Genomic DNA, 72,089 nt, shown 5'->3' on the forward strand with positions numbered 1-72,089 from the left:
ATTTAATTTTAAAAGAAATTAATAATCTCTTATTTTATTGGCTACAATTAAAAATTATAATCCTACGTGGCGCGTTAAGAAAATTAAATCCTACATGGCTCTCTAAAAACTCGGGAAAAAACTGAAGGAATTGTGTCTTCGATAAGTGCAATTACTAGATATATCAAGGATCACTATTATGGAGATAATAAGTTCATTCTATTGGGGCGTCATCCTCTGTTGCTAGACTATGAGAGATGATCTTTGGGCTAGTCAAATAGCCCAAAGCCCTTTAGAATGGATCCTATATTGGTCACACACAAGGGTATTGGGTTAAGCAAGTTAGAGGCCCATTAATGGGCCTCATGAGCAATCAATTAGTCATAAGCATGAGTGGGCTAAGTATAGTTAGAGTGGGATTAGGAAGTGGGCTTGGATTTGGACTTGGACTATTATTTAGAGATACGATCTATAAATAATAGCCTTGCCTAGGGTTGAATAACAAGTCACAATTGTCATACAGTGAATTGTGAATCAAGCAACCATCATCCAAAAGCCCTCACCCTCCCTCTCTCACACGCACGCCTCTCCCTCTCCCCTCTCACCCACGGCCGGCCACCCTAGTGGCCCACGTGGTGTTGCGCGGTGGTTCTTGACTAGTTGATCGTTCATTCGTCTCCGTAGAAGGTCGATAGAAGTGTTCTTTCGCGACTAACTAGCATTAGTGGAGGTCTTAATCCGTGCCCGTGGACCAAGTAGAGGAATCACGTTTGAGGTTCTTTATCTCCCCATTGTTCTTGCTCGATCACCGTGGAATCACGCTTCAAAGGTATAATTCTTACTTCTTTATGTGTTATGCATGAGATCCTTGGTTTGGTGCTATATGAATATGATTCATGTTAATTCCGCATTTAGTACCTATAATCTCCTACAGTGGTATCAGTTAGCCTCTTGCATTTACATATATTGAGTAATAATTCTTTGATAATCCACAATTTTAATTCAATTAGGAGGGAGAATAATTTAATTATGAGTCAATTGTTATTTTAAATGTGATTTAACAATATAGAATCATTAAAGGTGTTTAATTTGCTCCATATTAGCCATAATTTGATCCGATTTTGCCCCAAATTAATCAAAAAAATTTGAACCCCTAAACCCTAATTTCGAAAATTTCGAAATATTGAACCCTAATTTGTGAAATTTGTGTTTAATTTTGATTTATTTCGATGGTAATATGTTTAAGGAATTTAATCTATTTGATTACATGTTAAAATTATGAATTTTTCATGATCAAATTATTTAATTTAAATGTTAAATTAAATTGGGGATTAATTTCATCAAGAACCCTAATTTCAAAATTGAATGTGATTTAATTTTGGGATTAATAGGACCACATAAAGTTTAATTGATTTTTACAAAATTTGTTTTGTTTTAATTAATTAAAATCAAAAAAAAAAAAAAAAAAAAGGGAAATTACAGCAGCAGCCACCGCGGCTGGGTGGCGCTGCCACGACGGTGCTGCTACTGGTGGTCTGGAGGGAAGGGGCGGGGCTGGGTCAGGCAGCAGGGGCAGCGCAGCAGTGCACCACCCCTTTGTGTGTGCTGCTGCTGCTGTTCCTGCGTCACTGCAGGGGCAGCGCACACCGTAAGGTGTGCGGCCACCGTGGCCGGCTTCGGCTGGCCACACCATGGTGGCTGACGCGGCGATTTTAAAAAAAAAAAAAATTGTTTTTTATTTTATTTTTGGATAAAATCAGATTTAAAAAAAAAAAAAAAAAAAAAAAAAAAAAAAAAGAAGATAAGTTTAAATTTTAAAAAGATAATTAACAAAATTAAAGTTGTTATTTTTGTTAAGTTTGGATAATTATGGAGCAAAAGATTCTATAAGGATAATAATTGATTAAATAATGTGATTATCTCATAATTATTTATGGATAATAATTGATTTAAATATGTGATTGGCAAGTAATTAGGATAGAATTCCTAAATTATTTAGGATAATCATGAAAACTAAATATGATTTAAATTCCATAATTTCAAATAAGATTTGATTCTATCTCATACCTAAATTAAAATATATGATATTTTATAATTGGTTATGATTAATATATGATATTATCTAATTACAGTAATTAATTAAAATATGAGATATTTATAGCCATGTTTCCTTCATTATGATCATCAGATGTTGTAGTTTAGGAAAGCATGATGAGTGATTTATTATATGGCACTTTATAATATATGATATTGTTTATTGCTATATATAGACTAGTATGGCCCATAGATTCTAAAATACGATCTGCGCATCGTGATGTATTTTTGTAATCTAAATACGGTCTGCGTACCGTTGAGTATTTTGTAATTTATTTTTATTTTATTTAAGTAGTAGATAGAATAGAATAAAATTACAGGTTGCAGTTGATCCAAAAGCCAATGAAGTGAAGGCCCAATGGAGCAAGATGGATGAGATCCATGAAGATCCAAGTGGGAGCATTTTACTTTATTAGTTTTCTTAGGATTAAGGGGCCATACTATGTCATGTTTTATTGCATTAGTAGATTATGCATGTTTAGGTTTATTTATGTTGCTTGATGATGCGCTAGAGTTCACTATACAATCACAACATAATAAATCTAGATCCCAGAAATATTGATGCAGCTTTCCCAATTAAAAACCCGACGAAAACCTTGATCGTTTGTGATGGGTCGGCCTCAGCAGAGCGTCATAATATATCTTGGGGAAGTGGGGGTAGATCACGTTCTACACTTTTAATTGGTTATATTCAACAAGGTTACCTAAAGATCAGTTTAGAACCTTGAAGCTAAGAGTAATAATTAAACATGTGATGGTTAATTATTCAACCAAGAATTACAAGAGTTGTAATCAGTAAAGAGTTTACTCACCTTGAAAATGTAATGGTTGATGGCAGGGCCTCAGTCCGGTTAATTATTGCACAAATAAAGGATCTTGGAATCATTTTATTAAATAGGGATCATTTAAATATTGAATGAATGTTTAAAGTTACCAATAAATTCTAAAAAATACTTATGGTACTTTAAATTTATTAAACATAATTATTGAATTTTGCCTCGTTTTGTTTTTGTTTGTAGATGAATAACTTATTTGACAACACAGATTTACCAATGAAACTCAATTTAAGGCTTAATCTCAGAAACTACAGGCAATGGGAGGGCGAATTGAGAAATGTTCTCACAAGCCACAAGCTTGAAGCTCGTCTATATGTACCCATTGAGAACAAGTGTGCTCTTGGTCAGGATCCTGAAATGCATGCAAAATTAGTTTTGGATGCACAAAGGGTCAAGTTCCTAATACTGGAATCTATTCTAAATTGTTGGTATAATAGGTTCAATCGGTATGAGGTGACCAACTTGTATCGATGTCTTCGTGCTATCTGTAGAGGTGGCATGGGGGCATTGGGTAGTGGAGGTGTCAACGATCCAAATGTAAGAGAGATCGTTAACTCGATCCCTCAGATTTACTATTCCTGGGCTGACAGTTTAAGGTATGAGACTTACAGGATTCATGGTAAGATAATGGCGAAGAAACTCTTACCTGGTCAGTCTGTGAGGAACCATGTTAATGAATTGGTTGATATGATCAACCAAATGGATGTCCTCGGGAAACCGATCGATGATGATTCTGCACGTGACATAATTTTGTTCTCGCTCCATGCTGGTTTTGACATTGTGAGACTTTCTCATAATGATGAGGGATCATCAGCGAATTTGATCAACATCTTACTTAACCATGCTGAGGAGTACCTGATAAGGAGAGATTTCCAGTGCTTCTATTGTGGTGGATGGCAAGTCCATACACCAGGGTGTCCCCATTATGCACCAGTGAAAACAGAAGGTAAGGTGTTACTTGATGTTTTTGTTGTAGAAATTAATCTTACTTCATCTTCCACTTGGGTATTCGATACCGGTTGTGGTGCTCATATCGTCAATGACGTGAAGGGCTTGAAAGGAAGTAGGAAGCTAGATCCAGGAGAAGTAACACTTCGAGTAGGAAATAGAGCAAAAGTTGCTGCACTTGCTATTGGGAGTTATCATTTGAGACTTCCTTCTGGATTAATTTTAGTACTTAATAACTGTTATTTCGTTCCCAGCATTACTAAAAACATTATTTCAGTTCCAGTTTTAGATACTGAAGGTTTTTCATTTGAAATAAGAGACAAACGTTGTTTTATTTCGAAAGAAAACATGTTATATGCTAATGCTAAGTTAATTAATGGTTTGTATGTTTTAGAATATACAACTCATGTCTACAACATAGATCATAAAAAGCAGAAAACAGATGGTTCAAACCCAACTTACCTATGGCATTGTAGGCTTGGACATATTAACCAAAAGCACATCCAGAAATTACATAAGGATGGACTCCTTTCTTCTTTTGATTATGAATCATTTGAAAACTGTGAGTCATGCTTGCTTGGGAAAATGACTAAGTCACCCTTTACGGGTATAGGTGAAAGAGCTAGCGACCTTTTGGGACTCATACATACAGATGTGTATGGACCAATGAGTTCAAAAGCCAGGGGTGGATATAATTACTTCATTACTTTCACTGATGATTTAAGTAGATTTGGTTACATTTACTTAATGAAGCTCAAGTCGGAAGCCTTTGAAAAGTTCAAAGAATTCCAAAATGAAGTACAAAACCAGCTTGGGAAGACAATTAAGGCACTACGATCTGATCGTGGTGGCGAATATTTAACCCAAGAATTTGATGAACATCTGATTAATTGTGGAATAATTTCACAATTAACCCCTCCAGGGACACCTCAATTAAATGGAGTGTCAGAAAGGAGAAATAGGACTCTACTAGAAATGGTTAGGTCCATGATGAGCTTTACTGATCTTCATATATCTTTTTGGGGATATGCATTAGGAGCAGCTGCAAGAATACTAAACAGAAGCCCATCCAAAGCTGTAGAAAAGACTTCATATGAGATGTGGAATGGAAGAGCTCCAAAGTTGTCTTTTCTCAAGATTTGGGGATGTGAAGCCTATGTAAAACGTTTACAAGGCGATAAACTACACCCTAAATCAGACAAGTGTTTCTTTGTGGGCTACCCCAAAGAAACAAAAGGGTATTACTTCTACAATCGCGAAGATGACAAAGTGTTTGTTGCTCGCGATGGTGTCTTTCTAGAAAAGGAATTTCTATCTAGAAAGCCAAGTGGGAGTAAAGTGGTTCTCGAAGAAATTCGAGACGAGCAACAAATGGATGTGGATAACACCACATCAGAGGCGAGGGCGCATGAAACGATTAATCATGCGTCGGAGCAAGCTAATTCCACCAGCGAGACTCCTATCGTCCCACTTGAATCTAATTCATGCGAAAATCTTCAAGGAGTTGGAGAGAAAATTTCTACTGTTGCTCCTACCCCACGTAGGTCTGCCAGAATCAGAAACAAACAGTTTGTCGAGATTCTGTTAACTGAGGATTATGAAATCTTCTTATTGGAGAATGAGGAACCCACAACCTACAAGCAAGCTTTGGTGAGCCCCAACTCAGATAAATGGCTTGAGGCCATGAAATCCGAAATGGAGTCAATGTCTGAAAATAAAGTGTGGACCCTAGTTGACTTGCCTAATGGGGTAAAACCCATTGGCTGCAAATGGGTCTACAAGATTAAAACAGACAAGGATGGAAATGCCTACATCCATAAAGCAAGACTAGTTGCAAAAGGGTACAGACAGATTCATGGTATTGACTATGATGAAACTTTTTCCCCAGTAGCAATGCTTAAGTCCATTCGGATTCTTCTAGCGATTGCCGCATTTTTCGATTACGAAATATGGCAGATGGATGTCAAAACCGCATTCTTGAATGGGTTCTTGAAGGAGGAAGTGTATATGACACAACCTGAGGGTTTTGAAGATCCAGAAAATCCTAGAAAGGTATGCAAGCTTGAGAAATCCATTTATGGATTGAAGCAGGCATCCAGGAGTTGGAATCTTCGTTTTGATGAAGCAATCAAAAGGTTTGATTTTGTCAAAAGTGAAGAGGAACCTTGTGTATACAAGAAGTTTAGTGGGAGCAGCATAGTCTTCTTAGTCTTGTATGTGGATGACATACTTCTCATGGGAAATGACATACCAATGCTTGAATCAGTCAAGGAATGGTTGAAGAGTTGTTTTTCCATGAAAGACTTAGGTGAAGCTGAGTACATTTTGGGAATCAAAATCCATAGAGATAGGTCTCGAAGGATGATTGGACTAAGTCAAGAGACTTATATTGATAAGGTTCTTGACAGGTTCGAGATGACAAACTCCAAGAGAGGTTTTCTCCCCATGTCCCATGGCATTACGCTCAGTAAATCTCAATGCCCGGTTATGCCAGATGAGATGAGACGTATGGCTATCATTCCTTATGCTTCTGCAATAGGATCGATAATGTATGCCATGATTTGTACAAGGCCGGATGTTGCATATGCTCTAAGCATGTGCAGCAGGTTTCAGGCAAATCCAGGTGAAGCACACTGGACAGCTGCCAAGAACATCCATAAGTACTTGAGAAGGACGAAAGGAATGTTTCTAGTGTATGGTGGCGAAGATGAGTTGGTTGTCAAAGGTTATACGGATGCGAGTTTCCAAACAGACAGGGATGACTTCAGATCTCAATCTGGATACATTTTCTATCTGAATGGAGGAGCAGTGAGCTGGAAGAGTTCGAAGCAAAGCACTGTCGCAGACTCTACGACAGAATCAGAGTATTTGGCTGCTGTTGAAGCAGCTAAGGAAGCTGTTTGGATAAAGAAGTTCCTGACTGAGCTGGATATTGTACCAAGTTCTCAAAAGGGTATCGAGATATATCGTGACAATAATGGAGCTATTGCTCAATCCAAGGAAGCTAGGTCACACTTCAAATCCAAACATGTAGAGAGGAAGTTTCACCTCATTCGAGAGATCGTTGACAGAGCAGATGTCAAGATGAGCAAAATTCACACGGATGAGAACATCGCTGATCCGCTTACTAAACCCCTTCCAATGCCTAAGCATGAGAAGCATACTAGTGCAACTGGATTGAAGCGAATGGTGTAATTAGAAGTTGTTATTTGTTTTGAGAAAATAAATTACATATGTAATACATTCATTTGCAGAATTATGTTTAATCAGAAATTATCTTTTCTCTTATTTAATTGTGGTTTCAATATTAAATAAAATGTCCAAAAATAATTATGGATTGATGGGCTCATCAGGTTATCTATTAGATAGAGACCTGGTGTATGAAACCCCACAGGTGAACAAAATCCACATATTATTTAAGTTCCTAGTTCGAAATCATTAAAGTGGACATAAATGATTTCAATGAATGGCCTAGCATGTAAGATTGATTGGATAGCTCGGTTTCATGGGCTATAGGAGCATAGTGATAAGGCTCGGTCAATCACATGGATATGCATGAATGATGCAGGATCGAACCATAGACCTACTTTGAAGTTCAAGTATAGAACTTCCGGATATATTAGTGGATTCCTTTGACATGAGTGGAACATTGGTTTCATTCAATGGATGAAATAACTGTGGTACATTCAAACGTCTTCCCGTAACTGGAGATTATAAAGGGTGTTTCCTGGTTGTTTCAGAAGTTGAGTGGGAGCTTTGGTTGCCACAAGATTGGATAGAGTCTTCCTATTAAATTAGGAATGTGTCATGTTTTGGCCTCTTGAAGAGGGAGAATTCAGAAAATGCATGGCCGTGCTCAAATGTGTTATATAGTAACCATTTGTTTTGTAATTCTAACTCAGATTTCAAGAAACGATTTGTAGATTAATATAGATCGCATAAGATGCAATCATATTATCAAATCGACACAAAATGACTTAAGGAATTTGAATATTGCGCACTTGTCTCAGACAAGTGAGAGATTGAAGGAATTGTGTCTTCGATAAGTGCAATTACTAGATATATCAAGGATCACTATTATGGAGATAATAAGTTCATTCTATTGGGGCGTCATCCTCTGTTGCTAGACTATGAGAGATGATCTTTGGGCTAGTCAAATAACCCAAAGCCCTTTAGAATGGATCCTATATTGGTCACACACAAGGGTATTGGGTTAAGCAAGTTAGAGGCCCATTAATGGGCCTCATGAGCAATCAATTAGTCATAAGCATGAGTGGGCTAAGTATAGTTAGAGTGGGATTAGGAAGTGGGCTTGGATTTGGACTTGGACTATTATTTAGAGATACGATCTATAAATAATAGCCTTGCCTAGGGTTGAATAACAAGTCACAATTGTCATACAGTGAATTGTGAATCAAGCAACCATCATCCAAAAGCCCTCACCCTCCCTCTCTCACACGCACGCCTCTCCCTCTCCCCTCTCACCCACGGCCGGCCACCCTAGTGGCCCACGTGGTGTTGCGCGGTGGTTCTTGACTAGTTGATCGTTCATTCGTCTCCGTAGAAGGTCGATAGAAGTGTTCTTTCGCGACTAACTAGCATTAGTGGAGGTCTTAATCCGTGCCCGTGGACCAAGTAGAGGAATCACGTTTGAGGTTCTTTATCTCCCCATTGTTCTTGCTCGATCACCGTGGAATCACGCTTCAAAGGTATAATTCTTACTTCTTTATGTGTTATGCATGAGATCCTTGGTTTGGTGCTATATGAATATGATTCATGTTAATTCCGCATTTAGTACCTATAATCTCCTACAAAAACTCTCCTTTATATAAATACTAGGTTAGAACCCGTGCGATGCACGGTTTATATAAAACCTATTTTAAATTTTTACATTTTAAAAATAAATCGCTATTATACATGAATATAAATAATAATTACGTATATTTTGTAATTTTAAAATTTTTTATTTTCATCAAAATTATGATATAGTATCTGTTCAACGTTGTCTAATTCATAGTTCAATGTAGGAGGTCATTTATTAGTGTGCTATTTAAAATTGTTTCAATTTCCTATGATAAATTGATAAGTTTTAGTTGTAATGTAGAAGCTTTCAATATTTAAATTTCAAAAATATTAAATATGATAGCTCTAAAAAAAATGACATCATCATTGCATTTAGGCGGAAATTTTTTTATTGAGAAAGCGACACGTGGGCAATGGTGACATCAACAACTTCTGTTTTAATAATAGTTAATAGATTAGAGTTTAATAAAAAATAGAAATTTAGTAAAAATGACTTTTAATCAGAAAAACTAATTTTAGTTTGATAAAAATAATATCAGTTCATTAGAAATAATTTAAGTGCAATAAACAAAAAAATTATCAATTTAATAACAACATAGATATCTATTTACAAATAAAACTACAAAAAAATACACTATTATATAAATAAGAGATACGAGATCGTATGTCTAAATATTTTACATTATCAAAGGGGTTATACAATCGTATTTAACATTTAAGTTAGGAAAAATTGGTAAAAATAATACCAACTTTGAATTATTGTTGAATAATCCCAACTTTAGGGGACATTCGCTTTTATTGGTCCCGAGTGACCGGTAACCGTTTAAATAAGTTTTTTTTATTTTTTTTTTATTTTTTTTAACTTCAATTGACACATGGAAGCACGTAAATGGTCCAAAAATAAAATTTAAAAAATTAAAATTTTTAAAAAAGGAAAAATAATAATAGAAAAGGCACTACCTCCTCTCCTCCCCACCTATGACAGATCTACCTTCCCCGCCCCCTCCCCCTCCCCTACCTCGACCCGGCCCGAACTTGCCCGGAAATCGCCCCTCCTCCCCAACCCAACATGTATCAACCCAATTCCCAACCCCAGCCACTAAAAATCACCCCTCCTCCCTTTCCCCCACCACAAAAACCACCATTGTCCCCATTTCAGGCCCCAAAACTCCTTTTTAGAAGGGTTTTGGGGCTGGGGAAGGGGATGAGATGGGGTATCGGGGCTAGGGTAGGGGATGGGATGATGTTTCGGGGATAGGGAAGGGGAGATGGTCGGATTTGCGGTGGTGGGTAGGGGTGATTTCGGGGTGGTTGGATGAGTAGTAGTGGTTTCGAGGGGGTTAGGGGGTGTCAGAGAAGGTGGGGCTGGGGAAAGTGGGATGTCGGCAGTAGGGTTGGGGGTTAAGGGGTGCCGGAGAAGGTCGGGATTGGGGAAAAGGGGTTGCTCGTTGCCGGCAGTGGCAGGGGCTGGGTGTTGGGATTGGTTTTTCTTTTTTTTATTTATTTGATTTTTTTAATTTTTGTTTTTATTTTTTTGGACCACTTAGGTAATGATATGTGTCCAACAACTTCTTATTATAGGTCATGTGACCAGTTGGGACCAATAAAAGCGAATACCACCTAAAGTTGGGATTATTCAATAATAATCCAAAGTTGGGATTATTAAAAGCGAATGGATTAAATTGGAACCAATAAAAGCGAATACCCCCTAAGTTATTAAGTTTAAGACAATTCGGGTATCGCATGGGCACAAAACTAGTTATTATAGTAAATGCATTCTTTTTTTCCCTCCAAAAGACCTTAAAATCCCGCACATTTCCTTTGTGCTTTTTTTTTTGGTAAAGAGATATGTATGATTGGTTTTTTTTATTTATTTTATTTTATTTTATTATAATAATAATAATAATAATAATAATAATAATTATTATTATTTATTTTTTTATTTAATCACCTACCTATTTTTTTTATTAAGAGATATTTAGGTTTTTTTTAAACCTTTAACACCTACCTATTTTTTTGGTTAAGAGATATTTATTATTGTTTAATATGTATTGTACCTTTTTTTTTTCTTCAACTAATCTGAATATGTTAACACTAATTTTTACATAGATGTACCAAGCAAATATCACGGACATCGTACGGGTACCACCTAGTTCATTACTAAATTTAACACAAATCAATGTAATTAATGAATATATTTCATTAATACTTTCATCTTGTAGCTTATTATATATAACTCTTTACACTATGTATAACATTTTTCAATGTTGATTTATTTTCTAAACATTGAGAAATGTTATATATAGTTCGAAGAGGTATATGTAAAAAGCTAAAAGATGAAAGTAATTTCCAATATTTATTTTTTGATTTCTAAAAGTGAAGGATAACTTAAGTGCGTGGTTAGACTGATTCTAGGGAATTTTAGGATCGATTCTTGTTATCCACTTTTGTAATACCAAAATTACTTCATACTACGTATAAGATTAAAATTTATCTATATTACTCCCTCTGTTTTGCTAAAATTTGTTATATAGCAAAAACTAACCTTAGGTTAAGGCCTTGTTTAGTTCACCTTATTTTTTACTTATGATCATATCAAATAAGAAAAAATAACTTCAGATCACATCAGATCAAAAGAAATAAGTTCAGATCAGATCATCGTTTTATGTGCCTTTTTTATCGTTAAATATCTTTAATTTCGTAAAGAAAAAATTATGAAAATCACATATTAATAAAATACACATTATTACGAATCTAACAAGACCTCACTTGATATATTTTTTCTGTGTAGATTATCGTATATTTAAGGTCAAAGTTTGGTCAAATATGACATTCAAATCAGATCAGATCAGACCAAATCAGATCAGATCAGACCAGACAAGACCAGATTAATAAATTCAAATAAACAAAAATAAGGTGAACCAAACATGCCCTTATTTGGATGTACGCTACACCTGGAGTATATAAGTAATAACAATCTCTCCTATTTTGCAATCGATACTAATCTACTTTTCTGTAATCAAAGTCATACTACATTTATATTTAATAATTCTTATTAAAAATAGATAAAACAGATTTAACAAAATTAAACAGCCCCAACATTAACAGCCCAAATTTTAATATTTTGTTTTTTCAATAGCGAAAATCAAGTTAAAATACGGAAGAACTCTGTACTCGTATTACTTCCGAAGTTTCGGTAATCTAGTATAGGCCTATTACGTACAGGTGAAGGTGAAGCCATAAAGGTGTGAAGCAATCAATAATCAAAAAGTCAAAACAGATCAAAGAGTTAGGTTTTATTTATTTATTTTTTTAGTTTTATACACAAAAAAAAAAGAATTACCAATATAAACCTTAATAGTACCTTATTATTTAGCGCACAACACTTGTAACCCAAAATTCATTCCATTTACTCCGATTCTCAAGTTCCTCACCACACACTTTCCTTCTCTTTCTCTCTTAACACAATCATACTACCCACATTTCTAAAACCCCACCACACCACACCACTCCCTAAAATGCTCAAACTCCTCAACAAAAACCTCCGCCTCCTCTGCCACCGTCTCCGGTGGTCCTCCCGCCGTCACTCTAACCCCAAAATCGTCATCAAAAAATACCCTAAACCCGACTCGAACTTCGACCCTCATTTTAACCACTGTAATGATAACCATAATAATAACAATGATAACATTCAATTGAAGCCACTGAACCCAAAACACGCGACCGTGTACCCCAACACTCAAATGGGTAATACCCGAAAACCAATCCGAATCGCTACATTCAATGCTGCCCTTTTTTCTATGGCACCCGCCGTCGTACCAAACTCCGACGATTTTTCCAGATTCCAAAAACGTCCCTCTCATAGCTTCAAGGCTAAATCATCAAATGATCGCCCTAAAAGCATTCTCAAGCAATCTCCTCTACACCCAAGCACCAAATCTAATACACAAAACAACAACAACAATAGCAATAATAATAATGCTGCTGCTGATTGTTTAACAAAACAACAGAAATTCGCAAAGTCAAGATTAAGGGTATCGATCAATTTGCCTGATAATGAGATATCCCTGGGGCGAAGCCGAAGAATCGGGTTCGTTGAAGAGGGGAGTACTCCTAGAAGGTGTTTATCAACAGGCCGAGATGTTACTGATCGAGGAGAACGATTCTTGAGGAGTAATAGAGCGATTGTTGATGTGCTGAGAGATCTTGATGCAGATGTACTTGCACTACAAGATGTAAAAGCAGAGGAAGAGCGAGAAATGAAGCCGTTATCGGATTTGGCTGATGCATTAGGGATGAATTATGTATTTGCTGAGAGTTGGGCGCCTGAATATGGAAATGCTGTTCTTTCTAAATGGCCTATTAAGAAGTATAAAGTTCAGAAGATTTTTGATGATACTGATTTCAGGTTTGTCTTTTTAATTTATGCTCTGTTTTCCTCTGTTTTATGTGCAGGTTTTTTGTAGGTTCATTCTTTGTTTTTGTTGTTGTTGTTCTCTGTTTTATCCTCTGTTTTGATATGCTATAATATGACTGGTATATTGTACTTTAATCCTTGGTTTTGCTGTGACAATAATATAATTCTATTCGTCGTTAATAGTCACAAATATATTCCGTAATATTTAGTGATTACCAAAAAAAAAAATATTCTGTAGTATAGCTGCGTTTTTCGTAAAAAAAAAATTATATTTGTACTAAAATAGAAATAAATTATTTTTAAGGATGCATTTATTCCATATAAGAAGATTAACGATAATGATTATGGATTAATAAGTATTGTTAACATCAAAGAACACGTAGTTTTGATATAAATTTCAAAATTTATATTGTACTTCTAGTCCCTTCGTCCCCAAAATTTTGACCCTTTTGGTGTAATTTTAGTCTAAAAATAATCGACCCATTTGCATTAAAATACCAACTAATTTACAAAAAAATATTTGTGCAAACTTAGCTTTCACGTATAAAATTTTATTTTTTCATGTATTTTTAATACTTTATCTCTCTACTTTTTTATAAACCCCATGTAAATTTATTTTTCCAATATATTTTTATTTCTTTTTATTTAAATTTCTTAATAACTGCAAAATCAACCCAAAAAGGTCGAAATTTTAGGGACGAAGGGAGTACTATTTTAGAAAATGTATATGTTGAGAATATAATAAAAAGGACGAAACTATTACACGCAGTCCGTTATAATCGTTAAATGAATGGTTGAGAATATAATAAAAAGGACGGAACTATTTTAATGCTGCAAGTATGTTAACTTGTATGATCTATTAATTATAAGGGTTGGGACACGGTGACTATTAAGTCACCTAAATATATAAAGTACTCCGTACTTAATCATATGTTTAACACAAACTTTTTTACTCAATATTTTTGTTGCTAGGAGAAGACCCGTTTTTTAGATACTCGTAAAAGATTATTAAGAAAATTTCTTCTAGAATAAGATTCATGAGATTCGACCTTTACCTTTGCAACTCAAAGTGTGAAAACTAGCTAATTATTCTAGTCTTCTATATTAAAATATAATCCATAATTAGAAAAACTGTCAATGTCTTCACCAGCTGTAGCAAAAAAACTTGTTGGTGATGTCTAGCACATCTCAATATCCAGTACCTTTGAAGGAGTAGTCGTCTTCAAATAATATATTCAAAGTAAACAAGCTAAAAGGCTTCTACTACTTTTTATTTTGGAAAAGGGGTACCTAATCTTTGGTATCTTTAGAAATGATAACTTCGTTAAAAACTTGAGCATGAAGATTCTTAGAAAGTTCACTAAAAAGACTAGTTCCACCTTGATTATCTATGCTAGGATAAGAATTTTGGAATTGTCACTAGTGCCATTACACAGTTGTTTATATGTGTCAAATTTAGAGATATTAATTCAGGTAACTATGTCGGGTTCGGTGAATAAGTTTAATCCGCTCTATTATAACTTGAATCATGCTACATTATTGTATCAATACAAGTTGAAATAACTAGAGGTGTCAAAAGCACACCCGACCCGACCCGATCCAAAATCGATCCGAAAAATATTCGATTCAGATTCGGACTCGCGTGAACATAACAATTTAGTATGACTTAACTTTAAAAGTTGACCCGACCCGACCATATCAGACCCGATCCGATTATTCGAATTGACACCCCTATTTTTGACTCCTCTAGTCAAATTATACAATCTCTATTTTTTATACTCCCTCCGTTTCAATATGATAGTCACATATGGAATCAATCACATAAAATAAGAAAAGGAGAATATTTGGAATATAGCATTAAAGTGAAAAACAATTCATAAATAGTTTTGCCTTATTAATTTTTTGATTTTATTTTTAGGAAAGCATTAGCCATAATTGCATAAATCAAGGGAGTAATTTCTTTACTTAGAGTCATGTCATTAATTCACAGTCAATTAATCTAACCAATCAGAATTTAATATGCATAAAATAGGAAATAAAAAATAAGTTAAAAGTGGAATACATTCAATATAGGTAGATCTTTTTAAAACGCCCTAAATAGTATATGGGACTAATAAATTGAAACGGAGGGAGTATTTTTTTTGCAATGAGCTTAGTTTATTAGGAATTTATTGGTTATTCTATGTGTATTATCATATCATGATATTAAGCGTGAAAATATTATAACTTAACTATGATAAAGAAATTTTTTTAATTCATAGCAAAGGGTGTTATTGTATATTTTAAATTAGGGGTTGCCATATACAAAGTATTGTATTGGCTAGTAGATTGTTGATGTCCTTGTTTCATTTTCACAACTTAACTATTAAGAAAACAATCACTAGAAAGAATAGACACTCTGTCTAACTAGTGTGTTCATTTATAGTACATAATGTGTAAAGGATGTCTTGAACACACAATAAATCAAATGAATAATATGTAGTAGCTTAATACTCACAAGTTTTTGAATAACATTGTTGCATAATTGGATGACCTATGTAATTGTAATATCAAACTCTCAACATCCACATATTATCATCTATTTTTCATTAATTTATCGAATTTGCATGTAGCTCTTTAATCTCTTATACTTAATAGGATATTAATTTGAAACTTTAATAACGTATTGATTAAATTAAACAATTTGTATGTCAATTTTAGAATGTATGCCGAACACAGCACATACATTTATTTTAGATGTCAATTTTGTATGGTTACATCATACTAGTATTCATATACGTAACTGTTTTAATAGATTAATACAACTATAAATAAAGGCATACATAACAAATATAAGAAAATGAAAACGAGTGATTATGCTCAATAGCTAGAATATTGGATGTCCAACTAAAGTGGCACAAAATTCTAACAAGAACAAGCTTAAAAGTAGCATCAACTTAGAAAAAAGCTACCTAATCATCTGTGCTTTTCCGTGAGGCTAAAATCCAATCCCTAAAACTCTAACTTCTCAAAAGAATTGGCCAAAAAAGGGAGTCATCACATTTTCTAGATGATGGGCGATAAAAAATGAATGAATAGCCCATAATAATACTTGCTTTTAGAAACATGGATTGGTAATGTCCTTTATTTGTGGGTCATCATATACATATTAGTTTTCCGTTGGTCCGCACTACTTATATTTTCTAAGGGTCACGGATTAATTGATGTGCATTAACAAGTTGTAAACTTGGTCCACTTAACATAAAAATCTAGAGGTCGCAATTTTGCTACTTAGGTCGTCGATCACATTAATGTTGGGTGTAGTTGGATCGGGTCATTTTTTATTTGAGGTATTAGAAGCTTGAAAATCACATTAAATTAAAATATTCGATTCAAATTTCAATTCACACGGATATACAATGATTTAACTTTAAAAATTGACCTAATTTGACCTCACTAATATAAGTTTGTATATTGTTACTATACCTATAAAATAATTTTGATCTAGTCATTTTGTCTTTAAGTCGTGTTACTTTAGATTGGGATAATTTTTGACATTTATATAAAAATCAGCTTGGTCTAATGATAAAAAATATAAATAAAATAATAATAAAAAAAAACAAATGGTAAATAATTGAGAAGTTTACAACTGTAGATACGGTACGGTAGTTGACGTACGCGGCATTGGACATTTCTGTTGTGTTTTGTCTAAGGCAAAGCCACAAAGCCACTTATGATCATCTATCCTTTATTCCAACAATGGGTTGGCTTTATCATATTTTTTTGGTATTTTAAAGAATAATTTGCAATCAATGTATAAATTGTCCTTCATTAGAGTTGTCATGCAATTTGGGAAAGGTAGTACCTTTTCTTGACCAAAAATAAAGTCTACCTTAACGATGTGTATGGTTAGCAATTACCATGGAAGGGAGAGGTGAGAAATGACGGGGGCCTTAAGGTGTACAATCACATGGGCAAAGTAACAACCTTCATTGTATCATGCGCTAGATACAATGAGAGAAGAAATGTGCACATTTTTTATTTGTTGAAAAGATCTACATATTAATCAAGAACGTACATGAGTAGGAGTTCAATTGACAAACTTGTGTGTGAAATCACAAATGTAGATTTTAATTATGGTGAATTATGTGATCTATGGACTAAATAAACATAAGATAGAAAAATATCAATTGGAATAATTTGTTAGATTTGATCATTTGAAGGACTTGTGCTACACTTCAAGTATTGCTAAAATATGTTTGTGATTTGTAGGAAAACACGTTGATTTAAATTCATTTTGCTAAGTTGAGTTTTCTAATAAAAACTAGCTTTCAAACTTTAGTGATTTGGGCATAACTTATAATTTTTCTCAGTGCTAATCAATTCTTCAAGATTCAAATAATTACTCTTGAAGGAATACATGATTTCCTTCAAAAATAAGCAAATATTCCATTCTAAGTCAATATTTATGTCATTAGATTAATAGAATTATCCTGATTCCTAAGTCAAGTTTATACCTTACCAACTTGCTACCATTAAGCTTTACTAGTTTAACTTCCCTAGATAGTCAATAATATCAAATCCACACTAAAATATGATTAAAAATAAGGGTGGGTGAGGTGTATCTTACAGCTCAAATGCTCAATAACTGTTTTGTGTGTAATCAAGTTCTTTCCGAAAGAGTAACGCTAAATAGTTAACAACTTAACACTTACGGAGTACAAATTAGTTTTTTATTCTAATATAATATTGTCCTCTGCTCTTAAATTATTGCAACAATTACATTGATTCATTACTCTTTGACCGAGTTTTATGTAAACAATATTCTTGTGGGGGTATTGTTAGATTTATTTAGATAATTAACTTCGTTATATATTATATGCAATTTTTAACTATTATTTGTTAGATATAAAATATTCTAAATTTGTAACTAATATATAACGGATCGGACATAGGGATGATTTACAAAAATATGGTTATTTTAGAACTTATTTACACTTTTGTGTCGGAATACAACTAAATTATGGAACTACTGTCCACATAGGCTCGGATAATTTTTTTTTTTTTTTTTTTTTTTTTTTTCAGAGTAGTAGCAGTTTTAGTACTGTAGCGGTTTTACCCTTTATAAATTGCTAATCTGTATCATTACTTGGATTACTAAAGACAAACCGCTACCTTAAGTAGCGATTTTAGACTATATTACCAAGCTTACGTGGACAGTATTTTCGTAATTAAGTTTCATTCCAACGCAAAACGGTAAATAAGTTTTTTAAAAGCTACTCCCTCCGTTTTTAAATACTTGTTCCACTTTCCTTTTTCGGCCATTTTTAAATACTTGCTCTATTTCCTTATTTGGAAAGCTTTTACAATATTTAATCAATTTCTCTCACCTATTGAACCCAACCTAAATCATATTTTATTAATTTCAATTCTCTCTCCTCTAATTCTCTCCATTAGTTTTGCTTTTTTACAATTTTTTATTCTTCTTCCTACCCCACTATCTCCATATTTTATTACTTTCTCCAATTTCTCCTAAAATTCCGCGCATGGAATAATGGAGCAAGGGAGCAAGTATTTAAAAACGGGCGGAGTATATTTTTGTAAATCATCCTCGGACATAGTATATACTTTCAAAATATCAATTTTAAATAAAGTTTACTCGCTGTAAATTAAACTTAATATATCAATGATAAATAATGTATTTTAGGATACATGAAACTTTAATGAAAGAAGTATTAAGAATAGGTAGTATATTATGTATCTCTTTCCAAATCTGAGTTGGGGATGGGACTTACATGGATATGGTTGTTAGTAATATATTTTTGTTGTTGCAGTTCACCTGCTTCAACTACATCTGACAATGGGGCCATTGTGATGATGTCTTCTATTTTTAATATCATGATATAAGCAATACAGTATTTTTAATCTTATTATGTTTAAATTATTTTTAATTTATAAGATAAGGTTGAATAATATGAAAAAAAACTGAAAAAAAGTTATTAAAAAATGGTATTTGGATGCAGGAATGTTCTAAAGACAACAATTGATGTACCTGAAGTGGGTGAAATGAATTTTTACTGCACTCATCTTGATCATTTAGATGAAAATTGGAGAATGAAGCAGATTAATGCTATTATTGAGTCTAATAATGAACCTCATATTTTAGCTGGAGGTCTTAATTCCTTGGAAGAATGTGATTACTCACAAGAAAGATGGACTGATATTGTCAAGGTAATTATTTCTACTCTTAGCAATTTTATAACAGTGGCATTGGACTATTTGGCAAATGTCTAGAATTTATTGTTACGTTGATAATGTAATTTGTTCGATGCAATATGATGACTAAATTTTGATGTACATGTTTTATAGTACTACGAAGAAATTGGAAAGCCTACCCCGAAAACAGAGGTGATGAGGTATTTGAAGGACAAGGAGTACACAGATGCTAAGGAGTTTGCAGGGGAATGTGAATCGGTAGTCATGATCGCGAAAGGCCAAAGTATGCAACCCCCTAATTTACATGTAACAATTTTGTTACACATTTTTTAATTTGTTAGGCTTTGTGAAATCCTAACGTGTGTTCTTTATTTTCATAAGATGTGCAAGGTACATGTAAATACGGAACTAGATTGGATTACATACTAGCATCCCCAAACCTCGGATACACATTCGTGCCCGGATCATACGCAGTTATATCGTCCAAGGGAACATCAGATCATCACATAGTGAAGGTCGACTTATTAAAGAAAAATGAAAACGTTCAAGAAATTGCCACGAAAAAGAAGCAACAAACATCTAAAAAAAGAGTAGTAAGAATAACAGCTAGTTCACCATCAAAGGGCATTTGGAGCACAGACATGAGATAACCCTAATTATATAATTTCCTTTTTGAGTTTATTTGATTTATTTGTTTTCATTTTTGTAGTTTAATTAATGTATAGTGTGCTTATTGTTAATTTATAGGAGATTGCATTAGATAACAATGTGAGTGTGTTACTTCTTACACTGTTTTCTAGTGAGTTTAATTATGGAGCACCAAATTTCCCTTTTTTAAGTTTTTGGCATGTTAATAATTGAACAAAATAATTTTATTCGATTAAGTGGGAGCTGGATTAATACTGATACAGTGAGATCTTGTACATCTTATACAGTACATGATTAGGTTAATGTTGTTAAACTAACTTAACCTACTTTATTAAAAAAACAATATGAAGTAGTTTTAATAATTGTCACTGCGGATGTCATTAAGTAGTGTGTATTATGTTAGGCCAATACCTTAATTAGGAAAAATCTCCTATAGCTTGATTGGTTAAACGTAAAACACTAATAGCTCTAATTATAGGAAGAATAGACTACCTTTACTACGGAGTACCGTTCAAAAAAAAAAAAAAAAAAAAAAGTAAAAGTACCTTACTACTTATTTTAGATGAATTAAGGGTCTGTTCACTTCAGCTTAATTTCAATTCAGTTTTGTTCAGTTCAATTCAGCTCCAATAAGTTCAATTTAGCTCCTAATTTTCTTCTCTCATAAAATATTCATTTTAACTCATTTCAGTTCAGTTTAGCTCCAATCAGTTCAGTTCAGTTAAGCTCCAATTAGTTCAGTTCAGTTCAGTAAATGTGAATAGGTCCTAAATCAGAAAAAAAAATTGTTATTTTATGTTCAATTTTTTATTGTTAATAATCTTATATATATTTAAAATTATATACATTAATACAAAGCTAATAATATCCCATTTGATATTATTTTTTCTTATGGATTAATGTATATACTACATATAAAGTTAATGTTTAGTCAAATCCGACAATTAAATTAAATTAATTAGAAAAGAAAAAAAATTAGTTTATATCAAATTAAATCAAATTAGAGAAAAAAAAAGTTCAAATCTTATTAGATAAACATTAGATAACTGTCTAATGATAGAGAATATTCATAGAATATTCTCCTCTTAGGTTTAGGATATATTTTTTATAAAATTATCTTTATAATATTTTTACATATCTTATATTTACCTAATATGATTAGGTTTCTTACTATAACCCTTGTTTTGGGGAAAATTACCCCGCCACGTGGACCACTTAAATCAGGACACGTGTCCACCCGTAATTGGTTCCAAAGAAGCCAATAACAGCTTGACACATGGAATCCACTGTCAAGAGAAGGAAATGGCGGCCTTCATAGGCCCAATTCCCGAAAATCCCCCAAAAGATCGGGCAGCCCACCAAATTTAGGTCAAATGACCTACGTAAGGGCACACTTTTCCAAAATGACCCTATAAATAGGGAGATTTCCCCCATTTGTGGGGCAGATTGAACTTATTACTAGACCACTGACATTCTCTTACATCGGAGAAATCTCCTGATCTCAGAATCCGAGAAAGATCTCACGTTTACCTTTTTCCGCACTTTTTACTCCATCACGTTCTAACTTGATCATCAGAGGCGGAGCTACAACCACCCGGAGTTTCCGTTGTTTTGCAGGTACAAGTGCTTCCCAATCAGTCTTCGAATCGTAACTCTCCCGAGGGACAAAAACACCCAAAACAACCCTATAAATATTGATCAATGGAAATCACTTTAATCAAGGAGTTTATGAGAACTTAAATTGAACTTTGTGGTATTCTAGGATTTATGGTTTATCGGACATTATATCCTATCAGCTAGTGTAATTTTATTTACACTACACATAACATTTCTAGCTAGGAATTCACTTGAAACGCTGAACACATATCAAGCAGGTTTTGAAGGACAAGCTCCTTATATTATCATAAATAATGTCAAATTTCCGGGCTTCACATCCAATTGCGTATAAACGAAGTAATAGTAATAATGCGGTTCACACTTCAATCATATTTATTATATAGGGCTTTGGGTTACAAAATCTATCTTATTCTTATAACCTGGACTAGCTAGTGCACCTATTTTAATAGGCTTATTTTTTCAATCAATAATGTTAAAATCATTATATTGATCAAATTAGCAAGGAAAAATACACTTTTATAATTCCAACTTTGCCCAATTTACCTTAAATAATACCAACTTTCGATTATTCTGCAATATCCCAACTTTTATATGCGTTTTCTTTTTTCGATCCCATTTACCGGTAACATGGAGAAAGGGTTAATTTTTTGTTAAAAAAATACGCAAACTATTGGGTGCGTCCACCCGCACCCAAGGTTTTGTGCGTCTGAAGATCCGAACACTACAATAACGATAACGATCGGCGATTTAAACCCTAGATTTGAAGCAGCGCCGGCTGTCTCAGGTTGTTGTAGGGAATATTTCAAGCACTATGATAACCCCAAACTTGAACCCCACTGTGATCATACACTAAAGTACGGTGGCGTTCCAAAGGGAAAGAAAAAGAGCAAAAAGAGTCGCCAACAAGTTTTAGGAACTTGTAAACCCAAAAGACAATCCAAAGGACCATCAACTACTCCATAAGGTCTTGAACCAAACAGGGTCCGGGGATGAAGGTACGAATCCAATCTACAAAAGAAAGGACCCGCCCTATAAAATAGGCCTCTACTTTGTTCTGCTCGTATTCATGTGTGCTTTTCGAATAACATACAAACATTATATTAAACCTACCCTGTTTATCTATGTTGGTTGAATATTAATGGACAAATAAACTATTATTGGCGATCACTTGACTTAAAATCACATTATCCTAAACCAAATTAATAATTATCTTATTAAGCGTGATTTCAAGTACAAATTCCCTTTAAACAAGCATAAAAGGTGTGATCAAGCAATAACAAAATATAATCAAGCAACGTAATAAATCAATCAATAACAATAATGATAATAGCATGATAAGGCATAATAAGGCTTAAATATAATAGCAAGATCCTAGGCATGATACTAACAAGATTAATAACAAATCCTAGCATGTCACTAAGCAATAAAGATCGAAGCTTTAAACCTAACATGGTACTAACATGATATTAGAAAGAAGTAAAAGCACCCTAAACATGATACTAGAAAGCATAAATAACATCCTAACATGATACTAGGAATCGAACACACCCTAACATGATACTAGGAATATTAAACAATAATAATCATGCAATCTACATTGTGAGAGAGTAATAAGATTACATACTTTGAAGCCTCGTATCTCTTTCTAATAAAAAAATACACAAGTTAGTAAACTTCAATGAAAATTAATAAAGAATAATTAAAGAATTAAATTGAAATCAAGTTAAATAAAGTTAGACTAGTTTTGGACCAAACCCTCAGAAATTATCAACCTTGCACGTCTAGGGCGAAGGCAACTTCGAACTTGGCTAAGAGATTCTAAGTCTTGTGAATGCGGAATATTGTATGTAAAAAGGTAGTTTAGAAAGAGAGAATAGAGAGAAAGCATATATTGCTCAAGAGAGAAAAGAGAGAATTAAGGAAGAGAGTTGATTGATGAAAGTTGATGATTGTGAATGATTTCTGAAAACAGGAATTCGAACGCTATTTATAATGAAAATAATCCGGAAAAACATAGAATTTGATAAGGAATAAAACTCCACGCTGTCGCCAGGAATTAACTCTGTCGCGACGCGACAGGGTCTGTCGCGCGGCGACAGGGTCTGTCGCGCGGCGACAGACTTGTCGTTTGGCGATAGCCTGTTTTAGCGCGTTTTCTTCACGCGGAATCCGATCTTTAATCAACTTGATCTACGGAATCCGTACAGAAGATAAAATATTTTTTTTAAGATAATAAAACCATATTTTATTCCAAATAAAAATCTTTTTTAAAAATAATTAATTATTAAATCTAACAATATTAGAATTAAAAGGAACTTTCTAGAAACTTCTAGAAAACTATAATTAATCCTAATAATTTTAGGAATAACAATTAATATTGGGCCCAGTTTAGTATTTTGGCCATAACTTCCTCAATATTCATCGGAATCGGGCTTATAATATATCGTTGGAAAGGTCTTTTCGAGCCCCATCCATCTAAACCATTATTGGACCCTTATCATGGACCAAAATAAACTGAAATGGACGTTTTCAAATAAATAAGGTCATTTTCAAAAACAGAGAGAGAAGAATTTAATAAAAAACTAAACCGCAACACTTGGCTTTCGAATCACTTTCACCTGATTCGATAATAACACAACGCGCAAGGCATTCATCACTGGGTTTGGTTTTGGGGAGACACAAATGGGTGTCTACAGAAGCCCCCACTTTGACTGAGTTTGAAGAAACTTATGTTTCGAAAAATGAGAGTCAAAGTAGCGATAGGGACGGAGAACAATTTAGAACGTTCTGCGATTCTAAATCATTCTTGTAACGCCGATACCTGCAAACAATGTTAGTTAAACAGATAAAAGAGTTAAGAAACGCGTATCTTGCACCGTCGAGCACACGTCTCTGGAGGTAACCAATTTATTGCACTTTGTTATTGTGACAACTTTCCACAAGCTAGGGAACGCTATCTTGCTGTTGTTGATGTTCACTCGTCTCTGAACAATGGAGTCTTTTTTGAGGATTGTTCACTCGTCTCTGAACAATGGAGTCTTTTTTGAGGATTGTTCACTCGTCTCTGAACAATGGAGCTTTGAATGATATGTTCACGCATCTCTGAACAATAGAGCTTGATAGAATGAGATGTCCACGCGTCTCTGAACTATAGAGCTTTGATGATATGTCCACGCGTCTCTGAACAATAGAGCTTGATAGAATGCCCACGCGTCTCTGAACAAAAGAGCTTTGATCATATGTCCACGCGTCTCTGAACAAAAGAGCTTGATAATATGTCCACGCGTCTCTGAACAAAAGAGCTTGATGATATGTCCACGCGTCTCTGAACAAAAGAGCTTGATGATATGTCCACGCGTCTCTGAACAAAAGAGCTTGATGCTTGAATGTTTGTTGCGATCGTTCGGTTGGCTGCGAACAGGAGCTTTGCTGAATGGTTGTATCCTGTAAAAATCAAAAGAATTGCCAAAAGACTTTGCTGGTGTTTTTCTTAGGGTTGACCTAAGTCTTGATGTGTTTCTTAGGGTTGACCTAAGGTGAATGATTGACTTGAGGTTGACTCAATGTGACTGACTGACTTGAGGTTGACCCAAGGTGAATTGACACGACATGACTCAATGTACATGACTCGTGTGTGATGTGCGACTCGAAGATGCAAAAAAGAAAAAATTTTCCGTCATTTTTGTGGAGGGTACTGACTTTCTCCCGAAAAAGAAAGACGCGAAAAAGAATCAAAGTATTTGATGGTGCATGTTGAATGAGCTTAATCAAGTATATGCATTTGATACTATCCCTCAAGGTGCAAGGATTAATTCCTCCTAAACTATCTTAGTTGACTCGATTATGAAAGTATTTAGGTAACTTAGACACGGAGGCTAAGTACTTCATACTTTGATACAATGATGATTATAAGTGATGAGTGATGAGTGATGAGTGATATGACAAATCATGCTTCAACGTTATGTTAAGATTTCATGACAAAAGGTTCCTAATTGGAAGTCTATTTGGTCATGTATCTGTGATGTGTGTGAAAGTGACACTAAAGTTAAGCTGCAAAGGCTAAGTGTATGGAAAAGTATTATTTGATAAGAGTCAAATAATGATGACTCTTAGGCTAGGTAGGCTAATGATGTAAGGATCAAGCCCCCAAGTCTAGCTTTAAGTAAATAGGGATGAGCATTGGAGATCCCATGATATGATCATGGTGTAAGTGTGTGAATGTGAAAATGAATGCATTTTTATTATGGCCGCACCTCAATATGAGGTTGCCTACGTATCCGTTAGGAATCAGGCCAAACGTAGCTCTAGCCGAACCTCGCACAAGTGTATGTATACCTCAAAAAGGTCTTTTAAGGGTTGTAACGTGGTTAGACTAAAGGTTAGAGAAGAAGGAGATAAAGGCTCAAGACCCTGAATAAGCCCCCCAAGGTGTGCAACCTTGCTTTTGAATCTTTGTATTTTTATGCTTGAGGTTTTTTCTCACTTTTGAGCTTTCTTTCTTTTTTTTATTTTTTGCTCTTTTCTTTTTTTGCTTTTGCATTTTTTTATTTTTATAAGTGTGGGCAATCCCGATCATGCGGTCTATCACTCACTTGGCATTCATGTTTCTCAGGCACGGTACCGAGCACTCGATAAGAAACGCAATTTGAGACATGTTCTTATCAAGGATATTTTCATATCATAGACATTGGAACACTTGCCCTTTTGTACACTTTTATTTATTATTATTTTTGTATCGTTTTTTTTTTATTTTGAGATCACTCAAGCTTTTCATATTTAAAACTTGCATAAGTTACACACCATTCCATCCCAAGGTTAAGAAGATGTGGGTTGTAAAATGAAAGGTCTATCGTTAGACGAGGCTCAAAGTGGTTTATCAAGAAAAGGATCATATATTTGAAGGGTAAGAGATATGATATGGCTACAAGAGGTGCCTTAAATCATTGGTATACCTTGTGCTTAATTCGGCATTTTTTTTTAATTTAATTAATTTTTTTTTTTGAATAATGCAATGCAATGATCATATGCAAGAAAATAAAATGCTCATTTTATTAAAGGGGAACAAAATAATAATAAAAAAAACCTATGTAATAAATCTAAGGAAAATGCAAGGTGCCTATGCTAGACTTACGGGGGAAAGGTTTGAAAAAAAAGAAGAAAAAAGCATGAAATCTTAGTGAGAAGCTTGCCTTGTATTTTGTCTCATCATTACTCTTTTTTTATTATTATTATTGTCAATCACATGACTCAAACTCGATTCAACATGCATAGATGGGAAAAGATCATGAAATAATGAAGGGAATGATATGTATGGAGAAAGAACGTAGTGAGTGGGAAGATGATGGAGATAAAGAAATATGGAAGAATTAGGAAAAGAATGGACCCCCAACTCAAATGACGGAAAAACGACTCATGCATGAACCTAAGACATGGTCATAGTGACATGTACAAAGTGTGTGCTAAGAATAGTGAGTGTAGGTGAAATGTTAAGACTTGTGTCATGACCATGTGGCTAGACTTTGTGACTAGACTTAAGCAAAGACAAAATTAAGACTTCACGTATGTGCATTAAACTGGACAGGCTGTGGTATTTTAGTCATAACTTTTAATCTGTGACTCTGATTGTAACGAAACCAACGCCAAATTAAAGATAAAACTCGGGGCTACAGATTCATAGGTTATACGACTCGTGGTTCTTCCTAGAACTCCGGCTATGACCAAAACAAGTTGACGCATGTGCAGTATGCGGGAATAAAAATCCGGGTTGACTAAAAGGAATTATGACTCGATTTTAGGCTTTTTTTTAGTTCAAATTAATTAATTAATTAAACAAAGTCTTTGACTCTTAGTGTATGACCATTGGACTTTAAGTGCCTAAACTCAATTAAAGACTTAAACATGGTTTGAACCATTAATAAACTGATTAACCGATTAGTGGACTGTTTATTAGACTCGTCGTGATGACTCGAGCAAGAAATCTGGACTGTCGCTAAAACAACAGGACTGTCGCCACGGTTTAGAGCCTGTCGCCAGTCGACAAAACTGTCGCCAGGCGACAGACGCTAAACTGCAGCGCCACAGTCCAAATTCCTGCGCCATTGCTGGAACATTAATCTGGACTGTTTCCAGTAATTTTACTCTAAATGGACATGCCTAAAGTCGTACTAGGTCGAATCGATTAAATTATTAGCCTTTAATTAATTCAAAATTAATTAATTAATTAGACAAAGTCCTTTTAGTCATTAGTCAATTTATTTAGTCTTAATCACAAGTCAAACAAATGGTTAACACACATATAATAAATACAAGCAAGGGTGCACAAGTAGTTCACATAGTCACAAGATGAGTTTGCAACCTAACCATGGCTCTACTTCTCTAAAGGTCGAGGATATAGGTTAAGTCAAAAAGGTCCATGGTTAAGAATCCATATGCATTGCACACAAGCCTACCGGGAGGGTTGGAGTGAATGGACAGGATTCCGCGAGTGCGAGATGAAATCGGACTCGACTCCATGGTTTGGTGGATTCACAAACATTACACGTACCCAAATTTGAACTTTGCACATGATAGTGGAATATTCCATTGGGCAGGTGAAGCAGGAACCCCCAGAGGGTTATTTCCATATGTAGAACACATATGGGTTCAGAAAAGTGAGAAAATGACTCAATCAATAAGCAAAATCGAGCCAACAACACTAGAAATGGTCAAAGCAAGAAGACAGACCCCTGGCTCGGTATTGGAAGAACTTGGCGCCAGACTACAGGGACTGTCGCCACAAAAAAGCTTCTGTCGCCAGGCGACAGAAACTTTTTACGGGCGACAAGCCCTGTTTTCTAGACGCTAGTTCCTACATGCCTTGGCAAGTTTCTGTGTTCTTCGAATTTTCCAGATTTCGCATCATCTTTTCGATTCTAGTCATGAAAGATATTTCTCAAATTTCCTACGTGTAAAATTCCTATGGATTGACTCATGGGGTACTCCCATGAGGACCTTTTAATGCATATGACAATAATGTTAATCAAATCACGCACATGAAATACTTAGAATTTTTCGAGTCTCGTCCGCTCATTCTAAATAATTGCCAAAATTTAATAAATTTCAGGAATATAAATAGAAATCGTCCCCAGTGGAGTCGCCAAAAACTGTAGGGAATATTTCAAGCATTATGATAACCCCAAACTTGAACCCCACTGTGATCATACACTAAAGTACGGTGGCGTTCCAAAGGGAAAGAAAAAGAGCAAAAAGAGTCGCCAACAAGTTTTAGGAACTTGTAAACCCAAAAGACAATCCAAAGGACCATCAACTACTCCATAAGGTCTTGAACCAAACAGGGTCCGGGGATGAAGGTACGAATCCAATCTACAAAAGAAAGGACCCGCCCTATAAAATAGGCCTCTACTTTGTTCTGCTCGTATTCATGTGCGCTTTTTGAATAACATACAAACATTATATTAAACCTACCCTGTTTATCTATGTTGGTTGAATATTAATGGACAAATAAACTATTATTGGCGATCACTTGACTTAAAATCACATTATCCTAAACCAAATTAATAATTATCTTATTAAGCGTGATTTCAAGTACAAATTCCCTTTAAACAAGCATAAAAGGTGTGATCAAGCAATAACAAAATATAATCAAGCAACGTAATAAATCAATCAATAACAATAATGATAATAGCATGATAAGGCATAATAAAGCTTAAATATAATAGCAAGATCCTAGGCATGATACTAACAAGATTAATAACAAATCCTAGCATGTCACTAAGCAATAAAGATCGAAGCTTTAAACCTAACATGGTACTAACATGATATTAGAAAGAAGTAAAAGCACCCTAAACATGATACTAGAAAGCATAAATAACATCCTAACATGATACTAGGAATCAAACACACCCTAACATGTTACTAGGAATATTAAACAATAATAATCATGCAATCTACATTGTGAGAGAGTAATAAGATTACATACTTTGAAGCCTCGTATCTCTTTCTAATAACAAAATACACAAGTTAGTAAACTTCAATGAAAATTAATAAAGAATAATTAAAGAATTAAATTGAAATCAAGTTAAATAAAGTTTAGACTAGTTTTGGACCAAACCCTCAGAAATTATCAACCTTGCACGTCTAGGGCGAAGGCAACTTCGAACTTGGCTAAGAGATTCTAAGTCTTGTGAATGCGGAATATTGTATGTAAAAAGGTAGTTTAGAAAGAGAGAATAGAGAGAAAGCATATATTGCTCAAGAGAGAAAAGAGAGAATTAAGGAAGAGAGTTGATTGATGAAAGTTGATGATTGTGAATGATTTCTGAAAACAGGAATTCGAACGCTATTTATAATGAAAATAATCCGGAAAAACATAGAATTTGATAAGGAATAAAACTCCACGCTGTCGCCAGGAATTAACTCTGTCGCGACCCGACAAGGTCTGTCGCGCGGCGACAGGGTCTGTCGCGCGGCGACAGGGTCTGTCGCGCGGCGACAGGGTCTGTCGCGCGGCGACAGGGTCTGTCGCGCGGCGACAGACTTGTCGTTTGGCGATAGCCTGTTTTAGCGCGTTTTCTTCACGCGGAATCCGATCTTTAATCAACTTGATCTACGGAATCCGTACAGAAGATAAAATATTTTTTTTAAGATAATAAAACCATATTTTATTCCAAATAAAAATCTTTTTTAAAAATAATTAATTATTAAATCTAACAATATTAGAATTAAAAGGAACTTTCTAGAAACTTCTAGAAAACTATAATTAATCCTAATAATTTTAGGAATAACAATTAATATTGGGCCCAGTTTAGTATTTTGGCCATAACTTCCTCAATATTCATCGGAATCGGGCTTATAATATATCGTTGGAAAGGTCTTTTCGAGCCCCATCCATCTAAACCATTATTGGACCCTTATCATGGACCAAAATAAACTGAAATGGACGTTTTCAAATAAATAAGGTCATTTTCAAAAACAGAGAGAGAAGAATTTAATAAAAAACTAAACCGCAACACTTGGCTTTCAAATCACTTTCACCTAATTCGATAATAACACAACGCGCAAGGCATTCATCACTGGGTTTGGTTTTGGGGAGACACAAATGGGTGTCTACAGTTGTGCATTTGGTTGGAGGTGTTGTTTGGGCTGCGATTTTGGTTGGAAATGGTGCGATTATTGGAAGCGATTTTTGTTGGAGGTGGTGCAATTTTGGTTGGAGGTGCAATTGGGGGAGTGCAGCGGTGGTGGTGTGATGGTGTATTTTGTAGGTGCGGTTTTGAGGGTGCAATTGGGCGGCAGCAGTGGTTGTGAGATGGTGGCTATTGGGTGGCAATTGAGGAGCAGCGGTGGTGGTGTGATGGTGGCGGGTTGGGCGGTAAATGGGGAGCAGCTGTGGTGATTTGATGGCGGTAGTTGGGGGAATGTTTAGGCACCCAAATTTTGAAACAAAGAAAGAACGAGAGGAAGAGGTGAAAAGGAGAGGAAGAGAGAGAAAGTAAGAGAGGAAAAGGGGGAAAGTTTGTACGTGTATAGTACATCAGCTAATACATTGACTATGTGACTATGTGAACTACTTGTGCACCCTTGCTTGTATTTTTTATATATGTGTTAACCGTTTGTTTGACTTGTGTTAAAGACTAAATAAATTGACTAATGACTAAAAGGACTTTGTCTAATTAATTAATTAATTTTGAATTAATTAAAGGTTAATAAATTAATCAATTCGACTTAGTACGACTTTAGGTATGTCCATTTAGAGTAAAATTACTGGAAACAGTCCAGATTAATGTTCTAGCAATGGCGCAGGAATTTGGACTGTGGCGCTGCAGTTTAGTGTCTGTCGCCTGGCGACAATTTTGTCGTCTGGCGACAGGCTCTAAACCTTGGCGACAGTCCTGTTGTTTTAGCGACAGTCCAGTTCTCTTGCTCGAGTCATCACGACGAGTCTAATTAACAGTCTACTAATCGGATTAATCAGTTTGTTAATGGTTCAAACCATGTTTAAGTCTTAAATTGAGTTTAGGCACTTAAAGTCCCATGGTCATACACTAGCAGTCAAAGCATGTCACTCACATACACATAAAGCACACACGTAACATGTTTGTCACATTATGACCATGTCTAGAGAGTCTTGAATGCGTGTTTTCCGTCATTTTTTTAGGGGGGTAAGTCGGATATTAATCCTCCAATTTCTAAATTCCCTTAAAATATATACCCCGTTTTTTCTTTTTCTTTTAATCTTTGAACATAAAGTCAAGTCAATTAGAGTCGAGTATTAAAACAAATATGGTTTAAATTACAGCGCGTGGTCAAGAAAGGAAGGGCGTTTAATCAAGGACAACACTTTTGTTCAAGTTTTACTTTTTGACAAACCAATCGGTAGGAAAAGGAAAGCTAAGAAGGCAATGGCTAGTCAAGAAGAACTTAATGAAGTCAAGGGACAGGTAGCCAACTTGGCTGAAATGTTGCAAAACCTATCGCTGCAAATAAGTAATCCTGAAAAACAAAAACAAATGGACCTAATCCAGGAAAGCTTGGGCAAACTGTCCAACGACTTTAGATTTCAAGAGATTAGCTCCCAAGGGGTCTCGGTGGATAAGGACCTTCTCCCACAAAAGTTCAATCCCAATGACATCCCTAAGTTCAAGGCTATGGACAATCCTTATTTTCATTTAAGAGCTTTTGAAACTGTAATGAGTATTAAGGGGATAGATAGAAAAGCATTTCATTCTGTATTTTCATTATCCTTAGAAGCTGTATGCCAACAGTGGTACTTTTCACTTGATAAAGAAAAGACCTCTAGTTGGGAATCCATTGTGAGCGCTTTCATTGAAAGGTATAAATGCAATATACAAATTGAAACCGATCATAGAGAATTAGAAATGCTAAAACAAAAAGAAAATGAGGGTTTCACCTCCTTCTTTAATAAATGGAGGGAAACTACTGCAAAAATGGTTGAAGTGCCTAGTGAGAAAGAATCCGTTAGGATGTTCATTAAGAACCTCCAAGAAAAATACTCTAAGCACCTTAAGTACCAAAGCAACTTAAACACTTTCAAAGCCGTCTATGATATTGGAATTAATATTGAAGATGACCTCGCTAAACAAAAAGTTGCTAATAACAACTCAAGTAGTGGCTGGAAAAATAAGAAGAACGACAATCCTTCTTCATCCAAATCTACCCACTCAAATAATGTTAGCACTTTTCCTCTAAATGAAGTTTTGGCAATGAACAATAATCAAGGACAAAAGAAACCATTTAGGAAGAATTATACTCCTATTGGTATGAGTTATGACACCACATTTGATCGCTTACATGCAAAAGGTCTATAACTCCTATTGGACCATTTGGGGACCCACCTGTCGAAAGGAGAACGGCTAGCTGGAACCCAAATGCACATTGCAAATATCACCAAGGTAGGGGTCATCCTACAGAAAATTGTTGGAGACTAAAGGAAGCCATTCAAGACTTGATCGATAATAACAAGCTCCCATTGCCTCCTGCAAGTAAGAAACCAAGTATCAATACCGCACAGCTGGTCAGATTCCTTAGCTATTTCCGACGAAGAAAACCAAGAGGATCCATCTAGCCTCATAGAGCCTATCGAGACCATTGAAGAAGAAATCTTCGAAGATGCTCTCGAATTCCATGGCCAGGAACCTGCAACCAAGCAAGAAGTAGTGGCATTGACATTAATATTGACAGAATTGAAAAAGTTGATCTCACAAACCTTTGAGGCTATAAAAGAGAAAAATGAGTTACTTAAAAATAGACCCCCACCTAAACAAAAGAAACCTTTTTCTCTCCAAGTAATTGACACTCCCAAAAAGAATAATAGAAAATATACTCCAATTGGGACGTCATACACAAACATGTTCAAAATGCTCTTCGAGAATGGAAAAGTTCAACCTCTCGAACCAAGACCATTTGAATCACTGAAAAGAATAGACAAATATTATTGTTCATATCATCAATCAGGGGGACATACAATAGAGCAATGCTTCAAGTTTAAGGACTTGGTCCAACGTTTTATTGACGAAAAGAAATTAGTTCAACTTCCACAGGATACCATGATTAATGGAGTATGGGACAGTGATGATGAGGATGTTTACCTTAAAGATATTGAAGAGACTCCTCTATCAACAATATACCCAGTAAGTGACATCTGGGACGAGGAGGATTCGCCCATAGATGTCCTCACTAGGTCCGGGAGAATACAACCTCCCATTTCAACACAACCTATACCTTCTATTCAGCAAATTCCCGTGCCTATTATAGAGGACAACGATATTGTCAAACAGTTAAAAAAGACTAAAGTGGAAATGAATGTATGGAAACTTTTAGCCACATCTCGAGAACATAGAGTTGCAGTCATGGATGTGCTGGCTAAAGTAGGCATAGATTCGGACACTACTCCTGAAGGACTTGCTAACTTCCTCACGAGTGACCTTCCAAGTCCAATCAATTTGGTCACTTTTTCGGATAAAGATCTACCACCGGAAGGTGACAAACACAATAAAGCTCTAAACCTCACAGTCATATGCAAAAGAATGAATGTCCCCATGACTCTTGTGGATTACGGTTCAGCAATTAATGTGTGCCCACTTAGAACCGCAAGAATGTTGGGAATAAGAGATGAGGATTTATCCCCATCAACCCAGGGCATAAGAGCTTATGATAACTCACGTCGTCAAGCACTAGGGACAATTACCATGAACATAACGGCAGGTGCAATTGAGCATGCCACCATATTTCAAGTAGTGGATATCAAAGCATTTTTTAACTTACTATTGGGACGCCCTTGGCTTCATGATTTAAAGGCCGTCCCTTCATCTCTTCATCAACAAGTAAAGGCCATAGTTGGAGGCATTCCAATTACCATTGATGCTTCATCTATGAGAATCAAAACAGTAGAAAATCCACTAATTAATGTGGAACATGATGAAAATGATGAAGATTTGTGGGGCTTTAGCGAAGAGGTCTCCTTAATAGAGGAAGACGAAAGGATCCCTCTTCATTACGACCTCCACTCAAACATGACAACGAATGCTATCCTAAGAAAGCAAGGACATTTTCCTGGAATGACTCTAGCAAAAAAGAAAGGAATAGCTAAACACATGGGCTTACCTGGCCTCCCTAAATTGGATACTTTCGGACTTGGTTTTGAACCAACTCGCGAAGACCTTAAGCGGGCCCAGGAAAAATCAAGAGCACGAAGAAATGCCCGCGCACAAAAAAAGGAGATACCCATGGACCAATATCCTCTCACTTTAAATGGACAATTTATAAGAGAAGGAGAGGACTACCCTTGTCATGAATTTCCCGAACCCTTCGTTGTAAATGGTATAAGACAACCTGGGTTCGAAATCTTTTTGGATTGTTGCTTCCTAGACGAGATCCCAGCTCCAATTTATAAGGAGAAAGCACCTCCTTGTTTCGACTTTAATGTCATGGGACTCCTCTTTGGAAGAGAAAAGAATGAATCAAGATACACGGAGGATGATTCTTCACTTATCCAAGCGGTTCTCCAAAGTGAAAGTTTTGACCCCTCCGAATTTATCACTCCAATAAAAGATCAAGAGCGTGGATGGCGCAAGACGGTTAAGGTAACCACTACAAGTGGAAAGAAGATTTCAATGACTACAGGACATGGACCAATGTTCGAAGAATTGTCTGAGTCAGAGTCTGAGTTAGAGTCTTCCCCTATCGAGTCTTCTAAGTCTTTAGTTGTAGCACCCTCATCTTCTATTTCTACTCCTAGGACAGTTAGCAATCAAGTCCCGACGGACATTTCTTTATTTGATGTAATGATTTCTGAATTTAATAATATGTCTTCTTCCCCGTATTCTTCTTGTTCTTCTTTATCTAAAGATGACGAGCATTGCTTAACTAATGATGAAAATGATAAAGAAATAATTAAAGCAATGGAAACACTTGAAAATAAGACACCGATAATTGAGGATACAGAAACGGTTGATATCTCAAAAGATCCAACCATTAAAAGAGAAGTTAAAATCGGACTAACACTAAACAAAGAAGAAAGAATCGATTTAATTAATCTACTTAAAGAATTTATCGATGTATTCGCTTGGTCATACGAAGATATGCCAGGCATTAACAGAGAAATAGCTCAACACACAATACCATTAATTCCAGGAATGAAACCTGTAAAACAAAAGTTACGTCGAATGAAACCCGACGTGGCTCTTAAAATAAAAGAAGAAGTACAAAAACAAATAACTGCAGGTTTTATCAGGGTATCCAAATACCCCGAATGGGTCGCTAATGTTGTCCCGGTTCCGAAAAAAGATGGTAGAGTTCGAATGTGTGTCGACTATCGAGATTTAAATAAGGCAAGTCCAAAGGACGACTTCCCTTTACCACACATCGATATTTTGGTAGATAACACAGCAAATCATGCACTTGTCTCATTTATGGATGGGTATGCAGGATATAATCAAATCCTCATGGCTGAAGAAGATATGGAAAAGACAACATTCATAACACCTTGGGGTACTTATTGCTACACGGTAATGCCATTCGGATTAAAACGCGGGTGCTACTTACCAACGAGCAGCAACTGCCCTACTCCATGATATGATGCATAAAGAAGTGGAGGTCTATGTGGATGACATGATTGTAAAATCAAAAGACCGCAAAGGACACCCAATAGCCTTAAAAAAGTTCTTTGAAAGACTAAGAAAATACAACATGAGATTAAACCCCTCCAAATGTGCTTTTGGAGTTACCTCAGGGAAACTCTTGAGATATGTCATAAGCTCTAGAGGAATAGAGATAGATCCCACCAAAATTAAAGCAATCATGTCCATGCCACCGCCCAAAACTGAAAAGCAAATTCGGGGATTTATTGGCCGGTTGCAATACATAAGTAGGTTCATATCCAAGTTAACCACGATATGCGAACCAATTTTCAAGAAGCTTAAGAAAAATGTACCAATCATATGGGACGATGAGTGTCAAAAAGCCTTTGAAAAGATCAAAGCCTATCTCTCGAATCCTCCTGTATTAGCTCCAGCACTCCCCGGAATACCCTTAAGACTATACTTAACCGTCACAAAGGAAACAATGGGAGCTATGCTTGCACAAGAGGTAGAAAGCAAAGAAAATGCTATTTATTACCTAAGTAAGAAGATGCTCGAGTATGAAACACGCTACACACCATTGGAAAAGCTGTGCCTCGCACTGGTGTGGGCCACAACTAAATTAAGACATTACATGCTCGTGCATACCGTTTATGTAGTCTCACGAATGGACCCCCTTAAATACCTATTCGAAAGATCTACACTTAACGGGCGTATCTCAAGGTGGATAGTGAATTTGGCCCAATTTGATATAAGGTTTATGCCTCAAAAGGCAATTAAAGGATCAATGGTCTCGGATTTTCTAGCAAATTTCCCAATAGAAGATTCGACACCCTTAGAAGAGAATGAATTCCCAGATGAAAGTTTAATGATGACAGAGGATGATACATGGAGTCTATATTTTGATGGAGCCTCAAACCAAAAAGGATGCGGCGTAGGAGTCTTGTTAGTATCACCTAAAGAAGAACATGTCCCTATATCCATTAAATTGGATTTCGACGTCACCAACAACGCAGCCGAATATGAAGCATGTGTGGTAGGCCTCGAAACCGCTTTAGCCTTAGGCGTAAGAAAACTCCGGATATTTGGAGATTCCTCCCTAATTATTAATCAAATTTCCAAAAGATGGAAGGTTAGGAGTGAAAGCTTAGCTCCTTACCAAACGTATTTGGAAACTCTCACCGATCAATTGGAAAAAGTGGAATACACTTATCTACCTAGAGAGGAAAACCAATTCGCCGAGGCCTTGGCAAGACTCGCCTCGATGGTTAGAATACCTAAGGAAATTGAGCAAATGCCTTTAACCATAGAAAAAAGGCATAAACCAGCATATATTCAAGCTATAGAAGATGATGACGTGATTCAAGAAGAAGAACCTGAAGAAGAACCATGGTTCACAGATATATTAAATTATGTCACCAAAGGAGAATATCCCCCTCATGCGGACAAAAGAGCGAAAAGAGCATTAAGACTTTTAGCTTCCCAGTTTGTACTCATAGGAAATGAACTACACAAAAGGGTACCTAAGGGTCGAGCTCTATTATGTGTAGACAAAAAAGATGCCCAAAGAGCTATGAGAGTAATCCATGAAGGTATATGTGGAACACATGTTAATGGCAAAATGCTAGTCCAAAAGATAATGCGAGAAGGATATTACTGGACTACCATGAATAGAGATTGTCATCAATATGTAAAAAGATGCCCAAAATGTCAAATTTACGCAAATTTGCAACATATCCCACCATCTCTTCTCTACACCTACACTTCACCATGGCCTTTCTCTACATGGGGAATAGACATAATTGGAAAGATTACACCTCCCGGAACAGGAGGTCACGAATACATCTTAGTTGCAATAGATTACTTCACAAAGTGGGTGGAAGCACAATCATATGCCAAGCTCACTGCCAAACATGTAGCACTCTTTATCGAAAGAAACATAATTTGTCGATACGGGGTCCCACATGAAATGATAAGTGACAATGGAACTCACTTTCAAGCCGAATGTGAAGAATTGCTACAAAAATATGGTATTCAACATCACCATTCTTCACCTTATATACCTCAAGCAAATGGAGCAGTTGAGGCCGCTAATAAAAATTTGAAAACGATCATTGAAAAAATGACTGAAAATTATAAGGACTGGCCTGACAAACTTCACTTCGCATTGTGGGGTTATCGCACGTTAATCCGAACATCAACAGGAAATACGCCATTCAACTTAGTATATGGAATGGATGCCGTACAACCTGTAGAGTTAGAAATACCTTCTCTACGCATTGCGTTAGAAAGTAAACTTGATGAAGTCGAATGGACTAGAGCACGATATGAAGAGCTAATCCTACTCGATGAAAAGCGACTAGAGGCTCTACATCACACTCAATGTTATCAAACCCGCATGGCTAGACATTTCAACAAGAAGGTCAAGACTAGAAATGTCAAGGTTGGGGACTTGGTATTAAAAGCATTAAGAAAAAAATGTTTTGGACCCAAGGGGCAAATTTAGACCTAATTGGTTCGGACCATATATTGTCAAAACAATCCTGTCAGGAGGCGCGGCTAAATTAACTGACATGGATGGTAATGAATTTTCAAACATGACAAACCTTGACCAACTGAAGAAAATACTACCCATAAGTACTTGAGTAAAATACTCAAGAGAGCTACGTTTGGCCTGATTCCTTAAGCAAAGGATACGTAGGCAACCCATACAGGGTGCGGCCACTTTAATCTCTTCAAATTCTGTATCCCCGAAGTAAAAAACGCATGTCCGCAAAATTTCGAGACTGGCGCCAGAAAATAAACTCTGTTGCCATACGACAATTTTGTCGCCAGGCGACAGAGCCAAATCGTCAGCGGCAGTGAATCAGATAGCAGCGTCAGCTTTCTGCGAATGTCTAGACCAGTTTCACATATTCTGGAAATTTATTCGACTGCCGTACTCGAATTAATTCTCCGAAAAATAAATATTGTAATTGTTTTCATTGCTTTGATTGAAAGTTAATTAAAATAAAAGCTGAAATTTTTATTAATTAATAAAGAAAGTACATTATTGATAAAATAAAAGCTGAAAAATTAACTACAACAAATCAACTTTGTCTAATAAATCAAAGGAAAAGCAATAGTCTTTTTTCTCTTTCTTGATTCTTTTCCAATTTGTGTCTTCATTCTCTTCCTCTTGATCCATAACCTTTGCTAGGAGACAACCATTAGAAGACCTACACTCTATCTTAGTATAGATGGTTTCTCCCTCCGCTAGAACTCCATGTTTCTTTTCTACCCAAGCTTCCTTCTTTGTAGAGTCAACTTTTCTTTTTCCTTGATTTTTCTTAGAACTTTTCTTTCCTGGCATAATAGGAGTTTTGAATTCAATCCTTTCCCCTAGACGTTCTTTAGCAGGGACCTTTTTGTCACCTAGACGATCCTTCACATTGGTCTTCTCAATTTTGACTTGAGATTTTTGGAATCTTCCATCAAGCCATTGTTTCACTTTATTTGACAAACAAGGTGGTTCCTTGTGGGTAATCACTTCCCATAAGGGCCTACCACTCCAATATCTGTCAAAACGCTCGATCTCTTGCGACAGAGGAAATTCATAAGGACGACGGAGATCTCCGGTAGGAATGGTTTGTGCGAGACCATATTGTCTCATAACTCTACAAGGAAAATAAAAAGTTAATCTCGACAAGCTCGGGAGACGACAATATGCTTGGTTACTACAACCAACCATCGCCTCAATCTTCCACCAAGGAACAATCCAGTTTATGGTAATGTCACCGGCAGCAAACACCTTGCTCCACTCACGGCGACCTATTTTCAAAAATCGTTTCTTTCGCCGGACTATGCAATTTGGAACATATGTGTGTATATCGTCAGGAGGATTAATAAGCTTTAACCTCTCCATGAGCCATATCTGTAAAATATGTATTTAATTAGTATTACAGTGTAAAATAATATTCTTTAATTCTTAAATAGCATTATTTTATACCTGTAATAAAATTGGAGAACCTCGAAAAGGTGCTCTTGGATTCTTTCTTAATGCATCCAACCATAGCATAGTCTCTCCAATAATTAGCGGCATTGGATTTCTCCCAGATTCAACTTGTTCTATAACATATATGATCATTGATTGGCCTTCATTATCCTTACCACTAACTAAGAGTAATTGGTTAAACAAGCAATAAAGAAAAGCCCTTCTCTTATAGACGCGGAAATCGGGATTAGGATTATCATAAAAAAATGTGCAAATTCTGTCAAATCAACTATGTTACCATGCACTATATGTTTTAAAGCCGTACCCCTCAAATCAAAAAAGCATTCAAAATCTTTATAATAATATTCATTGATTCTAGGATTACCGCAAGACCTGTGGAATAATAAGCTATAATGGCTCCAAATTCTTCCGGTAAAGGACATATTTCATCATGAAAAAATCTAAAGCAGTGAGTATCAATATCCCAATAGTCTATGGCGGAATAAATAAAATCAATGTCAAGACTCATCCCCTTGATTCCAAACATACCCCCCATATGACAAATATCTAATGCTTTTTTATCTTTAGCAGTTAAATGACGACACCATTCATCCATGTATCCACAAAAAGTTCTTTTAGCTAAAGGCATGATTTCTGGTTAATTAGCTAATTAATAAACTGGTTAAATTATGCAGTAAACGGATAATTCGGGGGCTATTTATAACTCTTTTTTCATGACAGACTTCAATTCCTGTAGGAAACAGGAAAGCGCGTCTGTCGCCAGGCGACAAAATTGTCGTGTGGCGACAACGGCTGTCGCTTGGCGACAGACCCTGTCGCGTGGCGACAGGATGAATTACGCAGCACCAGTCTATTTCTTTGCAGCGACACCTATTACGCGTCGGAAACCGTGTTTTTGCATACTTGATTTCGACTTTGACTTGACTTACTGTTCTATTCCTATTCTTACACCCTTATTATCATTATTATTATTATTGTTATTATTATTATTATTATATCATATTAAGCTTAATTAATTTTAGGCTTATCATATTTTCTTCCTTCTTTTTTCTTTTTTCATTTCTTTTTTTTTGGGGGAGAGAGTCGGTACCCTCCACTAATATTAAAAATGACGGAAATTTCGCGCAAAAATTACACTTTCTCATACACTTACATGCACAACACATTTGTTATACAATAATAAATCAGGCAAATAAAATGTTGATAAATAATAAAGTGCATATATATACAAGTGCCTAGTACATAAGTCATATGAATAAAATAGACAAAGTCCTACAAAGGTCAACAATAAATAAACACAGGTACAACTATGGCGCCGGAGGTCGCAAGTCGCGAGGGATGCCGAATGTATCGAAAAATGTCCTACTCCGTGGAGTATGTCCATCATCGCCCCCTGAACCACTAGGCGGCGCGAACTGCAACTCAGGGCCAGGCCACCTAACCTCACCCTGAAATCCGACGGAAAGAGGCTGAGGCTGCAAAGGCTGCTGCGACGACGAGCCAAACTCAAACGTCCCACCACCCATCCCACCTCGAACGGTCGGCCCGGTCGGAACCTCCTCAGGTGATGACGCCGAGTCCTCTACCGCTGCGGCCTCAGAACGACCACCCCGGCCACCTGAAGTAGTCCGGCGACGCCTCGAGTCGGACTTAGTAGTCTCTCTCCTAGGCTCGGGTCTCGACCGAGTGCGTGGAGAAGGAATAGGCTGCCCCTGCAAAAGTAAATCAAGTTAGCAAATGCAACAAAAATGAAGTCAAAAATAATACAAACAAAAGTAATACCTCCTCAGCATCATTGCTACGACAGGTAGCCCGGTTCCGCAACCTCACAAGCTGGCTGCGAAAGGCGTCTATGCACCTAGCCATAGCCGTCACCACCTCACGAGAAAACTGCCAAAGTAACCAAGTCAGTAACAATTATAAAGCAAACATAAAGATGATATGGGAAAAGCTACTTACTCGAGTCTGGTGACGAGGAATAGACCGCTCCACAAACTGCTCACCCTCTGGAGCTGGCGGAATAAGCTCCTCGATCGGCCCATACGTGCCCTGATAGCGTATGGACGTCCTCGGAGGGATGAACTCCCTAGGGCCAGCCTGTCCAGAATGAAAAGATTAGAAAGATACTTGGGGGCTACCTAAATAAAGATAAACTAAATAAATGAAAACATACCGCTGCCTCCTCTGAAAGGACAGGAGCCGGCGCTAGCAACGGTAGAAGGTCCTCCTCATAACTCTGCTTAAGGAGAACGTAAGACCTCCAAGGAGTACCCCGAGTAGGTCCACCAGCACGATCCCGCTGCGAGGCATCGTGGAACATATGCCGAGGTGGAGGAGCGGGAACAACAAAGGTATCTGAGGAGTGCTGGATGGCTACCCTCTCCCCTAGGTAGACCACCGCGTCGTACGTCCCCAGAAAGTAATGACGCTCAGCTGTATACTGCGCCGCCAGCGCGGAGATAGGGAAAGCAGCCCAAGGACGATAAACCGGGCTAGGCTCCTGAAAAAATTACTAAATAAGATACTAACACCGAAAGATGATAAAAGAAAAAGTATGAATTGAAGAAACCTACCGTGAGAATCATCTCTCGAAGGCGCAGCACCTCCGGCGGACCTCTGCGGCCTCCCCAGCTGGCAGCGATAGGGAGCACGCGAGGAGAAGGCCTCGCAGGTGCAAGAGAAGGAAAGTACTCGTAGAGCCAGATCTATACGGAGCAAATGAAAATCAGTAAAGATTGTGCCTCTAAATCCAGATTTAAAACCTCAAAAAGGAAAGGAGATGTACCTCTACGACCCTCCAAAAGCTGGAAAGAGCTATCTCTCCAGACAAGGCCTTGTGACGACAGGAGCGCCGCAAGCCCAGTAGAAAATCCGCATAGGCCATGCTGGCCCAGTCATATGACCCGACCAACTGGAGGTCGCAAACAGCAGACAGGTAGTAAAGTAGTACTCTACTACCTCGATCAGGGGAAAATGTCCCCGATAGCAGGATCAGTACAAAGATGCGCACCCGCTGCTCTCGGGTGGTCGCATCATCCTCAAAGGCTGCAGCCAGCGTGCAGCGACGAATACATCGGGAACTCAGCTGTCCCGACTGAGCCTCAGCCTGGGCCCGAATAACGATCGGCCCCAATAACTCCTGAACCTCCGGCGAATAGACAGTGACACCGGCATCGAAAGGCAGAGGAGTAGACTGAAACTCTAGCCCCGTAATGAGGCTGAAGTCAGTTGGAGTGATTGTCATCTCACCCCAGGGAAAGTGAAAAGTGTTGGTGGTGTCCCAAAAGAACTCCACCAAAGCTCGAACGACGAGGTTACCCCCATCGTATGAAAACATGGCCCGGGTGGCCTGCAGCAGGGGAGTCAATCCACATGACTCCCAAAGACGACGAAGCCCCTCATCGCGGCAGATGAAGTTGTCGTACAAAGAAATGATGGTGGAATTACCCGAGCCATGGCTACGGGTCCTCCCACTCGCAAGACCTCGTCGGATCTGCTCCGACAAATGATGAACCGGCGCGTAAAACAGGGTGCGCTCGTCCCAATCCGGCATGAGACCCAGCCTGGAAGTAGAAGGCACGTCCTCGTCCTCGCCCTCGCTGGTGGGCTCGTCCTCTCGACGCGTGTCCCTCGACCGAGAACCGGAACCACGTCGTCTAGCCATGCTAAAGTATGTAAAAGTAATTAAGTTTAAGGCTCTACAGTATCTAAAGTTCGCCTAGGCCGCATGATACTATGTTCGCAAAACAGAGTACGTAGTACTAAAACAGAGCAAAATTTCAAACGAGCATGGAAGCATTTTTCAGCAAATAAACAATTTCTTGCAAACATATGATGAATATTGTGACAAATTGTACAAGTAAAAGCAGTAAAAATGCAAAGAACGACCCACATTGTTATTCACGACCTTAAGAGGTCCAACAATGGTGAATCCTTCGTTTCTTCACCAAATTGAGTCAAACAAGTCTCAAAATACTCCCAAGGTAATGTACAAGCATAATTACACAAATTCAAGGCATAAAATTCAACAAACAAAGCAAATTAAGCAAGAACATTTTTCGAATTTTTCGAAAATTCGCGAGCAAGAATGCATAATTCGTCAAAAGCCGAGTAGATTTTGAGCAAAACTTACATGGATCGGCAAAATAGATGAGAAAAGCTTCGATTTGCAACAAGTTTGAGCGAATTTGGTTGAAAAATGAGCGAGAACGAGTGAAGTGAAGATTTTGTGAATTTGTGAGAAGGAGAGCAGCGAAATAGAAATGAAGAAGAAGACGGGTTTAAAACCCCGATTCTGTCGCCAAACGACAGAATTGTCGCGAGGCGACAGACTCTGTCGCACGGCGACAGATGCAAAAGCTCGCGACAAGCATTTCTGGCCAGCGCTGGAGCGGCGACAGAGTGCTGGGCCTCTCCTTATGGTTTTGTGGGTCTAGTTTAGTAATTTGGGTTCCTTGGTACGCCAGTTAGCCCCTTTAAGCAAATTGACATGATTTAGTCAGCTTGATTGCAATACACTGAGTGATCGACCTGATGAAAGATCGTCTCACTTAGCTTAAAGCGCCTAAGTATTGGCTCATAATAAAGCACCGAAATATTGGTTCAACAGATACACCGAATATTGGTTCAATAAAGGCACCGAAATAATGGTTCAATGGATGCACCAAAGTAATGGTTTACGAAGGCAAAAAGCACCAAAGTACTGGCACAAATACACAAAAACAACAATAATAACAATATATTAAGGGTCAATAAGCAAAATGATTCTTTGGCGATGTCTCAACATAGAGAGGAGTTGTCTAGTGGCGAAGCACGGCCGTGGCGAGGTAGTGTCACAAATAGTGGAGATGGCGAAGTAAGGTCAACTTCGATGGTCCCTCAAGGTAAAGAAGAGATTGTCTATAGCGGCGATGTACTGCCGTGGCGACGTACGGCCACACCCTGAAGATGACGACATACAGTTATTTTCGACGATGTTCCAGAAATACTGTGGAGGATTGGCACCAAAAGTATTAAAGACGACGACATATGGTTATCTTCAACGATGGCGTTCACGAGGCACTGTGGAGGTTGTCACAAACAACAAATGAAGCAACAGCAAAATGGTTACGCTTAAAGACGTGTACGCGACGGTGCAAGATACGCGTTTCTTAACTCTTTTATTTGTTTAACTGATGATTGTTTTGCAGGTATCGGCGTTATAAGAATGATTTGGAATTGCAGAACGTTTTGAATCATTCTCCGTCCCTATCGATACTTTGACTCTCGTTTTTCGAAACATAAGTTTCTTCAAACTCAGTCAAAGTGCGGGTTTCTGTAGACACCCATTTGTGTCTCCCCAAAACCAAACCCAGTGATGAATGCCTTTCACGTTGTGTTATTATCGAATGAGGTGAAAGTGATTTGAAAGTCAAGTGTTGCGGTTTAGTTTTATTAAATTCTTTTCTCTCTGTTTTTGAAAATGACTTTATTTATTTGAAAATAGCCGAACCAGTTTAGTTTGGTCCATAATTGAGGTCCAATAATAGTGTAGATGGATGGGGCTCGAAGAGACCTTTCCAACGATATATTATAAGATCAATTCCGATGAATGTTGAGGAAGTTATGGCCAAAATACTAAACTGGGCCTGGTTAATTATTTTAAATACGGCCCAATGATCTAGAGGAGGGCCCAATGTTAATTATTATTCCTAAAATTATTAGGATTAATTATAGTTTTCTAGAAGTTTCTAGAAGGTTCTTTTTAATTCTAATATTATTAGATTTAATAATTAATTATCTTTAATAGATTTTTATTTGGAATAAAATATCGTTTTATTATCTTAAAAATATATATTTTATCTTCTGTACGGATTCCGTAGATCAAGTTGATTAAAGATCGGATTCCGCGTGAAGAAAAACGCGCTAATACAGGCTGTCGCCAAACGACAAGTCTGTCGCCGCGCGACAGACCCTGTCGCCTCGCGACAGACATTGTCGCGTCGCGACAGAGTTAATTCCTGGCGACAGCGTGGAGTTTTATTCCTTATCAAATTCTATGTTTTTCCGGACTATTTTTCTTATAAATAGGGTCCGAATCCCTGTTTTCAAAAACAATTCACAATCATCAATTCACATTCAATTATTCTTTCTTTTCTCTCTTGAGCAATATTGCTTAATTATTTTCTTTCTCTCTTTCTAAACTACCTTTTTACATACAATATTCCGCATTCACGAGACTTAGAATCCTTTAGCCAAGTTCGAAGTTGCCTTTGCCCTAGACGTGCAAGGGTTAATATTTTCTGAGGGTTTGGTCCAAAACTAGTCAAAACTTTATTTAATTTGATTTTAATTTAATTCTTTAATTATTCTTTATTATTTTCATTGAAGTTTACTAACTTGTGTATTTTGTTATTAGAAAGAGGTACGAGGCTTCAAAGTAAGTAGATTAGCTTACTCTCTATTTTCTTTCACAATGTAGATTGCATGCTTATTATTGATTAATTCCTAGTATCATGTTAGGATGTTATTATTGCTTTCTAATATCATGTTAGTACCATGTTAGGTTTAAAGCTTTGATCTTTATTGTTTAGTGACATGCTAGGATTTGTTATTAATCTTGTTAGTATCATGCCTAGGATCTTGCTATTATTATTGAGCTTTATTATGCCTTATCCTGCTATTATCATTATTGTTTATTGTTTATTTATTATGTTGCTTGATATTTATTTTATATTTTATTGTTATTGCTTGATCACACCTTTTATGATTGTTAAAGGGAATTTGTACTTGAAATCACGCTTAATAAGATAATTATTAATTTGGTTTAGGCTAATGTGATTTTAACTCAAGTGATCGCCGATAATAGTCTTATTTGTGCATTAATATTCAACCAACATAGATTAAGCAGGGTAGGATTAATATAATGTTTGTATGTTATTCGAAAAGCGCACATGAATACGAGCAGAACAAAGTAGAGGCCTATTTTATAGGGCGGGTCCTTTCTTTTGTAGATTGGATTCGTACCCTCATCCCCGGACCCTGTTTGGTTCAAGACCTTATGGAGTAGTTGATGGTCCTTTTGGATTATCTTTTGGGTTTACAAGTTCCTAAAACTTGTTGGCGACTCTTTTTGCTCTTTGTCTTTCCCTTTGGAACGCCACCGTACTTTAGTGTATGATCACAGTGGGGTTCAAGTTTGGGGTTATCGTAATGCTTGAAATATTCCCTACAATTACATAATAGGCATATTTTATAGGGTGGGTCCTTTCTTTTGTAGATTGGATTCGTACCCTCATCCCCGGACCTTGTTTGGTTCAAGACCTTATGGAGTAGTTGATGGTCCTTTTGGATTGTCTTTTGGGTTTACAAGTTCCTAAAACTTGTTGGCGACTCTTTTTGCTCTTTGTCTTTCCCTTTGGAACGCCACCGTACTTTAGTGTATGATCACAGTGGGGTTCAAGTTTAGGGTTATCGTAATGCTTGAAATATTCCCTACAATTACATAATAAATTAATTAAATCAATTGTTTCAAAAAAATTAATTAAATCAATCAATCAATTTTCATCACCTAAATTAATTTTTGTAACCGGTTGTATTTATTTTGGGCTCAATTTGATAGATGAAAAGTTACAACAATTACAATGTTTTTAAATTGTTTTGACCCTTTCAATTTGTAACCGATATGTATTCAATAAATTCTTCCTTATAAATCAGACCAAGGAAATGATACACTAAACGGTCAAACCTCTTGGAGTCTTGGAGAAACATTTTACTAGCTAGGTTAGATTGTCTTAGTGCGAATTTGTTTACAATATCTTATTTGGCATGCAGCAGATGCATTTTACATGCTTAATTTTACATGTACAATAAATCACCCCAAATTAATTATGACCTATATGTGTTTTATGCTATTATTTGCATTTTGTTTTAATGATTGTGTAATATGTACGATTTGCTATATTTCAATATGAGATTCCATTGGTTGATTTGCTTTATAGTCAGGTTGATATTAAAAAATTCACTCAAAACTCTTGATATTAGTGTAAATTTCTTCATTATCACTACGTATGCTAGAGGTAGTTGAAAACAAATACTACCTCCAGTTTTTTTGTAGTTGCAACTTTGGGGTATTATTTAAGAGATATAAAATATTTCAAAGTTGCAACTAAAAAAAATCGGAGGTAGTATATGCTAATTAAGTTTCATGAAATTGAATATGAAGAATGTCATGATTGGTATGTTTAACACCATTTAAAGTAAGATCAATGTTTTACAAGATCAATGAAATTCATGCAAATAATAAGAAACCAACATTACAAGAAAAAATAAAAAACTTCATAGGATTCTTATAATTAATTTGATTTATTTATATAAAGTTTTCATATCATATTATAATATTTTTTAGATGTGAAAAAGTATTATACCAACATTAATCTATAAAAATTAATTTCAAAAAAAAAAATGATAAAAAAATATTTAAGTGATATTGTAGGGAATATTTCAAACATTATGATAACCCCAAACTTGAACCCCACTGTGATCATACACTAAAGTACGGTGGCGTTCCAAAGGGAAAGACAAAGAGCAAAAAGAGTCGCCAACAAGTTTTAGGAACTTGTAAACCCAAAAGACAATCCAAAAGGACCATCAACTACTCCATAAGGTCTTGAACCAAATAGGGTCCGGGGATGAGGGTACGAATCCAATCTACAAAAGAAAGGACCCGCCCTATAAAATAGGCCTCTACTTTGTTCTGCTCGTATTCATGTGCGCTTTTCGAATAACATACAAACATTATATTAAACCTACCCTGTTTATCTATGTTGGTTGAAATATTAATGCACAAATAAAACTATTATTGGCGATCACTTGAGTTAAAATCACATTAGCCTAAACCAAATTAATAATTATCTTATTAAGCGTGATTTCAAGTAAAAATTCCCTTTAACAATCATAAAAGGTGTGATCAAGCAATAACAATAAAATATAAAGCAACATAATAATAAATCAAGAAATAATAATGATAATAACATGATAAGGCATAATAAAGCTCAATAATAATAGCAAGATCCTAGGCATGATACTAACAAGATTAATAACAAATCCTAGCATGTCACTAAGCAATAAAGATCAAAGCTTCAAACCTAACATGGCACTAACATGATAACATGATATTAGAAATAATAAGAGGCAACCTAAACATGATACTAGAAAGCATTAAATAACATCCTAATATGATACTAGGAATTAATCAATAATAAACATGCTTTCTACATTGAAAGAGAGTAATAAGATTACATACTTTGAAGCCTCGTACCTCTTTCTAATAACAAAATACACAAGTTAGTAACTTCAATGAAAATAATAAAGAATAATTAAAGAATTAAATTGAAATCAAATTAAATAAAGTTTTGACTAGTTTTGGACCAAACCCTCAAAAATTATCAACCTTTCACGTCTAGGGCGAAGGCAACTTCGAACTTGGCTAAGAGACTCTAAGTCTTGTGAATGCGGAATATTGTATTAAAAAAGCTAGTTTAGAAATAGAGAGAAAAAATAATCTATATTGCTCAAAAGAGAGAATAGAGAGAATTGATTGGGAGAATTGATAAAAGATGATAAGAGATCATGAGAGTTCATGAATGAAAAACAGAGATTCGGGACCCTATTTATAGGAAAATAGTCCAGAAAATCATAGAATTTGATAAGGAATAAAACTCCACTATGTCGCTAACAAACCGACCTTGTCGCCAGAAATTTATCCTGTCGCGAGGCGACAAGCCTGTCGTTTCGCGACAAGACAGTTTTTTGCGGATTTTGTTTTTATCATATCTTTTGATCTAGAAGTCCAAATAAGTCATATAATATGTCGTTGGAAAGCTCTTGAAGTCTACTTTCTAATGCAATTAGAACCAGATTAAAATATTTTGTAGATAAAAATATATGGACGAAATAGTAGGACGGGTGTCAGTTTTGGATAGAGTTTCGTATATCTTTAATATCTTTTTCGTTATAGCTCGGATTTATTATTATAATATATAATTGGAAAGATAATTTCAAGATCTATCCAACCATATAAAATTTGGATAAAAAATATGAGGCACGAAAATAATATCTGACTATCTTTGAACATCTTTAAATTCGAATAGAATTAGGAAAGTTTTAAAAAAGGAAAGTTTATATTCAAATCAAATTCCTTGATCTTATCTTTTCAAAAACAGATAATTAAGATATTTTAGAAACTTATAGAAGATTCTAATCAATCCTAATTATTTTAGGAATAGGATTAAACCTTCGGACCCTCCTCATGATCATTGGGTCGTAGGTAAAATCCGGTTTGGGCCCATTTTAGTATTTTGGCCATAACTTCCTCATTATTCATCGGAATTGGGCTTATAATATATCGTTGGAAAGGTCTTTTAAAGCCCCATCCAACTAAACCATTATTGAACCCTTATCATGGACCAAAATAAACTGGATTGAACGTTTTCATAAAATAGAGTGGGTTTTCGAAAACAGAAAGAAGGATTTTAATAAAAACTAACCGCATCACTTGACTTTTCACACTTTCACCTCATTCGATTATGGTTTGACGTGACAGGTATTCATCACTGGGTTTGGTTTTGGGGAGACACAAATGGGTGTCTACAGATATCCACTATCTTCCAACCAAAAATTAAAAAATAAAATAAAAGAGGAGAAACAAACTCGGGGCATCGCCCAGACCACTAACTAGTTTATTTATGAAAAATAAGTTCAAAACAGATTAGATTAGAAAAAATAAGGTCAGACAAGAAACTCCTAAATATTTCTCGTGCTCATCAACTAATCTCATACCTAAAAATTCAATTAACTCCTTTTGCTTCGACAAACACACCTCTTTGCTAAATGAGACTTCCTATATTTCATAATTAATTTTCTTCTCGGAAGTTGCTTCGTACAAGATCAGTATATCAACTATCTTTGAGTATATTTAGGGATTTAGCGAAATAAAAAGGGGATGGAATATTAATTACATAAATTAAAATGGGATAAAAAAATTTAAAACACACAAACGAATTAAATTGGACATTTTGAAGAGTTTGTAGGGGAAAAAATAGATTTTTTGTTGGTCCAAATACTGCCTATCTTTGAATAAGTGATGTAGATTATTAAACTAATCCATAACATTTTATGAAGCAGTAATTTTTTGCAATTTGAACAAAAGTCAACTAAAATTTAGTAATTTATGATTAATATTTATTAATACAACAATTATTATTATTTATACAATTATTATTAATAATAATTTTTGTTAATAATGATTAATAATAATAATAATAAGTATTTATTAATAAAGATTTTAATAATATAATAATTATTGATTAGTAAATTAATATAACAATATAACTAATATTTAATATATTTTAAATATTAATTAATAATAATAATTGTGATTATAATAACATTGTTAATAATAAATAAATAAATTAATTAATTAATTAATAATAATAATTAATAAATGGCAAAGGCTAATGAATAGCCCGAGGAAATTGGATAAGATATTAAAAAGTAGACACATTAATTTCAAATGAACATTAATTTCCATATTATATCATTTTAGAAAATATTCTTCTTTGAATAAAGTTTAAGAAATATTTTAAATGGTTATCTAACACCCTTGCAAGATCCTTAATAAATTAATAATAATAATTATCATTAGTATTAATTAATACTTTGCTACTTTTGTTCTTTTAATTTCTACTACGGCAGCTAACGCGCACGATGCGCGCGTCATAGCTAGCCATATCTTGAAGGTTTTTTTGGTTTGGCTTTTAAATCACAAAATTAGTTAAATTAACAATAAGAGAAATTTTTCCTAAAAAAAAACAATAAGAGAAAATATGTAATCAACTATATTTAGGTGGTATAAATGTTCAAGACAACTAACATTTATGAAAGCATAAAAGTACATAAATATTTTAGAGGGTATAGTTGTCTAAACACTATTCATTAAAATAGCATCTACATATTAATGAGGATATGTATGTAAATACACATTTTGAAGGGTATAATTGGCATTACACTATTCATAAGAGTATGTTTCTACTTTTTATAAGGTTGGGATACGTTTACTATAGATACTCAATTTAAGAAATTGTTGAATAATGTAAGTGCAATATTGAATTGGATTTAAGAAAAAGTATAAAAGGTGGGTTTGTGTAAGAAAAAAATTGAAGAGAGAGAGAATGTACGAAAAGGTGTAATTATTGTAGAGTTGAAAGTGTAACATGGTAAAAGGGGTTTGCCATAAATAGAATAAAGCAATATGTAAAATATAAAAAACGACAAAAAATGAAAAGTAAGTTGAAAAAAAAGAATAGAGAGAACATTAAATTAATTACTAATAAAAATAATTAATAAAATAATAACAAATATTAATATTATAATAATATTAATAATAATTAATACTCCCTCTGATTTTCTAAGTTTACTCGGTTACTGTATCAACAAAAACTAAGAAAAAGTGGAATTTGGGACCATGCATATGACTACTTTTGGTTTAAATCAAAGGCGAAAGAGATAAAAAGACAAGGGATTAATTGAAATAATTGGGTCTTGAAAGTGGTGTTATAGTTGATAAAAAATGAATAAAATGTTTTCATAAAACGTATAAAGTAAGTAGTAGAACTTAGGAAAACGTGTCATAAAACATAAAAAGTAAGTAGTAGAACTTAGGAAAACGTAGGGAGTATAACAATAATAAATATTATTATAATACGAAGTAATAATAATAATAATAATAATAATAACGTCATTTTTGTAAATATTTATTTATTTATTTATTTTTTTTCTAGTGATTTATAATATATGTAGTTTTGTATCGAGCTGAGAAATGTTGAATTTTGTATTCTTAAATGTTCAGTTTTATTAGGATGTATGCATAAAAATTACATGCCTCAACGTCATTCACAAAATAAGACTAATTAAACAATAAGTTCTTCAATCCTTAGTTGTTAATTAAGCACCGAAGAGGAGTGAGGAGTGAGGAGTGGAGGGATAATTAGTCCCCTCCATCTCCCCCAAGTGTGACTTGGGTTTGACTCTTCATCCCTCCTCCTGTGATAGAAGGAGGATCTCTCGTATCTTACTGTTAAAAAAAGTACTAACTAGGGTATGAGATATATTTAAGTGTCTAAATTTATCATTTTGCTCATATATATGCTTCCTTTACCCTTATGTTAGCATTATTAGCAATATTTAATTCTTAAGAAGTTGCCAAAATAATTTTTTTACACTATGAAAACTTGATGATCTTTTTAAAGCACGTGTCTGATACGTATTAATGATGGGAAACTTATCTCTGTTGGAACTTTCTATTAGTAGTTTTTATCTCTTAGTAGTTGCTATTCATAGATTTGCTTACAAGTTTTACCCTTTCACTTAAAGGGTTTTGCTTGCTTTAAGCATTTTTAGGATATAATTAATTCCTTATTTAATCTTGTAATTTATTTTGTTAAGTAGTGAGTTTAGAAATTAAGTTTAGAAATCTTAGTGCTTATTTGTAGCCTATGTAAAGGTGTTTAAAAGGTGTTTATGCTCTTAATAAAAATCAATTCAGCGCTTGGAAATTTTTAAGGGTTTCGTAATCTTGTGCTTGTGAATTATTCTTGGCTTTGTTTAGGTTTATTCTTGTGTAGCATAATGTTTCTTGACTGAGACTTAAGATTTCAAACCTTTCAACCGAGATTGAAGGTTATACCCATTAAAATCCATATCAATATAAATATATAATTAAAAAAATTAAAAAAAATTGATGATCATACATATGCATGCTTGCAAAAAATGGAAAGTTATGTATGACTACAATTGTTGAATACCAAGTTTTGTGTCAATATAATAACAATATATTTAGGATCACAATAAATCGACAAACTAAAAAAAAGAATCCAATACAATTCCATATACCTTCAATAATCATCTTTAATCTGAATAGCCATATCAATAACAATAATAAGTATATATGCTAAGCGCTCTTGTTTCTAAATATATATATTTCTCTCAACTTTGCCTGAAAAGATATGATATGATTCTTAAATTTACTTGAGTTGTAACCCATCAAATCCCACTAGGCCACAAACAAACCAACTTCTCTTAATATGACCATCTTTCTCTTCATCATGCAATCTTTATCGTTCATTTCGAATTGTCTCAAAAATCATCTTCCATTTAGAATAGTCCATTCTTGTTAACATTGAATAATGTAGCAATAAATTAAAGTAAAAGTGTATATATTGTTTTAAGAGGTATTCACAAAATGTTAATTAGTAATGTTAGGTTCATTTAAGGTCTGATTCAGGTAGAATTTTTTTATTTTTTTTTCGATTTAGTTTCCAATCTATTCAGGTCAGGTTATACTCTAGCGTAGTGTCAATTACGAAATATAGTGTAATATATATATTCTTTTTTTGAAGGAAATTACGGTATAATATATTAAATAAAAAATAAATAATTTTATTTTGAATCACGATGATAAATCTAATTTCAAGTAAAACCACAGCTATAATAAATGGGGCTAAGTGATCATGTACTTTTTATGTTTGCCTAATCAAACTATCAAAGTGTTGGACACGTAACATGTTTTCTGTAACATATTACGTACACGAGGTGTTGGTTGTAAGTTGTAACTAGTATAATTCACTCGTACAATTTCTTAGAGAAAAAGGAATCACCAAAATTTGTTTCAAAAAGATTCTAACACTCTTTGCATTCCCAAATCAGATCATAGTTCCATAGAATATTAGAATGATATGCGTGTCAAGATCAAATGTTTTTGATTTGTGGGGCAAATATGAACCAACTATACTATAAAAGGACGACCATACAAAAAAATTTGTTACATTAAGTATTACATATTTACATGTTTTATAAGCTATGTACTATAGGATGCAAATAACTGGCTAATTGGAGTCACCACTTTATATCCAGTTAAGGTATTCTTTTTATATTTTGTCATTTAATTACTTTTGTTATGTAAGTTATTATTTGCAGTTGTTTCACTGATAAAAGAAAATGGCTGCTAGAAATATGAGGACACTCGTTTGTAATTTTCAAAACTACGTCTTCAAAACCGTTTAAAAAAAAAAAAAAAAAAATCGAATTAAACAAGCTCAAGTCTGAATTAATAGTCTATGTATCTCTCCAGTTTTTAAATAAAGCCATAAAAATAATATGGCTGCTAGAAAAGATGTGGAGCGAGGACTTGAATGCGAACAAGATGAGGTACAACAGCCAAAGATACATGATAAGGAAAGCATCATCGATGGCGGATGTAAAAAAGGCAAGGCTAGTAGCAAAGGATATCCATGGATGGTTTATTTAAGCACTTGTGTTGCAGTGTGTGGTTCGTACCAGTTTGGAGCTTGTGTAAGTGTTCTTCCAATTAGTCTGCCTCGATCTGTAAGCTATCGTATCTTTCTGTACATTCACTCGGATTATTAACTTATGTAATGGGGTTGATATTCAGGCTGGCTACTCTTCTCCTACACAGTCTGCAATAACTGCAGAACTTCATCTGTCTACTGCTGAGGTTTGCTGATAGTCTGCTTCTACGTGTAGTTTGCAGTATCGGTTTAGCTGTTCTGATGTGCCTGAAGATCCTAAGATGCTTGTTTTTGTTCCTGATTTTCATGCAGTTTTCACTTTTTGGTTCAATACTGACTTTTGGTGCAATGTTTGGTGCTATAACAAGTGGACCGATAGCTGATTTTGTTGGTCGAAAATGGGTATGAAGCAGAAATTATCAGGAACTATGTCACAGGCTGACAACTTCTATGACGCATATTTAAATTCTTGTTGAATTTGATTATTTGCAGGCAATGGGTCTGTATGCTACTTTCTGCGTAGCAGGGTGGTTAGCTATATATTTTTCCGAGGTTCAGATTAATATTTTCTTAAACTATGAATAATTACTAATTAATGTAGTTTAAATAAAATGAAATAAGTTATTAAGATATTATCCTATGAAAAGCAGAGTACTTTTGTTTTGGACATAGGAAGATTAGCCGGAGGATATGGAATGGGTGCCTTCTCCTATGTGGTAAGTATGTTCTGTAATACTTCGTAATCTTTGATGTTCTTTATTCATCTTTAAACTATTGATTTGAGCTCAACTAAATGTCGGTGTTATGTATTATGATTTACAGGTTCCTATTTACATTGCTGAAATATCACCTGTAAACATTCGAGAAGCCCTTACAACACTGAATCAGGTAAATTTACAAGATATTTCTAAATTATAAAGAACATTTTAAAGGATATTTACTTTTGAAGATACTTTTTGTTAAGCAAAATATTAGAGTTCTGTCCAAATATACTTTCTAGGGGCCGAGTGGGGTTAATGTAGAACCTTATTGGCCATGGTTTGCGGCTTTGCACTTACTGGCTCTAATTTCTTATACAGGTCATGATCTCTGCTGGGGTCTCAGTGGCATTTATAATAGGGATAGTAGTATCATGGAGAACATTAGCATTAACCGCATACCTGATCATTAAGGAAAAGCTAACAATTCAGCCAAGAAGTAACTTATAAATATGATATGATGCAGGACTAATCCCTTGTGCTATTATGACTTTGGGTTTGTTTCTTATTCCGGAGTCACCAAGATGGCTGGTACGAATACATAAACTATAGGTAACATAATATGCTATACATGATAACATGGAAAACTGAAAACCCGTTGGATATGGATATAGGCAAGAAGAGGAAATCAGGAGTACAAATATGCACTTCAAAAACTTCGAGGCCAGGATACAGATATAACTCATGAGGTAGCTGTGATCCAGGTATTGTGTCAGCAAATTATTTTTCACATTGAAAATGAAATTGTCTAAGCATATGAATTACGGACTCATGTGTGTTTTTATTTGATAGAGTTGTATCGAGGAGCTCAATCACCTCCCAAAAGCTAACGTATTTGACTTGTTTCAAAAGAAATATCTGCGTTCTGTCATTGTAAGTTTTACTGGTACTGATAGTTTACTTACAATGAGGTGTTACTGCTTCTTGAGACGATAGTTTAATGGTTGTTGTGCCAGGCAGGAGTTGGATTAATGGTGTTGCAACAGTTTGGGGGAATCAATGGAATTTGCTTCTATGCAAGCAAAATTTTTGAGACAGCAGGTAAAAGGACTTTAATTATTCAAAACAGAACATGAATGTACTAACAGTCTGAAAGGCGGCAATTAATAGTACTGTACTAATGTTAGTGAGTTTGTATTTAAATTTGAAAGGAAATTTTGATCATGGCAATGTTACTCTACATACCCACAAGTATCTCCAAGTATCTTTTTCGCTATAACATGTGGAGAAGCATTACCATGAACTTTGAAATGGGACTTTCCTTGCCAATTACTTATAAGCTTACCATTAACACCACCTTTTACTCCATACTTAGCCATCAGTAAAGTTTGAACAACTTTCCCATAAAATTTTCAAAGATGCCTTGAACAGTTGAACCTAATTGCTTTTGCAACAGGATTTTCCCCAAAGATTGGAACTGTCATATACGCTTTACTACAGGTTTGAGGCAAAACATCCCTGTTCCTAAAGGCTGTGATTCCATTATGTCTGTAGTCACTTCCCTAAGAATTATACTCTGCAGGTTGTGATTCCATCTGTTGGAGCAACGTTGTTTGATAAAGCTGGAAGAAAGCCACTACTATTGGTAAAAGATTACCTCTATCCTTAAAGAAATTCCACTTGGATTAACTACATTTGACGACTTGGGAAACTAATCTTATTTGCTACAGGTTTCGGCGACAGGATCAGCTTTAGGTTGCTTTCTCACTGCAGTTGCATTCTACCTCAAGGTAACATATGTAATAATTCATATATAAAAGTCGATGACTTGCAATGCACTTGTAACCACTGAAATGCTACTTTTCATTCTAAATTAGGTTCACCAGGAATCCACAAAAGCAGGAGGTATACTTGCAGCTACTGGTATACTGGTATGCAGAGTTTTAGCTGCTACAAAAGAAACGTTTCTCAAATACTGCTCATGAATGTTTTGTACATGTCAAGCTCACAAATGTTTCTTTTATGAGTGTAAATAGGTATACATAGCGTTCTATTCGATAGGAATGGGTCCGGTCCCATGGGTTGTAATGTCAGAGGTACTTCCAAACCATACAAACTATTTGTTCTTGTTAATTAAGATAGTAAATGTCAGCAATCTACTGAGAAGTTTTTTATAAATGACAGATTTTCCCGATAAATGTAAAAGGAGTGGCCGGAAGCCTGGCAACACTCGTCAACTGGTTTGGTCTTGGGCTGTCTCTTATACATTCAATTTTTTGATGGAATGGAGTTCATATGGTACATCACAGCTCAACTTTGGATCCTATTTACAACTGAAACAACTAAGCAATATATGTACTATATATACTTTACAATACTATAAACACTGCACATTCATGATCATAGTTTTCTGTACTTGGCAGGTACCTTCCTTATCTTTGCTGCAACTAATGCACTTGGCATCATTTTTGTCATCATGGTCGTGCCTGAAACAAATGGGAGAACTTTGGAGGAAATCCAAGTTGCCCTTAATGGATAGTGAGAGAATTCATATCAATTTTCAAAGGGATAGAACAAAGGCATCAGAAACCCTTGTTAGAAATGTGTAAACCTTTACTAGAGAATGTATACAATTATACAAATTTACTGATACGTGAATAAGTGAAAATTTTCCTTGACAAAAACTATCAGACTCCAAGAATACTCTAAATACTCAGAAGCTTAAATTAGTGATGAAGTAGTAGTTTAGGACAGCTAATGTACACTAATTTTTTTAACAATGATCATGTATATGGAAGCTTGGTAACTGAACTTTATCACATTAACTGATAGATGGTTCTGTTTTTAAAATTTCTTCAGGTTAGTTCACTTGGTAATGTAAGCCGGAAACAAGAGGATAATATTGTCATAAATCAGAAAAAGAAATTTCATTAGAAAGTCAAATTACAACAACAATAAACATGTATAACACATAGATTCACAAATTGTCAAATACACAGATTGTAATGATTAACATGTATACATCTCTTGTTGATTATTAATTGAAAACTACAGTTAAAGCTGAATTCGCATCCATGAAGTCAGCAATCCCATGACTTCTAATGATTTTAGGTGGCTTATACTGACTAGCGGGAGCACCATTTTCAACGGTCTTATGGAGTAACAAGTCGAAAGTACCAGGCTGAACAACTGATAGCACCAAAGTTCCAATTTCACCATTCCCTCTCTTCCATTTATACATAGCTCCCAAACCATCTTCTATAGTAGACCGACAACTTTCAAGAAGCAAAACTGACTCGTTCTCCTTCTCCTTGTCTAGAAGCATACACTCGTGAGCAAACTCGACGAAGATCTTCACTTGTTTAGCTTTTGACTCCAAGTCCATAAAACCGGCGAACTCTACTAACTTCCCAAGTAACAAACTTCCTCCTGCAAGCTCCAAGTTTTGAATAGCTCTAAACAAGTCTTTCTCAGTTAAAATTTCGCTAGGATTTTTAGGAGCCCTCATGACTAACTCCAATTCAGGGGATGAATTATAAAATCCTACGACTTTTACAACATCACCAAGACGATAACGATATAGTCCTCTGTAAGTTGTCACAACAACTTCATACATCTTTCCCACTTCCACCTCAGAAAAATCAACTGTTTCTGTACCTGCAAAAGCATTTATATCGTACAAATCGAATGGAAGAAATTCAAAGTAAGCTGCTGTTGGGAGCATAACGAAATGAGTCAGCTCAGGAGGTTGCATAATATCCATGTTGATACCTACACAACATTCTGAAGCAAAATACTCCCCTCCTAACAACGGAATATCTCCTGCATAATATTTCAGTTTCGTGTAATATTGTTGCATACTTCCTGTAGTAATACACCTGACAAATCTAGCATTTGGCCATAACTTACCAATAACTCCTCCCCAATTCTTTTCTTGACAAATTGATCGAACTCTATTCGCGATTTCTTCCTCAGGCCCACAGAGAAGTTCATTAACTGAGTCCCTCATTGCAATGTCAGTAATTTCAGAACTTACAGTCCCTGATTCAAGATCATTACACAGCTGCTCCCACTTGGTTTGTAAAAGTGAGAAGGCCTTAATCAAAGATATAGCATATGGTGCTCGAATGGAATCGATTACCTCAAACTTCCTTAGGCCACAAAGTAGATGACAGTACATCTGCTGTTGTAAATTCGATCCCATAACAACGTCTGCAGGAGCTATGCACGTAGAAAGAAACTGAGACCGACTTTCTTTACTGCCTGACAAAGGTATTGAAGATGCAGCCATTGCCTTGAACCCACTTTTAGTAATTGTGACATTTCCAGCATACAGAAACCACAGGCTCTTATTGACCGACGGCCTTGGGGGGAACAACCTGCAAATGCTCGTTCGATATTAGATTATTGCACATCACCTCATACCATGTACGTGCTCTCGGATGCATACATTAAAATATCAAATACGGAGTAGTACACAGTTGTATATTGTGATCGATCTCTGGCAAGTCTTTAGATTGAACTGGTTGTACGCTTGTACCTTACGTATGGTACAACTAAGGGTATTTACTTGTCCATGTGCTTGTATCTTGTGAGCGAATGTACAAGAAAATAACCTTGAATCAAGTAATATAATTAGGGATAGGAAAATTAATATTTACCCTTAAAATTACATTGTAAAAATTTATCCATAAGTTTAATAGGCATTCAATCAAGTAATATAATCATCAAGTCTATGGAATGCACATGGAGAAAGCATTATATAATAGATTAGTCGTCTATCATGACTTGAGACAGTGATTAAGCCACTAATAATTTGGGCTAACTAGTCCTTAGTGAACTATTTGTGTGAGGGTACTAATTTGGAAATTCGCAGAAGCTTCTGTATAGTTTGGTAGTAAAATAATATCTTGTTCTCCTCAATTTATTTTTGTTAAACTGAAATTATTTTATTCGATTAAGATTTATTTTTACTGGTTTCCTATTAATTTTTTTTTTTTTTTTTTTTTTTTTGAGAATTAAATGGATTTTTTGACTTTTACCACAAAAAAAAAAAAACACGAAATTGTTTTTTATTACCAAAAATTTTAAAAGTTTATTTTACCAAAAAAAAATTTCTAAAAATTGTTTTTTACCACCTACCGTCAAGAAAACCGTTAAATTTAACGTTTTAAAAAAAAAAATTTTGATTTCGCAAAACATGATGTTCATAGATTTAGGGGGGCATTTTGGCCCTTTGGCCCAAATTTAAAGTTAGAATTGACAAAAAAATGATCGAAAATGTCTCGTTTTGCGTGTTTCACGCAAACTGAGGTATTTTTAAACACGTAAAAGGAAGCATTCTCGATCATTTTTTGTTAATTCTGACCTCAAATTGGTCCCAAAGAACCAAAATGCCCCCCAAAACCCCTAAAGATGATGTGTTTGGCACGAAAATAGAAGAATTTAAAATATTCCGTTAGGTTTTTGACGGCATGTGGTAAAAAAACAATTTTTAATTTTTTTTTTGGTGGTAAAATAAAACTTTTAAAATTTTTGGTAGTAAAAAACAATTTTGTGATTTTTTTTTGTGGTAAAAGTCAAAAAATCCGAATTAAATATATTCTTTAAAGTTAGGCCCCGTTCTCTTCATCTTATTTTTGCTGAAATGAAATTATTTTTACTAAAACAAAATTATATTTGCTGAACTTAAATTATTTTTACTTAACTTAAATTAATTTTACTAAACTGAATTTGTTTTTGCTGAAGTGAAATTATTTTTACTAATTTTCTATTATAATTCTTCTTTAAGAAAACTTATTTTTACTGAACTGAAATTATTTTTAATGAACTGAACTTATTTTTACTGAAATGAAATTATTTTTACTTAATATTATTTTTTTAAGGTTAAGAGAACAGAGACTTACTAAATAGAATTCACTTTTACTAAATTTGTTGAACTTAACTTAATTTTGATGAATTGAAAATATTTTTAGTACACTAAATTATTTTAATCCATACTGAATATTTTTGAGGAAGAGAACATGGTGATAATATAATTTCTAGGAAGTATATGTCAATAAGGTCAATCGGTCATCTGTGAAAGATGACTATAATTCTTCCAAAAAAATTTCGATCTGATAATTATCAAAAATTACATTGGGCTGTGGACTTTATAGTCAACTAGCCACTTTTCACAGACAAATTGAGTGTCCATTGGAAATTGTCTCGCTTCTTGTAATAATAAGTTTTCTCTAACTGTTTGAAATAATGATGTTCTTTTACACTTAAGTAGATTAGATAATAAGAGATATCATAAATATGTTGATTATTATGATGACATATATATTACTACCTCCGTTTTTGTTAGTTGACACGTTTTGATTTTAGCACTATTCACACACTTTTCTTTGACCGTGTTTTGTGATTTATTTATAATAGAAAATACAGTCATATGAGTCTTGTTAGATTCGTTATGATATATATTTTCAAAATATCAATTTTTATAATTTTTGTTTTATCGGTAATTAAACATATTAACGGTTGAATTTGTGCATTGGTAAGCGTGACTAAAGAAATGTGTCATCTAAAAAGAAAAGGACGAAGTATTCTTTAAAATATTATTCTGTGAATACCTTTGGTATTTTTTTTTTTTTTTTTTTGGTATTTTATTTTATTTATTTTTTTTTTTTTCTGATGTCTGAATACCTTTGTTATTATCTCACTCTCTCTTTTTAATGTAATTCTCAGATAATAAAATATTCTCAAAGAATTTAATTCTCAGATATTATTTTTTAAGATATTCTTCTGTGAATATCTTTGTTATTAATTTATTCAGATGTGCATTGTAAATACTCCGTAATAAATAAAATAAAATAAAATAAAATAAAGTTTAATGAACTTGCTTCGAAAGAGACATAAACCCATTACTGTATTGCATAATTTATTAATGTATAAATCAAACAAAGGCAGAAAAAAGAACCATAGTACTACAGCATTTATTTTTATTATTTATTTATTTATTATATTTTTTAAAGGAAGTACTCTAGCATATTTAAGAACAAGAAAGAAAAAGCAGTCGCAATAGGTATACCTACGCTGGATGGCAGAGCTGCCGTAATGAGCTAAAAAGGAGGCGGCTTTGGAAGATGCTGAATCATAATATGGTATCATTTTTTGCTTCATTCCACTTGTCCCTGAGCTATTCATCACCCAATTAAACGTTTGATCAGTCCGTCTGATAACACATAATCGACTCGTTTTACTACTATAATCTTATACTACTTCTGTTACTATTTTATTTACATGAATTCTTTACCGTCAACACCAAACATTATTATTTTCTAGTTGTTTTTATCTTATTTTATTATTTACCTTGTTACAGTTTTTCTGGTCAAATGAAATATTCGAAACAAACAAAAAATAAATCAAGAGTAATAAAAAGATGTTTATTTTAAGACAGGATAAAAAAAAGACTAAATTGAACAATCAAGATTGATCATAGAATGTTTACCTAAGAAAGAAACATATGATTGGATCAAATGAAAGAAAATGCCAACCATCAACATCGTCATCAAGGACTCCTTCGGCCATCCGATCGATATGATCGGCGTAGTCATCGTATGTGGACAACGGCACAAGCCGCCGGAAAGCGTCCGCATCAAATTGATCATAGGTGTTGCCAAGGTAACGTTGGAGGTATCCAACTCTACCGTTAGTTCTAAGGATGGTTGCTAGAGTCTCTTGTTGGCAGCGTTTGGCGTTTATGGTTGTCTCTTCAATCTTGTTTATAAGATCATCATCTTCTGCCATTTTAATGTTTAGTTGATCTTTAGGACAAGAATGTTTGTATATAGTTAATAGAATTAAAAGTGGTGATAAGTTATTTTATTAGGTGTGTTGACTCTCATGATTGAATGGTGCACCAATATTCAATTGTGTATGTATGCCCCTCATGTTAGATTTGAAAATAATTAAAAGCTAAATCGATCAACAAGAAGATACGATTATATATACAAGTAACTCCATTCAATATATATATATATATATATATATATATATATATATATATATATATATATATATATATATATATATATATATACTACCTCCGTTAGCAGTTATTTGCAACATTTACTAAAAATAGGTGCTTCCTATTATTTGCAATATTCCAAAATCTTGCTATTTTTAGAAACTTTTTTTAAATGAAATTACAAAAACACCCTTACTTAAAACTTTATAACATCATTTACCTACTTAAAACATAATTGATTAGAAACTAATCTAATCTAATAAACTTATTTTATCTTTCATTAATCATCAATCCCTATCCATTTCTTTATCATCGTCCCCATTATCTTCCTCTCTCCTCCTTCATCATCTTCTTCCTCTTGCCCATTATCTTTCTCTCTCCTCCATACTCTTTAACATTAACTTTCTCTCTCCTCCTTCAATCACTTTTCATGATGAATTGAAGAAGAAAGACACTCAATTTCAGATCTAGAAAGTGGTCTCAATTTTGTGGGTTGGGGAACTGGGTTTGTGGGTATGATTTTGTGGGTTGGGAATCTGGGTTTGTGGGTAGCCTGTTACTGCGGCTGGTCTGGGTCTTGGTGCGAGGGGGTGGTGGTTTGTGGTTGGATTTGGTGGTTTGTGGGGGTGGTTTTGGTGGTAGTTGAAGGGATTTGGTGGTTCGTTGGTGATTTTGGTGGTTCGTGGGGGTGGTTTTGGTGGTTCATCTAATCGGGTTTTGGCAGGGGTGGTGTTGGTGGTTCGTCGAAGGGTTTCGGTGGTGGTTTTGGGTTTTGGGTTTCGGTGGGTTTGGTGGTTCTAGTGGTTGTCGGTCGTTTTGGTGGTGGTTTTGGGTTATGGGTTTTGGTGGTGGTTCTGTTGATTTCTATGGTTATGGGGTTTTTGTTTAATTAGTTTTTTTTTTAAAGATTTTTACTTAATCACATACCCCTATTTTTTCATTAATCATGCTTAAAAACTTTTGCCTAAGAGTCCGCGCATGTCCCTTTCGTTGCAAATAACCGTTAACGGAGGTAGTATATATACTACTACTACTGTTTCGGGGTATTTTTACCCCGATTTATAGACAAATGAGAGGCTAGCAAATGGCCCAATAGTAAGCCGACACGTGGCATCATGTTCAGCTAAATAAAGGCCATTAAGAGAATGACACGTGGCCTTAAGAGAGACATCAGAAAAAGAGGGGCTCAAAGCCCATTAAGGAAACATGCCTAGCATGAAGGAAACCCTAATACACGTGTCAACCACGTATAGGGCAGCCAATCTTCCTAGGTTATGAAATCCTAGGAGCATGATCTCCCACTTCCCTATAAATACCCCATCATTTCATGATGGAAGGGACACACACACAATTCAAAAAGGCACAATGCCCAAAATATGCTCTCACTTCTTTCTACTTTCTCACTCTAAAATTACGTTTTCTGGTCACTAACTTGATCGTCGGAGGCGGATCTCCGGTAAACCGGAGTTCCGTTGTTTTGCAGGTGTTCGGGCCGTACGAGTGTTGCATCCCGGATCTGTCTCCCGCGGGAATCCATACCCCCCTTTCGGGTTATCACAAAAATCCTCGAAACATTTGGCGCCGTCTGTGGGGAGGCACATCTGGAATGGCACTTAGCCATAATCGAACACCTTTTCAAGAAATATAACTCTTCGTTACAAATGTAACCCAATGTGAGGGCAAAGTTGTAATTCTTTTAGATCATTCTTAAGAGAATGAGACGAACTCTTGTATGAAGATAAGACTTGGGCAATACTAAAACCCAAAGTCGTGATCATTATTATGATTGATTATCAAATAAAAAATTTTTATTTCAAATTTTCTTCAAGCTACATTATTTGATGTGTGCCCGCGAGCTAGTCAAACGACTTGTTAAATGGATGAGGAAAAGCGTCCTAGGAAAAGCAAGAAGCTCGTGGACACAAGCATATCTACTCGTACAGGGCAGCTACACAGCTTGTACGAGCAAAATTGGAAAGCTTGCTTACACAAGCATAGCTACTCGTACAGGGCAGCCACACAGCCTGTACGAGCAAAATTGAAAAGCTTGCTTACACAAGCATAGCTACTCGTACAGGGCAGCCACACAGCCTGTACGAGCAAAATTGGAAAGCTTGCTTACACAAGCATAGCTACTCGTACAGGGCAGCTACACAGCTTGTACGAGCAAAATTGGAAAGCTTGCTTACACAAGCATAGCTACTCGTACAGGGCAGCTACACAGCTTGTACGAGCAAAATTGGAAAGCTTGCTTACACAAGCATAGCTACTCGTACAGGGCACCACACAGCCTGTACGAGCAAAATTGGAAAGTGTGCTTGCACAAGTATAGCTACCCGTACAGGGCAGCCAAGCAGCATGTACAAGCAAAATTAAAAAGCTTGTAGGGGCATTCCCTAGCTAAATTACTCGGCCATGAAGACCACGCGGTCGATAAGTCCATCCGGCCTTATAATGGACGGACGGATGAACATCAGGAAGTCCTAAAAATCGCCCAAGGTATTTTTACCCAAGCAGGGCAAGGACATGCCTAGGCGTACGTGTCCTTAGAAATTTGCAAGTTGAGAAGATACTTGAAATTTCATGAGTATGTCCGAGAGATAGTGTCAAAGGACGACTCAATACCACCAAAAAAATTATTATTATTATAAAAAATATATATATACAAAAGTATATAAGCCGAATGGCCAAGGTGAACACGAAAAACTTTGTGAGTGTACAAAGGTGTGTAACAACATTGAGGTCGTGTTCAAATTAAGCCCTACTATTATGATTATGAAATATAAGAAAAATTATTTGTATACTAAAGTATATAGAAAGCCAGAATGAAGCATGGATATGATATGATCATGCAGCTGGCAAGCATTGTCACGTGGATGAAAATTTGTACAGCTCACATGCATTTTCATTTGCACGAAAAGAGCACTTAAAGTTGGAATGAGAATGAAAGCTAGTAAGGTAGCTTAGTTCGAAAGTTCACACATGGTTGAAGTACACAGCTCGGCATTTAAAGTAAACGGCCATCAAGCACCAACCTCGGAAAATATGTCGACTCAAGCATAAACATGCAAGCTCGAAATGAATAATGTGATACTCCTATTAAGGAAATGCATACGGCAAGACTGCAATGTCGAGCTAAATAAAAAGGCTCGGCTTCATGAGTAAAGAGATGCGGCTTTTAATGGTCGTACAAGAAAAAATGCCGGAAGAAATTGCAAACCATGGTGGCTCAGAGTATAGTAACTCGGCAACTGAGCAGCTAGTTCAAGTAGCACGTCCATGTTCCTGGCCGAGCTGCCCCTCACTAAAGCATTTTTCTATTCTCTTTGTACTACCACCCATGGCCGAGTAAAATACGAAGCATATCCTTCCAAGCATAGCAACTCGGCCAAGGCACTCTGACCGAATTGCAACCCAAAGGCACATCATGATCTTGATTTTAGGCGGCCAACAATAAGTCCAAGTTGCTTGTCCGAGTGAAATCCGGAACCTCGCCATTCCAAGTATAGCAACACGGCCAAGGCATAAGTTTCCTACCACGCAGCCTGACTGAGCTGCTACCTGACCGAGCAGCAATCTGGCCGACCAAACTCAGCAGCAGCAGCGTTTAATAAAAAATTATTAATAATGGCTGGCTGTCCAAGCACAATAATATGATAATATGAGCTGGACGAATGAAATAGGTAACCTCACCCTTGCAAGCATAGGAACTCGGCCAAACAAATGAGCAGCCTGACCGAGTTACCTAGCTAAGCTAATGAACAGCCGACTGCAACCAATCAGCCTGGCCGAGCAGCAAGCTTGTCCGAGCAGCAAGCTTGTCCGAGCAGCAAGCAATCAAAGAGTGTCCGACCTGCCTTATAAAGAAGCACCATGTCTCCTATTTCGCGCGGCCAACTGCTTGTCCGAATACCCTGTCCGAGTGAAAAAGGAAAGCATGCCTTTCCATGCATAGCAGGTCGGCCAAGCACTTTGATAAGCGTCCGACCTGCCTGTTAGCAAGGAACCTCCCTTGCACTTTGATGCGGCCAAGCAACCTGTCCGAGCTACCCAAGAGGCCGAGTAAAAGCTTGAAGATGGTCCTCGCAAGAATAGGTGGTCGGACGGGAGCCAAGTTGGGTGTCCGACTTGCTTTTGAGTAAGGGATAATGTAATGAATTTCAGTCGGACAGCTAAGGTAGAAGCTCGTCCCTGAAGTACTTGACGACGAAGGAAATCGTCTAAAATAAGGGAAATGATTTCTACTAGTCGGGCTCACGGTGTTAGAACGCTTCATAAAATACCTTTTCGGAAATGGAAACGGGCCAATAAGTCAAACTCACAGCTGCGTCGTGACTGACAGGCTTTTTTAGCCATCCGGGTTCATTTAGGGCCCGAAAATGGCCTTCAAACATTTTTTCAAGACAAAAAAGATAAAAAATTGAGTGGTGGCCGAGTTGCATATCAAAGGACCACCATCTCTTTACTTTTATGCGGACAGAAGCTTGGCCGAGTTGAGTATATGCCGAGCTAAATGGCAAACGACACCCCTCCTAGTATAGATAGTCGGCCAGCATGGGGCAGGGTGTACGAGTAGCCCATCACGCAAACCACCAAGTCCCTGCTTCCATACGGCCAACAACCTGGCCGAGTTGCTGTTGGGCAAGAGGCCTTGTTCCGAAATTCACACGGCCAGCAATGTGTCCAAGCTTCCTAGCCGAGTGAGATGGGAAACCTTGCCCCTGAAAGCATACATGGTCGGACGGAAGCCGAGGTTGGTGTCCGACCTGCTATAGAGCAAGAGCCCATGTTCCTAATTTCATACGGCCAACTCAAGGCGTCCAACCATCCTTCGAGCAAGGAACCACCTAATCACTTTTAGGAGGACACACGCTTGGCCGAGTTGCTATTGAGGAAGGGTCCATGTTTTGAATTTCATGCGGCCATCAACTTGATGGAGCTTATTGACCAAGTGAAATATATAAGAAGAAAATCAGCAAACACTTGTATGCCTAGTTGTACTAATATTGATTGATCATTATTATGATTGATTTTAAAAAAAAAAAAAAAAAAAAAAAAAAAAAAAAAAAAAAAAAATTGTTTACTGTCCGAGCTTCCTGGCCGAGTGAACGGATGGTCTAGCATGGATAAGTTTCCGAATTGCTACTTAGCAACGGACCTCCTAACCAATTTCAGGCGGACATGTTGAAAGTCAGCCATGGATAGGTGTCCGAGTCGTTATTGAGCAAGGGACCTCCTAACCAATTTCAGGCGGACATGTTGAAAGTCAGCCATGGATAGGTGTCCGAGTCGTTATTGAGCAAGGGACCTCCTAACCAATTTCAGGCGGACATGTTGAAAGTCAACTATGGATAGGTGTCCGAGTTGCTATTGAGCAAGGGACCTTCTTTCCAATTTCAGGCGGACATGTTGAAAGTCAGCCATGGATAGGTGTCTGAGTTGCTATTGAGCAAGGGACCTCCTAACCAATTTCAGGTGGACATGTTGAAAGTCAGCTATGGATAGGTGTCCGAGTTGCTATTGAGCAAGGGACCTTCTTTCCAATTTCAGGCGGACATGTTGAAAGTCAGCCATGGATAGGTGTCTGAGTTGCTATTGAGCAAGGGACCTCCTTTGCTATTTCAGGCGGACAGACTCTTAATCGGTCATGGATTAGGCGTCCAAGTTGCTATTGAGCAAACAATATCCTAACCACTTTGAGGCGAACACGGAATGAATTGGCCAATGTGCCAAATGAAGTTAGATGGTGGCCGAGCTGCTATTGAGCAATGGAGCACCTTCTCATTTTTAGGCGGACGTTGTCCTGCCAAGCTAGGAGACCGAGCTACTATTAAGCAAAGGAACCTCCTTCTCATTTCTAGGTGGACTTTGTAAAGGGAGTTAATAGCACAAACAGTTCAATACCAGGGTAGAAGCAACATTCACATCTGAACTTGGTGAAGTGTCGACTATGATAATGGGCTTGACATTCAAGAGTTGAATATAAAATCAAAGTATTCAAGCTAGGCTTTGTCCAAGTGGTATTGCTGAAGATGGTCGAATAACAACCCATGATAAGCAAGAGAGCCTTTAACAAGGGCAGGGGGTAAGCGGCCAGCACCCAACCAAGTTGCAGGCAGCCGATTGTTGAAGAATGAGTAGGGGCTAGGCAGCACATGCCAAGCTTCCAAATGTAGAGTCCCAAGGCTTGTACAAGGAGCATCAAAAGAGTCACCCAGACTTAGTATCTAGCAACATCAATCAAGGGCAAGGCATTAAAGTCCTAGCCAAATCACGTAGCTTGCCGTATGAAGACATGCAATATCTGAAGTTGGGCCTCTAGAGAGTCGTCCAGCAACAAAGTGAAATTGAGCACCAAGATCAGGCCTGCCCGAAAATAATCAAACGAACATGAGGCTAACCAAGCATAAAGTCCTAATGGATGGGGGCTAGTACGCAAATGATAGCAAAACAACTAATCGAGCTGGCCGATGCATGAGCCAAAAGGCCTAGCTTGAGCAAAAAATAATCCTCTTTTGGGAAGACAAGTTGGAAGAGTCAAAGTGCCGACCAACTAATGACCAAACCACCTTCCTTTAACCTTCCTTTAGAAAAATGAACGGCACTTGTGAGCAGCCAAGTGGACGAAGACAATCAAGCCTCGACTTATTACTAAAGACCGCAAGCGGCAACAAATTTCTAAAGCCTAATGCAATTAGGCCGAGTAGGCCCTCCATGAATTCAAGATGCCTACTTAGTGTTCGACCCTCTATGTAAGCATTCATTGCTCACAAGATAGCTTCAAGTTCGGGTATTGTTACAATATAATCAAGTTCATAATTGAAAAAAGAAGAAAGCCTATCAAAATAAGATAGGGCAGCTCCTTCTAGTTTTTTAACAGCCTAATCACTATACCATATGCTAAGCCGTCACATTTTATTCAAGTCTTTTAAAGACAAGCCACCCCATTGGGGCAATAAGGAAAGACTAAGGTCCAAACGTTCCCTATTGAGTAGCCACTTCATTAAATTAAGGACAAACATCCCTTAGTATAAGGCTTTGGCCCAATAAATGTATTAATACCTTCAGATAAGCCTCCCTTAATAGGGCAATGTACAGATCTTTATATGGTCCGAGTGTAGAAAACTCTAGAAGAGGCTGAGCTGTTCACACATCACCCTTCTAAGTCTGAGTAAGACTTACCATATAAAAGAGTAAAATGGCACAAATGCCAAGCTCCACTGCAAGGAGAAATCCAAGATGGAAGATACACATGGCAATATTGCCAAGTATAATTTCCAATACGATGGTATAACACCAAGCATAATTCTGAAAATTTGCTCGGCAAAACACATTGTATAGCTTAAACTCTCAAAGTACAAAGATTCTAGGCGGCAGAAATGTCGAATAGAAATCTCAAAGGTACTCCAAAATATAGGAATTCTAAGCCTGTGCGCCAAAATTGAATTCTGAAGGCAAGGACAAGAAGTAACAGATGGTCATCTTTTCGCCCCAACTAAGTCCGAGCCCAATTGAGTCATAAATGACAAGGGCATGGGACGAAACTTCTTGTTAATATGACTTGGAAGTTATTGAGAATTGGCCCTCTCAAAGGTTAGTCCAAAGAACTAAAAAGTCGTTGGACGCCTAGAAAAGATAAAGGAAAATCCATTCCTCCATAACGACGAGACTAAGAATCTCGGCAAATGCTATATCTAAATCGGCACAGACACGAGGCAAAGCCCCTCGGCAAGTGTTAAATGTTTCTCGGCATTTCCTAGTCTAAGTTAATTGAAAGCCTCTAGACTATATGCCGAATGAATACAAAAGAGGTATCTAAGCCTAATTGGCCATTAAAGAAAAAATGTCTATGCCAAGGTCCAAAAATAATCCTTAAAAAAGGATAGACCAAATAGGGCAAACCTCATG

General features: G+C 35.9%; 2 protein-coding genes and 1 pseudogene across 2 annotated transcripts; 2 read left to right on the forward strand and 1 right to left on the reverse strand.

The window, feature by feature from the left end:
• The first annotated feature begins 12,054 nt into the window (after window positions 1-12,054).
• On the forward strand, window positions 12,055-20,081 carry LOC145572287 (uncharacterized). Its single transcript, XM_081631283.1, has 4 exons — window positions 12,055-13,068; window positions 19,080-19,287; window positions 19,426-19,555; window positions 19,654-20,081. The coding sequence occupies exons 1-4, from the start codon at window positions 12,179-12,181 to the stop codon at window positions 19,920-19,922; spliced, it is 1,497 nt and encodes a 498-aa protein (XP_081487409.1). The 5' UTR covers window positions 12,055-12,178; the 3' UTR covers window positions 19,923-20,081.
• Window positions 20,082-55,458: 35,377 nt separating this feature from the next.
• LOC145572288 (sugar transporter ERD6-like 7) lies at window positions 55,459-58,709 on the forward strand (annotated as a pseudogene).
• Window positions 58,710-59,207: 498 nt separating this feature from the next.
• LOC145572289 (putative indole-3-acetic acid-amido synthetase GH3.6) lies at window positions 59,208-63,982 on the reverse strand. Its single transcript, XM_081631284.1, has 3 exons — window positions 63,663-63,982; window positions 63,243-63,350; window positions 59,208-60,549 (listed from the first exon to the last, which is right to left on the reverse strand). Exons 1-3 carry the CDS (start codon window positions 63,959-63,961, stop codon window positions 59,208-59,210), a joined length of 1,749 nt encoding a protein of 582 aa, XP_081487410.1. The 5' UTR covers window positions 63,962-63,982.
• Window positions 63,983-72,089: the final 8,107 nt, after the last annotated feature.

Source organism: Chenopodium album, chromosome 12 (genome assembly GCF_948465745.1).
Source record: "Chenopodium album chromosome 12, dcCheAlbu1.1, whole genome shotgun sequence".
NCBI classification, from domain to species: Eukaryota; Viridiplantae; Streptophyta; class Magnoliopsida; order Caryophyllales; family Amaranthaceae; genus Chenopodium; species Chenopodium album.

Bases quoted from the DNA above. Each gene is read 5' to 3' on its own strand.
- LOC145572287 (XM_081631283.1), top strand. From the start codon at position 12,179: ATGCTCAAACTCCTCAACAAAAACCTCCGCCTCCTCTGCCACCGTCTC. The intron at 13,069-19,079 runs GTTTGTCTTTTT...ATTTGGATGCAG, and splicing joins TTTGATGATACTGATTTCAG to GAATGTTCTAAAGACAACAA. The intron at 19,556-19,653 runs GTATGCAACCCC...TATTTTCATAAG, and splicing joins CATGATCGCGAAAGGCCAAA to ATGTGCAAGGTACATGTAAA.
- LOC145572289 (XM_081631284.1), bottom strand. From the start codon at position 63,961: ATGGCAGAAGATGATGATCTTATAAACAAGATTGAAGAGACAACCATA. The intron at 63,351-63,662 runs GTAAACATTCTA...GGTGATGAATAG, and splicing joins ATCATATGTTTCTTTCTTAG to CTCAGGGACAAGTGGAATGA. The intron at 60,550-63,242 runs GTATACCTATTG...GAGCATTTGCAG, and splicing joins AGCTCTGCCATCCAGCGTAG to GTTGTTCCCCCCAAGGCCGT.